Raw genomic sequence first — 72,089 nt, 5'->3', positions numbered from 1 at the left:
TCAGATGTATACGCAGGTCCACCTTGTCCAAGAAGTGTATACACACGACTTAACAAAACAAAAGGAGTGTATATGTATACATGCAATTTCACAGGAGGAAAAGCACGTACATGTTGGAAAACCAAGGTTTTGGTCCAAGGTATTTGATCCAAGGTATTTGGTCCGAGGTATTGACCCAAGATATTTGGTCCGAGGTATTGAGACTAGGTATTTGGTCCAAGGTATTGGGCCTAAGTGGTTTTGGTCCAAGGTATTAAGAAAGGCCTAAAACTATATAAGGAGGAGAGGATCATTAGGCCAAGTGTGCAAGCATTGAATATCTTACAAAGTGCTAGATCATATATGCAGGTTATGAGCTTCTGATGCTTTGATTGATCTGATCAAAGGATGCACCTATGTGGTTGATGATGGTTGATGGATCGGGATCACAAAGCCTCAAATGAATTATCATTATGTGGTTTGATCATGGAAAGTCTAGATCTGAATACTGACACATGTTTTATTCTGTAAATGTTATGATCTGAGTGTAACTGAAGTCTGGTTCGCTTTGATAAAAGCGCATATTCACGCTGGTTCGACACATCAAAGTAGCATATACATTATGAACTATGATGTTTGAAGTTGCAGTTCGTTTTGGTTACTGATGCCGAATTCCGGGTTATGCTTTATGTTCTGGTGACTGCATTATGGTGATAGTATTTTGAATGTTCTGATTGATTGATTATGATTTTCTTCAGTGATGATGGATGAGATCTAATCATATCTTATTACTAATACATGTTTTATCCTTTATATGTAATGATCTAGGTATGTCTGAAGTTGGGAAGTGCAACGAAGTTATAAGTAAGTATTTACATATCTGTACACTGGTTTGCTTTTGTGAAATTGCGTATACATGCTGGTTCAGATCTTCCAAGTAGAGTATACACTCTAATGCATGGTTTTTCAAGTTACAACTGGTTTTGAATGATGATGCAGTGTTCTGGGTTCAAATCTATGTAATGGTTACAGTAATCTATCCTTTTCAGTTGATTGGTTGAAGTTGATTAAGTATGAATGAATGGTTGATTCAGTTGTGTCAGAGGTTCACAGGTTGTCAATGATTGATTGATTTTGGTTGATTCAAAGAGTCATGATTGAGTTTCAATGATTGGTTGATGCAGATGTATTTCATGGTCATATTGCAATGGTGATTGATTCTAAGCTTCAATGTTATTGATGGGTCCAGTACGAAAATAGGATGAAACAAGGCCTTCATGTGTATTGTTGTGTAACAGGAGCATCCAGTCTGAAAATTTATGAAACGTGGTCCGTGGAGGAAGAAAGAAGGTTGTAGCCTTCTGTAGACCAATGCCTACGTACTAGTAAACATATCAGCTAGTACAAGATCTAGGGGGTTGTAGCTCCCTTCCAGTAGAAGCTGGAGAAAGAGAAGGTTGTAACCTTCTGCAGGTAGAAACTTGCATACTGGTATGAGTCTGCACCAATACAAGATTGTAAACATATTTTCTTATTATTAAAAGAAGACAAAGACAATAACAGCAGGTGGTTTTTACCCACATTGGGTTTCCACCTTAAATATTGGTGTTCATGTGTGTTGCTTATGTGTGATGGTTCATTCTATTAATAACTGCACATGGTTACTGTTTAATGTTTAATAAAGTACTGATGCACTGATTAAAGATCAACATATGATGAATTAATTGAATCATAAGTTCACTAGATGTACGTTGGTTCCCTTAAGAACAATTGTGTACACATGCGAGTTCCCTTCACTGAAGTAGCGTATATAAAATATGATTATGGAAATGAAAAATTTATTGATTTTAAAATACTCAATCACCCCCCCCCCCCCCCCAGTATTATTTCCAACAAAGGGTCACAGGTTGCATGTGAGGAGGAAATTGAAGGAAAATAATGGAAAATGAAGAAAATAGAGGCCTCACTGATAAAAAGGCTTCTGAGGATTAGCTAGAATCTTGGTCATCTTAGTTTTGGAGCTCTCTCATTATTCTTTCTCACTCTCTCTCACTCTTGGAGACTTAGAGCTTTCTTGGATCACTTTGGCATTGGAACAAGAAAGGAAAAGGAGGTAAGAGGAAGGAAGGAGAAAGCAAGGAAGAGAAGGATCAAGAATCTACAACAATATTCTTTGTAGGTATCAATTTGCATGTGGTTATTTTGTTGTTATGGCATGGGTTTTGCCAGGTATGACAGTGTTTTAAACCTAGCTTTTCCATTTCTAGATAGCCATGGTGTGATGGGATTCTCATGTTTTGGTTGAATGGGATTGACCGATGGATTCAAAACTGAGTGAGGGGGATCTCCAAATGATAGAGCACATGGCCTAATAACCCCTGAACCAGATTGTGGGTTGCAGTAAAGCCGAATTTTGTGTTGCCTCGGTGGGCCTAGGAATCCTTGACCATTGAATGGCGGGATATACAGTAAATCCTAGAGGTGGGTTCTCTCAATCAGACCTAGTAATCTTGAGATGGGATACGCAATAAAGACTTGAGAGTGGGTCTCGGTTTAAGGGATAGTGATCAGATGTAGATTGCAGTAAATCCTAAGAGACTAGGAGACTGTTGGGTCCCTATAATACTAGTGATTACCCCATTACTATTGTAGTTATACCCCTTATTAATATTGTTGTGCCCCTATTGCCCCCATATTGTTATTACTGTGCCCCATAGAATCCCTCTATTGTTATTTTTGTGGCTTTATATTGTTATTGTTAGGTCGGCTGGGTTATATTGTGACTCCTTAGACTCCTATATATAGAAAGGAGGTTTTTTCATTTGAATCATCCAAGAATTGTTCGTTTATGTAATGTAAAGGAGGTTGCCCCCTAGAAGAGGCTGAATTCTAAGGCGTTGATCTATCTTTTCTATCTTTTCTTGAGCTGGTTTCATAACATTTGGTATCAGAGCTTTGGATTCTAGGGTTTCGCTGCTCCAAACAGGTCATCGTGGCATTTTCGCTATAACTTTGTTTCTGCGACGTTTCAGAAGCTAAAAAAAAAAACCCATTTGATAATACATCGCGCTGAATCTCGGGTCTGAATTTCAAAGCTTTTTACACTATATTTGCGGAGATATGATCTGAGGAAGTTGGTCTTTTTGCAGACTCCTGAATTACATTCCAAACAGGTGACCTGGGAAAAATCATCATAACATTTTCCCTGAGCATTGGATTGAAATTTCATAAGAAGGTGCAGAAAGAGGACGGACTTTAGTTTCTTGTATATATTTTTCAGAGCCAAAGGACGAAACAGTGACTCGTGGCACATCGTACAAGTTCGCTCTACTGAACTAGTCTATAATCAGGTCACTGTGGGAGATTTCACATAACTCTTCCTTGGAGAATCCAAATTGGATCAGACTGGTGGCATTGGAAAGAGGAAACAAAGGGCTACCATAGGTTGCAATTTCAGAACTTGATGATATGAAAATACAGAGATACATTAGAGGCAATATCTAGCTCCTACAAAGTGAAAAAAAGGTGTGTAGATTCTTTTAATTTTTTTGCTTAAGAGTGGTTTGAAAATTTATTTTGAAGGAATTGAAAGGGCTAGTAGAGCATTATTATCGGTAACTGATGCCCCGAGGAAAGAAAATGCAAACACCTAATAAGGAACCTGAAAGCTCTAGCATGACTCGTGAAGAAGAAGAAGAAATACTATATGATATATCAAAATTACAAGAACAAGTGCAACAAGTGTCACTTGCACAAAAAGCAACAGAATCTAAGATGGATGGTTTAAGGAAAGATGTAGAGGCTAAGATGGATGGTTTAAAGAAAGGTGTAGAAGCTAAGATGGATTTTTTAAAGAAAGGCATAGAAGCTAAGATGGATGGCTTGGAAGCTAAGGTGAATTGCATGGACGCTAAAATTGATGGCATGGATGATAAGATGGAAGAATTGAAGATAAATATGAATAAGTTGCTATAAGAAATGGTCACTAATGGTGAAAGGGTACTAAAGGAAACTCATGATGAGAACAAAAAAAATGTTAATCATGATTCCATAGACTCTAATGTTGGATTGAAGACTCACCATATTCCAAAAATCGATATGAGGAAGTTTGATGGCAAGGATCCCGCCACATGGATATTATAGATGGAGCAATCCTTCAATCTCAATAATGTGCAAAACACACAAAAGGTACGTATAGCAACTTTGTATTTGGAACCAAATCAGTTTGTATCGTATCAATGGCTTTGCTCTCATAAACAATTTATCACTTGGGCAATTTTTACGGAAGAATTGATAGCACATTATGAGGATACAAAAAGCAACACTTTTTTTAGCCAATTGATAAGTCTCAAACAAAAGGGTTCAATAATGGAGCACATTGAGGAGTTCCAAAAATTGAACATAAGGGTAAAAGATATTCCAGAGGAGCATAGGATTGATGTGTTCATAGGGTCTTTAAAGGATAATATCCAACATGATGATCGCCTTTGGGAACCTGATTCATTAGAGAAGGCATTCAGGTTAGCAAGAAAAATGGAAAGAAAAATTATGGCAACCAGGAAGCATACCACTCACAACTATAAAGACGGAAGTGTTGTTTCCCCTATTCTTCCACAACCTATAAGGTTGACACCACAACAATTGGAAGAAAAAAGAGCAAAAGGGCTTTGTTACAGTTGTGATAGCAAATACACTAAAGGTCATAAGTGTGCTGAGAAGAAATTATTCTACTTAAATTGTGAAGAGGAAGAAGAAAAGGAGCAAGAAAGGTCAAAAGAAGAGGATATACTCTAGGAACAAAGCCTAGATGAAGAACAAATAAATCTGACCATATCTTGTAATGCATTGGTGGGAATTACCACTCCTCAAACCATCAAGATAGAAGGACAAATCAAGAAGAAAAAGGTAATAGTGTTGATTGATTCAGGAAGCACCCACAATTTATTCATTGTAAGGTAGCAAAATAATTGAATTGCTTCCTATATCCAGCACCAGAGTGTCAAGTGATGATTTCAAATGAAGGAACAATAAATTTCTCTAGAAAGTGCCATAATATCAAGCTATCCATGGGAGAATATGTATTGACTAGCCCAATGCTTTCCATTCCAATGGGAGGTGCTGATGTTGTACTAGGAGTCCAATGGCTACAATCCTTGGGTACAATAGCTTTTAATTTTCAAGAACTTTTCATCAAATTTTCTACGGAAGGAAAGGAAGTTGAATTAAGGGGTATTGTAGGGAAACCATGAAAGATAATCAGCTCTAATGGTATGACAAAGCTTCTAAAAAAGGAGCAAAGAGGTGTAATTGCACAATTATGTTCGCTAGATGTTTCCAAATCGGAATCATCTATTTCTCCAGATCTCCAAAAAGTCCTGGACAATCATTCCAAGGTATTTGAGACTCCCAAAGGTCTCCCACCTATGCGTGATCATAATCATGCTATTCATCTGATTCTAGGAAGTGTTCCTCCAAACATCAGGCCGTACAGATATCCCTATGTCCAAAAGAGTGAAATTGAACGTATGGTTGCAGAATTGCTAGAGATTGGTATAATTCAACCGAGTCAAAGTTCTTTCTCTACTCCAGTAGTATTGGTGCATAAGAAGGATGGATCATGGCGCATGTGTCCGGATTATAGGGAGCTCAACAAGCTCACTATTAAAGATAAGTTCCCCATTCCTATCATTGATGAATTACTGGATGAATTGCCTGGATCAATTTACTTCACCAAGTTGGATCTTCGCTCAGGATATCATCAAATCATAATGAAGACTGAAGACATTCCAAAAACAACATTTAGAACTCATGAGGGTCATTATGAATTTTTGGTCATGCCTTTTGGCCTTACCAATGCACCTTCAACATTTCAAGGTTTGATGAATTCAATTTTCAAACCATTCCTTAGAAAATTTGTGTTAGTATTTTTTGATGATATACTAATCTACAACAAGTCTTGGAAGGATCATGTTGAACATGTTGACAAGGTGCTACAACTATTGGAGGAGAAACAATTATATGCAAAAAGATCCAAATGTTTCTTTGGAGTCCAGGAGGTGGAATATCTGGGTCATATTGTATCTCATGAAGGAGTTAAGGTAGACCCTAGAAAAATTAAAGCCATTAAGGAATGGAAAATCCCCACATCCATAAAGCATCTACAAGGATTTCTCGGGTTGACAGGGTATTATAGCAATTTTGTTAAGAATTATGGGAGAATAGCAGCACCTCTAACAACATTATTGAACAAATATGAATTTTTATGGACTCCGGAAGCAACAAAGGCCTTTGAACATCTTAAAGAGGCAATGTGCCGAGCACCAGTCTTAGCTACACCAGACTTCACAAAAACCTTTATTATGGAATGTGATGCTTCAGGAAATGGAATTGGTGCTGTTATAATGCAAGATGAAAGACCCATTGCTTTTGAAAGTCGTCCAATCAAGGGAAAGTTCTTCAGCAAAGCTATTTATGAGAAGGAAATGTTGGCAATACTCCAAGCACTTAAGAAATGGCGACCCTACCTAATGGGAAGACACTTCAAGGTAAAAACAGATCATGATAGCCTTAAATACTTTTTAGAACAAAGATTATCCTCTGAAGAGCAACAAAAGTGGGTCACAAAGATGTTGGGTTATGACTTTGAAATCATCTACAAAAAAGGGAAGCAAAATGTGGTGGCAGATGCACTCTCAAGAAAGGATGAGGATGTGGAAGCATTGTTGTGCGCCATTTCTATTATCCAACCAGAGTGGATAAACGAAGCAAGGAAGGAATGGAAGAATGACGAAGAAGTGTGGGCACTTATTCGAAAGTTACAACAAGATTCTAGTATGTCTGATACATTTAGCTGGCAAAATGATTCGTTATGGTACAAAGATCGCTTATACCTCTATAAGAATTCCCAGCGAAAACAAAATATTATTATGGAATTGCACACTTCTCCCTTAGGAGGGCACTCGGGATTTTTAAAAACTTACCATATGGTTAAGAAGGAATTTTTTTGGGATGGCCTTAAATCAAATATTCAAAAGTTTGTGGCGGAATGTTTGGTTTGCCAAAAAAATAAAGTTGAAACAATTAAGACACCAGGTCTATTACAACCTTTATCCATTCCAAGCCAATGTTTGGAGGAGGTTTCAATGGATTTTATCACATGTTTACGCAAGTCTGAGGGAAAGAGTGTCATCATGGTGGCAGTTGACAGACTTACCAAGTATGCACACTTTTGTGCATTATCACATCCATTTAAAGCCAGTACAGTTTCTACTGCATTTATGGAAACAATTCAAAAGCTACATGGAAACCCAAAGATTATTGTAAGTGACAGAGATCCCATTTTCACTAGAAATTTTTGGACAAAATTATTTTCTTGTCTTGGTACTCAGTTAGCTCATAGCTCATCTTTTCATCCTCAATCTGATGGGCAAACTGAGATAGTAAAAAAATGTTTGGAAGGATATCTTTGTTTCTTTGTATTTGATAAACAGACACAATGGGTCAAATGGTTGCGTCTGGCTGAATGGTGGTATAACACTTCCTTCCATACAGCAACAAAAATTACCCCATTTATGGCACTTTATGGGTATCAACCACCATCCATCACATCATATTTAAGAGAAAATTCTAAGGTTCAGGCAGTGGAACATGACATCGAACATCAACAACAAGTCCTCCAACTCTTAAAGGATAACCTCGTGTTGGCACAAAATAGAATGAAACAACAAGTAGATCAACACTGCAATGAAAGAAGTTTTGATGTAGGTGATTGGGTATTCCTACGGCTACAACCATATAAGAAAATGTCGCTCAAGCAAGCTAAGAAGGATAATAAATTATCACCAAAGTATTATGGTCCGTACAAGGTATTGCAAAAGATTGGTACTATGGCATACAAATTGGAGCTTCCTGTAGCTTCTCGATTGCACCCAGTTTTCCATGTTTCATGTTTAAAGAAGGTTATAGGCAACAAGCTCCCAGTTCAAACAATATTGCCAGAACTTGACGAGGAGGAAAAATTATATTGGAACCGGAAGCAGTCATAGAAACAAGAACTCGACAGCTACGAAATCGATCAATTTCGGAGTATCTTATCAAGTGGAAGAACTTATCCGCTGAAGATTACACATGGGAGGATGAGAATTTTATGCAGAAGTATCCATAACTACTCAAGCGTTGAGGACAACACTTTTTTGAAGGAGAGGGGCATGTTGGGTCCCTATAATACTAGTGATTACCACATTACTATTGTAGTTATACCCCTTATTAATATTGTTGTGCCCCTATTGCCCCCATATTGTTATTACTATGCCCCATAGAATCCCTCTATTGTTATTTTTGTGGCTTTATATTATTATTGTTAGGTCGACTGGGTTATATTGTGACTCCTTAGATTCCTATATATAGAAAGGAGGTTTTTTCATTTGAATCATCCAATAATTGTTCATTTATGTAATGTAAAGGAGGTTGCCCCCTCGAAGAGGCTGAATTCTAAGGCATTGATCTATCTTTTCTTGAGCTGGTTTCATAACACAGGAAAATTTCTCACGGTGTAGGTGGAGAAATCTGGTGCCATCCATGCTTGTTTGGCCTGGTGATCTGGTGGAGATCATGGCAAAGCCAGTTATTACATGTTTATTTTGATGGCCTAGTGACCCACGATGGATTATGGTAAAACTTAGATTCTATTGATGAGGTTGACGTGGTTTAGCCTCGGATGACCTAGTTGGTTCTTTTGGTTTGAGTCTCGCATTCATGCTTGGAATATGGCATGAGGGTGAATGGTTGAAGAGAGAATTGGCTCAGCCATTCTATGGTTAGGTGGAACGTGGTAGTCCCATCCCAAGTTGGATTTTTCATTCATTGATAGGAGGTTCTCTCCTTGATATCTTATGTATAAATGTATTGGTTTATATGCGGATTTTATAGCTAATGTATCCTTGATATTTCTGTTGTTATTATGTTGGTTATACACATGTATTATGACAGTGATTATGTAAGGCTTTCCTCATGTTTTTATTTGGAAATTAATCAACAATGTATCTATGACCTAATATATGCTAATGCATCTAATGATATAAGGGAATAATGCTTCTTAGTGATTCTTAGATAAGTATGAGACCACTATGCTTAAATATGTTTTTTACACCTGTATATTAGATATTTGTGATATGTTTGACGAAATGCTTGTCATAGCTTGTAGGGGTCTAGTCAAGCCTTTGTTCAAGTAATTGTGTTTGTATCATCATTCCCTTGTTCTCTTTCTAGTATGAAGGTGTCATTTAATTTTGGGCAATGAACTGGGCTCTGGGCTTGAAAAAGTAGCTCAAATCCTTGGGATGCTGACACAAAATTGAGCAAAATAGTTCCTAGATGTTGGCATGCCATGTTGTGAGAGCATCCAGAGTCCTCTAAATGCTAGCATGCCCATATCATTGGAGAGTCTGGGTGTTAATGGTATAAAAACTCAATGGGAACCAGGGTTTGGTTGCCGGAAAGGTTGGGATGGTTCTTGGGAGTCTTGTAGTTGATGTGGAAGGTACGTATGTTGTGTTTCTATTGATTCCACTTCCTTATTGCCACATAGGAGGTTGAATCCCATCATAGTAACCTCTCATCACTTGTTTAACCTAGCTTGCCAGTTACTTTGGTAGATTTGGGAGGAGCGTGTTACAGCAGTGGAGATAATATTCTCTGGGAAGCCTTCAATAGGTGGGTGGAGATATGAGAATTCATCAAGGGATGGTGAAGAAATTATGTGGCATCCAACCTCAATTTGGTTTTGTGATCTCGGGACAAGTTTAAGCAAGATCATGGTATGGTGAGGGTGGAGGTGGTTTAACCTATGGATTCCCTTGGTTGTTTATGGATGGTTTTATCCCATGATATCCCACATTCATGGTTGGAATACGGCATGGGGTTGGTGTTTAGTCAATTTAGTGTCCTAAATTGCTTGCATGAATTATCAACCGAGGTTTGTAGATCGATGAAGTGTGATGCACTATATGTGCTTAGTTAACTTTTCTCTTACTTCATTGTTTTGTATTTTTGTGGTTTTTTGTGGGTTTCTGTTCTTTGATGTCTAAGAATATACAATCTATGAGAAATTTACATGGATCTAATGAGTTTTTAAAGGAAGGATAGGTTCCTAAGTCTAATCTCCTAAAAATGGACCAAGAATCATTTTTAACTAGTTAGGACCTAATAAGAGAAACGTAGTATCTATCTTGCTACCGTTTAGTCCTAATCCATGGATCTAATTCTTACAACCAAAAGTAATACTAATGTAGAAGGTAATTCAATAATTTCATTCATTTAACCATTCAACCATTCAATTTTGGAACATAATAGAATCAATCTCCTTGAAATGATTTTTTGGAATGTCAAGTGATGCAACTAAGTAATGGCCTGAAAACAGAAAAGAAAAGATGACAGATTGTAAAACTTACAATATGCTGATTAAGATTCAATCACTGCATGAATTAGATATTCAACCAATTAAGTTATAATTATCATTATTTCGAAATGGTTTGAAGAACATCTATTAATATAGCCAATTGACAATTCTATGTTAAGAAAATGAGTAATCAAAATAGTACGAAGCTAAGAAACTCTGTATTCTCATTTCTCCATTTTTCATTCAATCATTTCTCATACAATATCTCAGAAGAATAAGACTTGCATAGTCCTAATTTTTACCCTTACATTATTGGTCACAAAACTGAAATGAAACAAAACTAGAGAAAATGGACTTGCAGAAAATAGAGTAGTAGAAATTAAAATGAAAACAACAAGTGAAAAACCTCCTTCAGTGTAGGGGCCCTCTGCAACTGATGTGGTTGGATGACAGCTAATTAAAGGTGCACTTTTAAACCACCATTGACAAAACAAAGTTTGTATATTAACAAAACAATGTCTGAACATAGTTTTTAACAGAAAGCATGTAATCCATTCTACCTTCTAACTACTTCTCAGTCTCATTTAACCGATATTTATAGAAAAAAACATAACTGTCTAAGAGAAAATCATGTTACATGTGGCTTGATCCAAAAAAGATCTATCATGATTGTTTATAGCAAGACATGCTACAAATGGCTTAATTCGAATTGTAATGAGACTATTAAACTTCTTGAACAGCTACAAGTGGCCTAATCTACATTACCTCCTCAACTTCTGATCAGCGACAAGTGGCTTAATCCACATTAACTCTTCAACAGAACTATTACACTCCTGATTAACTATGAAATATCAAGATTCCTACTGCTACTAGATAATGTATTTGACTCCATCTTTGACCATGAATTTAGGCATGCTTTTCTGATGATCTGGATCGAGTGAGTAGGATAGGATCCATGTAGAGATGATTCTGGAGATGCCCATGTGGCCTAGTTCTTCATTTGACACTTGTAACCTACAAAACCATGAGAGTAGCTATGGAACCCATAGTTAGCTATAGAATAGGCTGCGTTTTGTAGCTAATTTGCAAAAATCTATTAAAATAGAAAGAACATGAAAATATAATATAGTGATATTTTAATGCTTCCATAAGACAAAATCTTAGCATTTATCATTGATTGGATCTATAATATGTAGGAAATCAAGAGAAAGAGGTGAGAAAAAATGTCAAGGGGAAGGTAATTCTGAGGTTCAACATAACCCTCACTACAAAATCATTGCATGTCCTCATGCAATTTTCCAAAAATGTGTGTTCTTCTTTTCTAATGCATTTGCTCAGACACTTCTGCTAGTACATCCAATTTTCTTCTTTTTATCTTCTTTGAAGTGACTGTCATTCTGGGTTTCCTCATAAGAAGCCAGTATTTGAGGTTGATGGTTGCTTTGTTCAGACTTCTATTCTTCCTTTTCAACTTCCTATTTTTCTTATACCACAATCCTAGATGTAGAATGGTATTATCATGAATAGCCTTGTGAAAATTACTCTGTTCCCTCAAGGTTTCATTCTCCTTTTTGACATGTCTATTCAATATCTATAATTCATAGATTTCCTATTTGAGAGAGTCAATTAGAGGGTCTTGTGGATTGACAGAGGGTTCTGGATTCATTGAGGCACTTTTCTTCTCCATTGATTCTATATAATCATATATTTTTTGTTGTACTGGGTCTATGCCTAGAGATCTTCTGCTTGGGCTATCCTCAAAATGATGGTCAGGAGAATTTTTAGGACTGTGTGCAAAAGAGATGTTAATAGGAGAGGTTTTTGGGGTTTCCTCCTCTAAGTTTATGAACTTCATCCCTTTTGACGGTGTTTTCTTTGCCAACCCTCGGAGTCTAGAGCTTCTTCTAGGTTGTGGATGACTTACATTTTCTTCCTCTGTGATCTTTTCCTCTTTTCTTATCTTTCCTCTTGCTCTGATTTGTTTCCTGATTTCTATCAGTTCTTCATATATTAGTTTTTCATCATCTTTCTTTGATGAAGACTCAGGCTCATCTTTAAAGGTTATACCAATCTTCTTTCTTCTGCTTTTTCTAACATTATATTCTTTGGGTGACTCTGGTGCTTCTTGAAAATGATTTCTAATGAGGAAATCCTCCCAGGTATCTCCTATGCCTTTTAAATGAAACTTAGTTAGTATCTTTATCAACCCATGATGGTACATGGTTGTGTCTATGAACTCTATTTTCTTCTACACATTTGAGGCCATCCTTCTTAAAATATCTAGTAGGAAGAAAGGAAGATTGATTTCTCCATTTTCTAGGAAATTCATCAGTAAACGTATATGGTAGACATACATGCACCTGAATCTCCCCTCATAGGTGATAAATTTTTGTAATATCAAAAGCATGCTCCTCCATTTACTTTTAAGAGCTGAAATGGGAATTCCTTTTCTAAAAACAGAGACATCCATACCTAGGTTCTTGAGGATTACTTTCCATGATTCACTGTGGAATTCCTTGTTTTTGAATCATCTTTCACCATGTCTTGGAAGTTTTGTAGCCTCCGTTATGAACGATTCTATTACTACAAACTTAATGTCTCCAATTTCCACCTTTGTACCATCAAAAGATCTAGCAAAAGATTTTGTGATGTCTTTATGAAAACCATCAAATTTTTCGATGAATTTGAGCCATCCAGCCTTCTGCAGCATTTCCTTGAGCTGCGGGAATCCTTCCATATATTTTTCTCATACCGGTTCTAACCTGACAATAAGTCCCATGTCTTCTGCTTCGCAAAATTCCTTAACCTTCATAATTACCCTTCCTAGTTTATGAAATGGATTGACTGCGAGTATGGTGAAAGAACTGCAGGTTTGTGTGAAATAATTAGATGGTAAGGGTTTTGGAGAGACGTGGACAAACATGTCATGTCGTATTTATGACTGTTAAAAACAATGAGGGAGTTAATTATGGACCGTTATGTGACGTAAGATGGATGGTGTGGCAGATATGCAGTACGATAGAGATGGCAATAAAATCCAATGATGATTTGTCATGGAGACATATGAATGCCCATATTATACATATTTTATGTTCTAACCTTGCTATTTTAAAATAATTTTTTGCACTTTTACCTCTTGGAACTTAACCTTCTTGTTTGTTGGTTTTTCTTTGATGTTGATCCGAAGATGCCTTTTTTAGCATATCAGTCTTTAGAAAAAAAGATTCTTCAATTCCTGCAATCAACATTTATTTCGAATAGAGATGCGGAATGGAGTTATGGCTGCAAAATCAAAATGGCTGCAGAATGGAGTCAGCTGCAAAACATGACAAAGATGAAATATGGCTATGGAACATGGATGTGAAATAAAATGAAAACGTAGTGTAATGAAAGGAAAATGGAATATAACAATGAAAGGGAGTGAAAGTGAAGTGAGATGAAATGGAATGAAATGAATTTGCAGATTAGGCACTACAAACGAATGTAACTTTATGTCACTACTTATTATAGAAAGAAAATAGGAAATATAGGATGTCAGAAATATTTGATTTTCACCCTGTATTTCCTGTATAAGTAAGCCAATGAATAATTGATTTTGAGACTTATACATTATATATATATATATATATATATACAGGAAAACTAAGTTAGTGGAGAAGAAGAATTCTTCTTCACCAACTTCATCTCAGTGTTATCTTGGAAAATTCTAACAAAATCCTCCCTTGAAATTGGCTTATGATATATCTTTAAACAATGACCATTTACAAGAAGAGGTACCTTCTCTCATCTATTGTCCTTATTCTCACTGCTCCATTATTAAAGAATTCTTCAATCTCATATGGACCAACCCAATGAATCTGAAATTTCCCTTGAAAATCTTTGAATTTTGAATCGAACAAAAGTACCAAATCTCTTGCTTGAAACTTCTTTTCCTTGATAAACTTATCATGCCATTTAGCGCTTTGATGTTGGACTAAATTGGTTCTTTGAACTGCATCTTTCTTGATTTCATCAAGCTCATTGAGTTGATCCAATCTATGTTTCTGTGCTTCTAATAAATACAGTCCCAGTTGGATTGCCATCTTGAAGGTTCTGATTTGAAACTCTATAGGGAACAAGACTTGCTTCCCATAAACAAGATCATAGAGAGTATGTCTTGTTGTGTTCCTCCATGTAGTTTTGTAGGCCCATAAGGCTTCAGGAAGCCTTTCTACCCAATCTCTTCTATGTAGATGTACAGTCTTAGTGAGAATTCCTTCAATCACCTTATTGGTAGATTCAGCTTGAACGTTTGCTTGTGGATGGTAAGGAGTAGACTTCCTATGTTTTATCTTGTATTTTTCTACAATTCTTTCCACCATTTTAGATGTAAATTGAGATCCTTGATCTGTCATTATTTCTCTTGGAACACCGAAACGAGTGAAGATGTACTCAAAAATAAAATTAACTGCAGATTTCTCATTAGCAAAAGGTAATGCTTTAGCTTCTACCCATTTAGTGACATAATCGGTGTATACCAAAATATACTTCTTTTGTTTAGATGGAGGATTAATTGGTCCAACAAAATCCAAGGCCCATTTTTCAAAAGTTTCAATGAGTACCTGAGTTTGTAGTGGCATTCATCTAAGGGAGCAGGTTTCCCTATCCTTTGACATCTATCATAGCTTTTGACATACTCTTTGACATATTTGAAGATGGAGGACCAATAATATCCTAAATGAAGGATTTTATAGGCTGTCCTTTTGTCAACAAAGTTTCCACCACAAGGTTCATCATGGCATGCCTTAAGACTTTCAGGCATTTCATCTTCTCGAACACATCTTCTTATCATGAGATCTGGAGCTGTTTTATACAAATAATTGGTAATCCATGAGTAATTTTCACTTGTTTGAATGATTTTTCTTTTCTCCTTAGGAAACATATGTGAAGGTAATTTTCCTAAGACTAAGTAATTAGCAATATCTACAAACCAAGGAGTTTGAGTAAGTACTGCAAAAAGATATTCATCAGGAAATTTATCTTCAACTGGAGCGTTATATCTGATATTTTGAATTCTAGACAAGAAATCAGCAACTATATTTTGTTTTCCAGGCCTTTCTAAAACATTGATGTTGAAATCTTGCAGGAGTAATAACCATCTTGTAACTCTGCCATTAGTAATCAGTTTATTCATTAAGTATCTAATTGCAGAATGATCTGCATGAACAAAGGTTTCATAGCATGTTATATAATGTATGATCTTGTTGATAGCATGAACAATAGCTAAGAATTCCTTTTCAGTTAGAGTGTAATCTAACTCAGTGGGAGTCAAATTCTTGCTTGTGTAGTAGATGACATAAGGGATCAAATCTTTTTGTCCTAATACAGGTCCTAGAGCTGTATCTGAAGCATCTATTGAAATATGAAAAGGTAGTTTGCAATTTGGACCTCTTAAGATGGGTGCCTCAGAAATATTTTCTTTCAAGATCTCAAATTCCAACTGGCAATCAGAATTCCAATTGAATTCACAATCCTTGGTGAGAAATTTGAAGAGTGGTGATGCTAGTTTAGTGAAATTTTCTATAGACCTTCTATAATATCCTAGGAATCCTACAAAACTTCTAACACCCTTTCGATAGCTCGGAATTGATAATTTAGAGATGACTTCAAATTTAGATTTATCAACCTTAATTCCATCTCCTGAAATGTGATGTCCTAAAACAGTCCCCTCTGTAAACATCATAAAACATTTTTCATGGCTTAGTGAAAGGTTTGCTTCCTTGCATATTTTAAGAACTTTTTCCAAATTTTCTAATGCTTCCTCAAATGTATTCCCATAAACTATAAAGTCATCCATATATACCTCTACACAATCATGTATCGGACTAGAAAAAATTCCTAGTAGGCATAAGTTCCCCATGGGCAAGTGAATGTGGTTTTATCTTGATCTTCAGGTGCTACCTAAATATGATTGTAACCACTAAAACCATCCAAGAATGAGAAGTACTTCTTACATGCTAATGTATCTAACACTTGATCTATAAAGGGCAAAGGAAAATGATATTTTAGGGTAGCTTTATTCAATTCTTGATAATCAATACATACGCTCCATTTACGATTCTTTTTAGGCGCAATCACTAGAGGAGAAACCCACTGGCTATCTGAAATTGGGTAGATAAAATTTACATTCAACAATTTTTGCAACTCTTCTTTCACAATTTCCCTAAGATTTGGATTCATCCTTCTTTGAGGTTGTCTGATAGGTTTACAATTTTCCTCAATGTAGATGTGATGTATACAAGTCTTAGGACTAATTCCTTTCATGTCAGTGTATTCCCATGCATATGCAGAAGAATGTTGTTGTAAGATTTTGATTAACTTTTCCTGTTGTAATTTTTCCAAGTTATTGTTTATGTTCAATTTTTTCCCTGGAAAGATTTCAACTGTAAAGCTACCAAATTCTTCCATAGAATAAAGAGACATCTACCTAGATGACAAATATTCAATATTAGATTTTTCTTGAAACTGATCATGTTCATATTCTGGAGATGATTCAAAATTGTCCATTGTATTCAAGATTTGACCATCTTCACTAATATCATTTTCATCATCAATCCATTCTTTGTCATCTATCTCTATGATTGTTCTTGTTGGAGGATATAAAGTGAATTTATTAGTTGAATTACCATCAGAAATATACATATCACCAGATCCACAACTAATGAAAGCATCAATTGTAGCTAGCCAAGGTCTTCCTAATATAAGTGGATGTCCTCCTAGATTTCTCTTTGGGGTTAGGATCATAAAATCAACAAGGTACTCCCAAGAGTCTAAGGACACTGAAATATTTTCTAACAAACCATCTGGTTTGATTACAGATCTATCTGCCAATCGTAGTAATGTAGGTGTATAAAGAAGATTGGGAAGTTTGAGTTGTTCCATGGTTTGTTTTCTCATGATGTTTATTTCTGCTCCTAAGTCAATCAGTGTATTTAGGATTTCAAACCCATTGATATTTGTTTTTACAATTGGACTTCCTAGATCTACATATTTTTGTATGGCAATTTTTCCCATCATTATGTCTGTTATTTTTCCTGCTAGGTGAATTCTTTTTACTTCTTTTGTTTTTCTTCCTAGTTTCTTCATGCTCAACTCTTTTATTGTTTTATCTAGAATTGGAATCTCCTTAATGGCTTGTAACAAAGGGATTTTGATACAGACATTTTTCAATTCATCTAGAAAATCATAATTAGGAAACATAATATGCTTTTCTACCCCTCTATCAACTTGTAATCTTTCTGGAAAAGGAGGTGTAGAAGTAGATATTGGTTGTTGCTCTATGATAGGAGTTGAGTTTATTGGTTCTTTCTATTTTTCATTTCTAGTGTTCTGGTTTTGAGGAGATGTTCCTTCAAAACTTTTATTTTTCTGTAGATAAATCTTCCTCAAAAATGTCTTGTTCTTGAATAACCACATAAGGTTTTTTCTTTTCTAATATCCTACCAGATCTCAATTGGACATCATTGAGATCTAATGGAGTGATCATGTAAGTTGGAAATTGTTTTCCTTCCACCATATAGATATTCTAAGGATTTTTATTGTTGGGCTTAGGTAATGGTTGGGTAAGTAACTGATTTGATCTTTGTGGAAATGGCAGTGAAAGTTGAGGGTTTTGGTTTTGAAGTTGGGGCTATTGATTTTTGTTGAGGAATTTTTTGGGGAGGATAGGTTGGATATGATGGAGGATATTGATAGTATGGAGAGAATCTTCCATGAGGATTCTGCATTCCTTGAGCCCAAGATTGAGTTTAAGATTGAGATTGAGGCCAAGGTTGTTGCCAAGAATTCCAATTTGGAGGGGGCTACATATACATTTGGTTGTTAAAACCTTGATTTTTCTGCCCTTGCCAAGGTTTTCTAGAGACAAAGCAAAGAGACTCTATTGGATTTGAAACTGTTTATTCTTGAAAAACAGACTTAAGCCTAGGGATTGAAGGACAAATTTTAGTCTCATGGGTTTCTGAACAAATCACACAAGTCTCTATGACTTTTTCATCTAAAGGGCATTCTATTAAATCGTGCGTCTTTCTGCATTTGGGACAGAAAATAGCTAGAGCATTAGTCTCGGTTTTCTGCATGTTTTGTAACTTAAGGGTTTCTATCTATTCACAAAGGCTCCCTACAATATCTGTTTTAAATTCATCAATCATGTTTCCGATTTCTACCCTACTCACTAATCCAGTTGCATATTTATTCACCCTAACAAGAGAAGGATCTTTTGGACCTTTTCCAGTTTTGGATTTTCCTCTTGAGATATGAACACATAATTCTCCTATGTCACTTAATGGGAGTTGAGAGATATCTCCCTTCCCCATCATGTTAGGGATATATATCCACTCATCTCTAATGGATTTTAATAAAAGGACTTTTAAAGTATCTTGATCTAAATTATCCAATTTTTCTCTTTTTAAGTTATCGCTGAATCTCTCAATTAAATCCTCTAACTTTTCATCCTCTCTTTGAATCATTTTGAACACTTCATCCTTGTGATTTATAGGCATGCAATAATCCAAATACCTGTCCAAAAACACTTTCCTCATGTCATTTCATGTTCGAATGGACTGAGTGACCAACCCCATGAACCATTTTAAATCATCTCCTTTCAACGTTGAAGGGAACAATTTGAGTTTTTGAGAGTCTTGTAAATAATCATAATTTCTACACAAGACTTAAAATTCAAATAATAAGGTTTCAGTGTCTTCACTTTTTAATCCATGAAATTTTGGGAGGACAGAAGGTGAGATATTTTTCATTGTGGCATTTGTTTCTTCATCAACTATAGGGAATCCAAAAGAATTATCAACTTTCCTATTTCCTCTACCTCCTCCATTATTTCCTCTTCCTTCTCCATTATTTCCTTTACCTCTTCCTCTACCTCCTCCTCCTCCAAACAGTGAGAACTCTCCATCCTCTCCTTCTTCTACCATTATAGTTTCTTCAGAGTCAATATAAGATTCAACCTACAAGGTTAATTGCTCTTCCTTTGGTTCCTATATTAATGGTATGTGAGAGAGAGGTTCTACTTCTTCTTCTCCACTAGGCATTCCTAATTCTTCAACTAAAATATGTTCCCATTTGAAGGTAAAAAAGGCTACTCCTTCTATTGGAGATCAAAGATTTTCCTCCTCTAGGACTGCCTCAATAGATGAAGCAGGAGATCCTCTAGATTGAATTTCTGACCTTAAAACTTTAGGAGGTCTATGGCTAGGAATATGAGCTTGAGATGGAGGTGTATGTCTTCTTAGTCTTGGTGGAGTAGGTGGTGTTGTAGGAATTGAACTCTTACCTCTAGCTATAAATCTACCCTTAGAGCCTCTTTCTCTACACATATCATTTTTTTTTAATGTACGAGATAAGGTTACCTAATTACACTTCCTCGGCAACAACACCAAAATTTTTATTCAATTTAGTGTCCTAAATTTCTTGCATGAATTATCCACCAAGGTTTGTAGGATGCACTATATGTGCCTAGTTAACTTTTCTCTTACTTCGTTGTTTTGTATTTTTGTGTTTTCTTTTGGGGGTTTTGTTCTTTGATGTCTAAGAATATACAATCTATGAGAAATTTACATGGATCTAATGAGTTTTTAAAGGAAGGATAGGTTCCTAAGTTAGTCTAATCTCCTAAAAATGGACCAAGAATCATTTTTAACTAGTTAGGACCTAATAAGAGAAACAAAGTATCTATCTTATCTACCATTTAGTCCTAATCCATGGATCTAATTCTTACAACCAAAAGTAATACTGATGTAGAAGGTAATTCAATAATTGCATTCATTTAACCATTCAACCATTCAATTTTGGAACATGATAGAATCAATCTCCTTGAAATGATTTTTTGGAATGTCAAGTGATGCAACTAAGTAATGACTTGAAAACAGAAAAGAAAAGATGACAGATTGTAAAACTGACAATATGCTGAGTAAGCTTCAATCACTGCATGAATTAGATATTCAACCAATTAAGTTAGAATTATCATTATTTCGAAATGGTTTTGAGAACATCTATTAATACAACCAATTGACAGTTCTATGCTAAGAAAATGAGTAATCAAAATAGTAAGAAGCTAAGCAATTGTGTATTCTCATTTCTCCATTTTTCATTTAGTCATTTCTCATACAATATCTCAAAATAATAAGACTTGCACAGTTGTGATTTTTACCCTTACACTATTGGTTACAAAACTGAAATGAAACAAAACTAGAGAAAATGGACTTGCAGAAAACAGAGTAGTAGAAATTAAAATGAAAACAACAAGTGAAAAACCTCCTTCAGTGCAGGGGCCCTCTGCAACTGATGTGGTTGGATGACAGCTAATTAAAGATGCACTTTTAAACCACCATTGACAAAACAGAGTTTGTATATTAACAAAACGAAGTCTGAATAGAGTTTTTAATAGAAATCCTGTAATCCCTTCTAGCTTCTAACTACTTCTTGGTCTCATTTAACTGATATTTATAGAAAAACAACATAAATGTCTAAGACAAATCTTGTTATAGGTGCCTTGATTCGATCTATCATGACTTTTTATAGAAATACATGCTACAAATTGCTTAATCGGAATTGTAATGAGACTATTAAACTTCTTGAATAGCTATAGGTGGCCTGATCTACATCAACTCCTCATCTTCTGATCAACTACAAGTGGCTTAATCCGCCTTAACTCTTCAACGGAACTATTAAACTCCTGATTAACTACGAAAAATGAAGAGTCCTACTGCTACTAGATAATGTATTTGACTCCATCTTTGATCATGACTTTAGGCATGCTTTTTTGACGATCTGGATCGAGTGAGTAGGATAGGATCCATGTAGAGATGATTCTGGAGATGCCCATGTGGCCTAGTTCTTCATTTGACACCTGTAACCTGCCAAACCATGAGAGTAGCTACAGAACCCATAGTTAGCTACAAAATAGGCTGCATTTTATAGCTAATTCGCAAAAATCCATTAAAATAGCAAGAACATGAAAATATAATATGGTGATCATTTTAATGCTTTCCTAAGACAAAATCTTATAATTTATCATTGATTAGATCTGTAGTCTTGTCATAAATCAAGAGAAAGAGGTGAGAACAAATGTCAAGGGTAAGGTAATTCGAAGGTTCAATAGTTGGTTGGCTGAAAGAAATATTTGGTTCAACCCAATCTATGGTCGGGTGGTACGTGGAAGTCCTTGACTAGGTTGGATTTTGCATATGGTTAATAAGAACTAAGTTCCTCTTGTTTTGATGAGTGAATTTAATTTTTATTATGTGGGTTAAATGATTATTCTCTCATTGTTATTTATCTGATTATATTTTGGTTATAAGCATGGTTGATAGATAGATCTAAGTATAGCTCTGAACACATTTCCATTAATGACTATTTGGTTAATGAATGCATGACCTAATTGGTGTTATCATAGCTATTGTGAGAAGGAATTGTCCCTTCTTTTTTAAATTCAAATATGTTTTCATATCCTTATGTTCAAATATGCATTCATGACCTGTAGGTTTTATGTTTTCCATGTTTTTCTCGAATGTCAGTCCCAGTTGGGAGGGGTTGGGTCAAGTCCCGGTTCAATTTTTTGTTATAAGATTTTTTTCTATGTCATTTATCATTTCTATAAGTTCCATTGAGTTCTTGGCAGAGGCATGAGTTCTGACCCTAGAAAAGTGGATTAGAATTCAGGGTTGCTAGCATAGAATTTTCTGGAAAAGTCCACAGTCGCATGGAGATAGGATTATCAGTGTGAATAGAGGGCTACAATCACTTGCATGCATTGGAAAGGGAGAGATTGAGGCTCTAGGTCATTGAAAAAGAGAGTTATCTAAGGGATTGGACACCTGGAGGGGTTGGGTTGTTCCTGGAAGTCGAGTAGCACCTAAGGGAAGTCAATAAGGTCTTAAGTTGTCGACTTCATTTCATTAAGGTCATATACGAGGTTGAGTCTTATCATAGTGACCCTTAGCTCATGTTTACCTTGGGAACACCGGTGAAAGTGTAAATGTGGGAGGAGGCGGTTACAACCTCTTACATGATGAAATTTGATCCCCGCAAGTAGAGTTGTCTAAAGAAAGGTGGGGTAGAGAACCAACTACTACCCACAAAAAGTCCTATAGAGTGTTTTCCTATGATTGGTAACTATGGTTATCTTCATCCCACGAGGGTGGTCGAAGCTTCTTGGTGATCAGCCAAGGCACGAGATTCCCTGTCACGGGTTGGGTAGCCCCGAGGATAAGAGATCACATGATGACCTAGCATAACCCCCTCTGAATCGGGTTTTTGATGCACTTTGACTTTGGACCATGGGATGGTGAACGCTTTTAATATCCCTAATATTTCAAAAAAATATGTTTAAATGTAAGTGATCGATGGGTGTTATTGGACATCTATCACACCAGTCCTAAACCTAACTACACATATTATTTTGGCCTTGGTGCCCAAGTGGGCTTAATATATGTGAGTTGAATTATTAACGTGTAGTGTTTCAATTCATGGCTTGGCAGCGTTAACCAAGCTCATGTTCGCTTATGGTGTGCAAGTGTGTATGAAAAATGTGTTTAGTGTATAAGTTAATTAAGCATGTTTTATGATGTCATGTGCTGCTGGAAATAAAACACTGAAAAGCTATAAATAATGTTGAAAATGGACAGTAAAATAAATATTCAATCTAAGCACAAAAATCCCCACCCAAAAAGGAAAATAAACAACAAAGAGAGAGGTGGAAAAAAATATACTCAAAGACACACTTATGGCCAAACAATCTAAGGTCAAAGGGACTGAGTTCTAGAGGCAACAATCTACTACAAATGATGCAGAAAACCAAGAAATAATAAAGAGTAAATAGTTGGTAAAGGGCAAGTAAATGGCTGCAAAATGGACGATACTTAAGGGGATACTATGGAGGCAAGCCACCACTAGATTCAATGTGGAATAAAGTGTTGTAAAGAAGTGTCTAAATGGACTGTTATAACCTTCCAAAAATACTAAGAAATAGTGGTTGGGACTACTACAAATTAGACTCCTCACTTTAAAAATCCTTTTCCTAAATAGTGGAGATGTACTCTAAATCCTAGGGGGTTTTTTATTTCCTCGAGAACAATTTTCTAAGTGGATCTAGGGTGAGATGTGACATAGGAAATATAGGAAGCCCTCCCTGACACATAGCTAGCAATCAACGAAAACATTTGAAAATTTTGAAAACAACAGAACACAGATACTGACGTGTAAAGTGCATTAGGACATAATTTAGGGGCTGAAAAGTGTGTTTGGATGCATAAAAGAGCCTAAAGAGCATTATATTGCCACAAATATCACTTGATAGATTTCACCCAGATTATGTCATCTCCTACTCAGATGGTACCTGTGATCTACGGAGAGATGTGGAACCCCAACATAAACCAAAATTTTTCCAAAAAATAAAGGAGATCTAAAAATAGAAATTGAGAGGATAAAAATAGTTGTAAACACACTGAAACAACAGTCAACAAGGTTTTGGATTACCACACCAGTGGAGTCGCCATTTTTTAGTATTAAAATTCTTGGTATGTGTACCGTAAATACTTCCCTTAAGTCAATGATGACAAGTGACCCTAACAATAGAAAATGGTTGCTTCTATGCTTCAGATATGCAATAAAACATGATAAAACCCTGCAAGAAAATATCTTATGTGAGTCCAAAACAAATAGAAACAATAAATAGAAGTGCAATAACCCAATAGAAGGACCTTAAAGGAATAATATTTTATTTAAAACACCTAGTGAGGAAGATTTACAACATGGGTGTGTAGATCCTACTCCGTGGGATGGGTCCTTTTGATTTCCTTGTGCTTCAACGATCGATTTCTCTCTCTCAAGATGCAGAAAACCCAAAAGCAAGATGGAACTCAAGTGGGAGCTCAAATGTCATAAGATGATAATGGCGACAATTATAATGATCATGGTGAAGAATGGATGGAAAATACTCTTATTTATAATAAAGTATTGAGCTAAATTAGGAATTGGAAAATCATAAAATATTATTGATCAAATGAAAATCTAACTATTACGAATACTATCTTAGAATTTTTGGAGAGAAAATATATTCAAAATTGTCAAATACCTTTATTTAGAAAATGACTGAAGTAATTAACAAATTAAATGATTTATTAATCACTTAGTGAGGATTAAGAAAAGTTTGATTTTGAAATAATTATTAAATAATGGTTTAACAATTATTCCAAAAATAAGAATAAGGAATAATAAATAAATAGTGATTTATTTAATTATTCCAAGGTGGTTTAGTCAAATGTGACAAGGAATAATTATCAAATAATGGTTTAATAATTATTCCTAGAGAATATTAAAAAAATGTTGATTTATTTAAATACTCTTATGGGTTTTTTTTAATTTTAACTAGAAATAATTTAATAAAAATGGTTTACTAAATTATTTCCTATGGTGAAAGATATTTTACTATGCTAAAATTAATCCTACATGGTGTATTTCGATCCACCTAGTTATAATTAGCTAGGTGATCATTTTTTAGGTGAAAACATCAAGCCTACAACCAAATTCATCTTGTTGCTTCAAGCCTTCAGGTCCCTTGTTCGCCTTACGATGCCAACCACAAATATGCATCCTTCTAAAAAAGCAAGGTTGAAGGCCATTTAGGTAAAGCTGGTGGGTCAACTAATACTAGGGAAAAACTCCCTTTTACATTAATACCATGCTCTTCGACCAACATGACATCTTGTAATGTGACCACAAATGACTCACAAGTGAGTATAGACCCTAATATACAGAAGGTCTCTCTCTTTGTAATCTTATATTAAAAAAAAAAGGTTACAGAGCCCATCGTTCTTTAAAAATTTATCCAATATTATTCGATACTACATTAGAACTTTGTCTTAATTAACATATGGAAGATATAATTTTATGTACCAAATATCTCATGCATCTCATTTAGCAGATAATAACTTATTTTCTCCTTTCATGTTTCTTACACATTCGAGCATATATTCCACACAAATACATACATAGATGCAACCATTTAATACATCACACAAGACAAAAGGAATATAATGCATAAGTGAGTCTTCATCAGTACAATGTAGTCCCTACATTCAAACCATTATCCATAAACATAATAACATCATTCTTCATACATTCAAACAAAATGCATAGTTACTTATCTTGGGATATGCAGGGAACTGAGTTTTGGAAAAGGACTCTCCACCTAATCATATATAGCTACAACCACAGTCACTTGCAGCCATCACCCTTGAGCTAGATTCTAGATTCTAGTGAAAATTCTCACTTCAAGTACTAACACACAAATATGTCACTAGATTCTGGGACTCCAGGGGACCTTCTTCATCAATCATTCCGACTAGAAGCTTCTTTCTTGGTCAACACTAGGAGTCCATACGTACCCAACCTAACTCCTAGGTGTTCTCACAGTGATTCACCCCCTTCCCAAGATTCCATAATCCATTATGCCATCCGATCATTAACTATTAGTCTTCACTCTAGTCTTCCTCAACATATTCTTTAAGATGGCCTCTACCCAAGCTGTTACAGGGCTCTAGAGCTTGCTATCTCAACCTAACGCCTTAAAGGGACCCAAGTTGTTATAGGGATCTATATATTATATCCCAACCAATAGCCTCTAGGGACCCAAGCTGATATAGGGCTCCAAGGAACCAAGATGTTATAAGGCTTTAGGGATTCAATCTGCAGCCTCCAAGGACCCCAAGTTGTTACAGAGCTCCAAAGACTAGCAACTCAACCTACAACCTCCAGGGATCAAGAACCAATCCCATTCTCTTCTCTTCTCTTATCTTTGGTGATTCCTACAGAGAGCTCATGTCAAACTTTCCTCTACTCCCCACTCTCCTCTGTTCACTTCTCATTGCTCCTGTATATCCTACTTTTTTTCATGCTCAAACTTTCTTGGTTTCTTCTTCATCCATCATTACTGTTGTGTCCTTTTGAGCCTACAATGCATCGTCCTTTTCCATAAATTCATTTCCTTCTTTCTTTTGGTTGCTTCCCAAGAAATATGGGTTTGTATACCACTTTTTTCTCATTTAATTTCAACAATTATTTTCTTCAATATCGGCACTTGCCATTCTTTAATGGATGTCCTGTGTTTGTAGGTTTCTCCCTACCACAAGAAACCATGACATCCCAAGCAAGATAATCCATTACTAGCTCTATAATCTATGTCCCTAACTCAGTACACATTCTTTATTTCAATTTGCCTTATAATATTCACAATGCATCCACGATGCCATTCACGTGGAAACCTTGGGTGGGGTCGTCACATACATCCACTTAAGAATTAAACAAAAATGGGTATCATTTCCCTTATATTTTCTACCATATCCAAGTAGGTTTCATTAGGTTCAAAGTGCCTCCATTGTTGGGATAGCAAGGAGGGATTGTTACAAACCTCACCCCCTTAAAGCAACTTCATCCTTAGTGTTTTTGTAACTTTAAAGCAAAAGAAAAAAGCTAATATTTATAATCACAACTCTTACATCCACTTTAGCATCAAACAAAAATGGGTATAGTGCCCTTATTTTTTCTTCCATCTCCAAGTAGGATTCATTAGGTCCAAAGTGCCCCCATTGCACCTTAATATACCCTATTACTTGGTTATGGAGTGTGACCTTCCCCTCCTCTAGAATGCATAGTGATTTTGGTTGGAACTATCCCTCAGGTTCCACCTATATCACATACCAATCAACAATATGATTAGTGTAATGTACATACTTCTTAACCAAAGAAATATGAAAAACATCATGTTCTTTCAGTGTACGTAGTAAGGCCAATCTATAATCCACTAGCTCCACTCTTTCCAAAATTAGAAATGGATAAAAAATTCTAGGTGCCAAATTAGCACAAGACCCCACTTTTAGTGAGCTCTTCCTTGGTTTGATTTGGAGGCATACATTCTCTCCCACATGTAATTGTTTGTATATTCTCTACTAGCATGCATAACTCTTTTTCCTATCCTTGGCTTCTTTCAATTTCTCCCTAGTTGTGATTACTTCTTGATCCATTTATTTCACCATTTTAGTTCCAAGAACAACTTTGTTCCCTGGTTCATCCTATCTAATAAGAGAGCTACATTTTTTGCCATACAATGCTTTGAAAGGACTCATCTTTAGTGACTCTTGATACCCATAGTTGTATGAAAAATCCATTATTCATAGGAAGTCTTCCCACTTCTTTGGCTAATGTATGGCCTACATTCTTAGCATGCAATGTCAAATTATGTTCACTCTTTGAATTTGAACATCTATTTGAGGATGATATAAGGTACTAAAAGCTAGTTAGGTTCCAAAACCACCAAGCAATTCTTTCCGAAAACTGGAAGTGAAATTGGCATCTTGATTTGAGATGATTTTCTTAGGTACTCCATGGAATTTGAATATTGCCTTCATGAATATATGAGCTATATCAATGGCTTTGTGGGTGGACTTGACAGTTATGAAGTGAGATGCATTACTCAACTTGTCCACTAGCACCATAATGACATCAGGTTATTTCATTTTTTTGGGAAACCCTGTGATGAATTCCATAGATACGACTTCCCACATCAACTCAGGAATTGGAATTGGTTAGAGAAATCTCATTTGGTACCTGTATTCTACTTTTACTTGTTGAAATTATAGGCAATTGGAAATGTATTCAATAACTTAATTCTTCAATCCTAGCCAATAATATATTTAATTTATGATTTTTATCATTTTCTAATAACCAGGATGACTTGAGTAAGGTCTCTTATGAAACTCATCCATGATGAGTTTCCTTAAGTCTGTTATAGAAAGTGCATACTTTTTGTTTTGAATAACAACATACCATCATCAATGAGTTTGTATCTCTTGCTCATTGATTCCTTTGGCTCCTTGTGTAATCATTCCTTCACATGTTGGTAATTTTCATCATGTACTAATTCCTCTTGATCCTTTCCTTGATGTCAACTTCATAATTTCTCATAGTTGTGAAATGAGCCACATATAGAATTCTACTAGATGCATCTCCTACCTTGTTTCCTTACCTTTGATGTACTTTATTCAAAATTTATTTCCATGATTAAAGCCAAACATATGGTTGGTCTAGCATTTAACTAGGGTTGGTCAACAAATATCTCATCCCTCCATGTTCTGACACAAACATAAACTTTCTCACAAGCAAGTAGTGCCTCCACATTTTTCATGCTTGCACTATTGTTGCTAGCTCTAAGCATGAGTAACATAGTTCTTCTAATGCCCATTTAATTTCCTCAACTCATTACAAATCACATGTCCATGTTTCATCAAAACTCGACCTAGTCCTTCCTTACAAGCATCGATACAATCCAGAAAGTGCTTCTCTGGATCATCTATTCTCAAAATAGATACACACGTGTTGTGGGGAAAAATGCCTATGCAGGACGATCCTATCCACCTAAGGTGTGACAGCGCCTTAGCAACAAACGAATACAGCTATTATGATTTCTTCCTTTATGAAATGTGAAAGAGGGGAGATCGGCAGACTTACCGTTGTCTTCCGGTTGTCCCTCGATCTAGATCCTCTTCTCTTTGTGTGTCCACAGCTACTCGTCTCCTCGCTTGCTCAAGAGAACAGCTACCTATGACAAGAGAACAGCTACTTGCGACAAGAGAAGAACACAATACAAAGGCAAATATACATACTCATAAATGATTTAGGATTAGAAGTAAATCAAATACACTAATGCAATCATACAAAATACACCAGCATATAGGAAAGAATCAAGATAGCTTTATTGATAAGTAACAGGGTTCAGGAAGAGATACAACCCATAGGGCTCCAATCCAGCATCTCCTTCCCAGCAGAATGGAATTCCTTCTTCAGCTCCCTTCAAAGCATTAAGCACCCAATTTTTCCAGCCACAAACCAACAGCAATTCTTTGCAATCACCAAATTCCAGCCTTTAGATCCCATGGAAGAGAGATCCATATATAGATGTTTGGAGAGAGGATGAGTCAGCTTGAGATCTGACTAGTGTCCTCTCCCTCTCTTAGTTCTTAAGTCCACTTGGAGATTTGGAACCTCTTACTCATCACCAGTCGAATTCCTTGATGCAAGTGTCATTTTGGAAGCTTCCTGGGCATTGACACATTGAGGAATGAGCCTGCCACTTGTCCAATTACGCTCAGCGCAGGTAGCCTTTGTTGGAGTTGACATTCAACGCAGGTAGACAGTGGAGCAGTTGACATTCAGCGCAGATGCTCAGTGGAGCAGTTGACATGATCCAGAATTGGCTTGTTTTTTAGTGTTTTCAGGTGGAGAACTTCTGTGAATTGCTGTGGTTAGTTGGCCTTGTTCCTCTAGGGGTAGGAACAACATGTTTAGGGACTTTGGATCCCTTAGATTATGGACATTTCATGCTCGAGGCTGTAAGGCACAAAAATGTCTATAACAGTTGCCCCCTAAAGTATGAGGTCGTTTATCGGGTGAAATGCTTTATCCAGGAGGGTCCGAAGTTCATCCATCTGCTGGGAGGAGACCTGTAATAAAATACAATACAATACATTATGATTCATACTGCTTTCATGATCTAGCTGAGGCGGGCATTCCCATGCTCAGCTTTATAAATTCATTTTTTGTACATAGAACAGACGATCGTCTGATGGTAGACTGATAATTTTGGCGAAATTATCATCCTTTGAGTAGGATGATCATCTGCTGCAATGATGTACATGTCAAATGTCTTTATCTTTCCTGAATATATATCGCAGCCCGGATGGATGAAACTAGATCCGGGGTCTTCAAACTCGTTCGATCTTCACTCTAAGTACAAGTCGATCCATGTGAGAATTGCGCTGAAGTCGAACATGGAAAGACATCGCTTGATTACCGGTCAATGATGTAAACCGTTAACAAGCGCGAGAGGAATCACCGATAATGATAATGACCCTCAAGGTACTGCAGTACAATTCACGTGGTGTGAATAAAGGACTTGGCGTTGAACACCACGCAAAATCTTCTGGTCGAAGGTCATTAATGTATACCTGTCGCCGGAAGTGAGAAACTTGCCATTGAGGCATGCAAGCTTCAAAGTACTGAAGGGGTTATTCCTAGATCAACTTCTTGGATAATGAGCTGATGTCGACAAGAAGAGATCTGTCACAGGAGGGCCTTAATGAATCCCACATCAGTGACACGGAACGGAGCTAATGATTTTAATGGAGGTGAAAACGATCTGTGACATATGATTCAGGGTGGCGGTCATGAATGGGTGAAGGATAATGTATGGCAGTGGATGGGACCCGGTTGACTCTTTCTGAACGACTTCTCTTGAACATATGGTGACACTGATGCGATGGATCGGTAGCATTACCCCAAATATGGATGGTATGGCGAGACCATGGTGATGTGACCGTTGAATGAAACAACCCAACCCGAATGTGGTACGGAGGAAAAGTGTCATGTTCAAGAGCGACCTGCTACCATTAAAGTTTTCTTGATTTTTCCCGATTTTTCCCCAGTCATTGTTGACCAGTACCTCTTTATTTTTGTCAAGCTTGAGGAGGATAACATATGCTTGTTCTATAACTTGCCCTTCGGGCAAGCCCATCACTATGTTTTAACGAGCCTAGCGATAGTGAAACTCGTTCTCGTCTAAAGACAAGTTTGTCGCTATTTAATAATTTTAACGAGTCTAACGACAAGGATAACTCGGTCCTTTTCATCTTTAGAGAGTCTGAAAAGGTACATAAAGTTAACTCCAAAATTCCTTTTTCGTCATCTAATCCCTTAAGTCCGAAAAAGTATAAAACAATACAGAAGGGATGAGTTTTCGATAATTTTAACGAGCCGAATAAAACAAGCGCTCGACCTTTTTGTGCAATAATCCCTCATGTCCAAAAAGATTAAAATCTAGAGGAGGGATAGCTCTTCCTGTCCTTTAACGAGCTGGAAGGCCAAAACTCGGCAATCTTTTCATATTTTACGAGTCAGTTGAAAAGAGCTTAAAGAAGACTCGTCTTTTGAGGAACGAGTGATAAACAGGGATAGCAGCTGATTCCAGGTACAGGTTGGAATTTTCCAATCACGGCAGTGTCATAAGGATGGCTAGGTGAAATCACTCTTCGCAGCTGTTCCTCAAAATGGGTAAACAATCATATGGAGGTGAACGATCGGCCAAATGAAAAGTGGAGGTGGCAGGTGCAAACACGACCAAGGCTTTTATGGCTGATAAATTTACGATCACGGCGGTTATTTACTGGTATAGGTTCATTTTTTAGTTAAAAATGAGCTTAAACTCTGGAGGAAACATTGCTCACTGCTTATATTTATTTTTTAACGAGCATGAAGACCGCGTTAAAACTGCTCGGATCTTGCGTTTATTTCTTAACGAGCATGAACTTTATGCTAAAACTGCTCGATTACCTAGTCATATGATAAGAGTGTCTCATGAAAGATCCCATTTTTTATAGAGCTTGCGCCTTACCAAAGCTATGCTCCCTCTCCTTTCTTTATGCAAGTTTGGAAACGACTAAGCCTACGAGTTTAAAGGGTTAGAGGTCCTAAAAATTTAAAAAATAAATAGTTGCCCCTTGCTTGCACTCCGAAAGGTTTGCATGCCCCCAGGTATAAAGTACGATTTCAAGGTTACCCCTCAATTTGCAGGTAAAACATTTGTCTTACCGGGAGAGGCCTACCTCTTTCAGGTTACCCAAAGATTGTCTCGTTATTCTTTCAAACAAAACACTTCCTCGACAATGTCTACCGAAATAGACAAGGGTGAATGACTCTGGCGCTAAACACGTAACTTTAACAAAAGAATTTTATTCTAGAATAACCCCTCTTCCTGTCTACGGACGGGGTACAGACTAGTCATATTCTCCCGCGGAAACCTACCCTATACCCAAAGTTTCCCTGCCGAAGCAGGCCAGGACGCATGCCCCCTGGGTTCCAGTCATATCCTCCCGGATTACTCGCGCTCATCAGGAGGACGGACCGTGGGTTGAGACACTTCTTGCGTGAATAGACCATTTAGGGATGGTACATGACTATTTGCGATGCGTGATCCGGGAAATGAAAGTTGGTCCACGAGCTTGACCATTCTTCCTCCATGCGGAAAACACATTACTCTAAAGAGTGAGGAGACTACAGCTCCCATGCAATATATAATGTCTCATCCAAGGAGTAGGTTATAATCCAAGGGTCCTTGAACGACCATCACGTTCATTTGAACGGTCTTCCCTTTCAATGTTATAGGCACATTGGGGCATGGAAAATTTTAGGGGCTAATGTTTGCCCAGTGGGCTAATTTTCCATGATTTTTCCACAAAAAAGATTCGCCAATTCCCAATTTTATAAAAGACGATTCGCCCAAATTTTAGAATATAAAATTATTTTACCTTAAAAATCGCCAACATTATATAGAGACTATATATAAAATAATTATAAATTTGATTAATTTTACAAATATATCAATAAACATTTATAATTTGCATATTAGGGATTAGTGAGATTCGCCAATATTTTAAACTTCAAGAAAATTTTCCGTCCTTAAAATTTTCCTTGCATTGGGGAGGATCCCTAAAGGTCGACTGGTTCCTTTATCAAAACCTGATAGATTTCTCATCTCAGGTAAAAGCGTTGGCGAACCAAGCGCTTTCCAAGCAATAGAGGAAAGGATACTCACAGATGCCCCCTCATCAATGATAGTGCCAGCCATTACCATTCTGTATATTTGACAAATAATTTTGAATGGCACACTGGCTGGCAACCGGGGTCTGCCTAGTTGGTTCCAATCAAAGGACACAACCGGGGTCTGCCTAGTTGGTTCCAATCAAAGGACACAACCAGGTTGCTTGGTGGTGGGACCGAATATACAGCCGGATAGCGCTCTGATGAACTTCCTTCCTGTGACAAAGGAATGGTGGCATTGCCCCCTTGATCATCAGAGTCAGTGCTGATGAAGAGAATCTGGACGGTGTCGTCTTTATTCTCCTCTGTGGTGGTGTCATTCGAAGATCGAGCCTCTGAAGGCAAAACCGAGTCAACTGCCGTATCAACCTTTTGACTTACGTCAGGCATGGATCCAGACGGTTCATCTTCAATGACAGGTGATTCGGCTGACCACCTGGGCGGGTCAGCCGGGTTCTCAACTAGTGAGGGACTTGGCAGGAGTCTTTGATATCCAGGAGGGAGATGCGCTCGTAAAATCGGGCGATCTTCCAGAACTCTTTTTGCCTTGTCTAAGAAGGGACAACAGTAGATGGCGTGATCGCCTTCACACAGTCTGCAGGGAAATTTAGCTCTCCCGCTCTGTCCTGGAGCTTCACTCCCACTAGTTGACGGTGAGCAATCGACATGGCTATCAGAGGTCGACGCTACCGAATTGTGCAAACGGGGGGACCAGTCTCTTAGTATCCGCGGGATACAGGGACAATCTCTATGGAAGTGGTCTCCCCTGCATATGACGCATGGCTATTTAGGCCTTACGAGTGCGGTGTGTGGATTTTTGTTAGATGACACTTGTTTGCCCCCAGTCGCCTTAGGCTCCTTCTTCTTCTTCTCTTTCTTCTTTCTCTCCTTCTTCTCCTTAGGAACTTGGTTTTTAATTCGACCAGTTCCGTCAAGCGAAGAGGAAGGAGGGGAGGAAGATGAAGTTGAAGGCTGGGAGACAACTCTTGTCTGATCTAACTGTTGACTCGACTGTTCAGGAATGGTGGTATTCTGAACGACATTGGTTGAAAAGAGCCAAACTGGTAGGCCAATTGTCAGTCCTGGAAGCGACAATGTGGCCATGTGGGGCGCACCAACATCTCCCCAAGAGGAGAAGGGACTAGGATTCCCACCAAGGGGAACTCCTTAGTTGGTGTGCTCCATCTTTTCAACCTAAAGATCAACGCAGGATTAAAGGGTGATTGTTCTGTTTAAAATAAATTGTTAACGACGCTTTAGACACAACTTGCTTTTTCAGTTTTAAAGAGTCGAGAAAAAGCTAAAGATGACTCTAGTCTCCTTCGATGTTTTAACGAGCCCGAAGTGACAAATGCTCGGATGGACTTTTTCTGTTATAGAGTCTGAAAAAGGCCAAAAGAAACTGCTCTGGAGATCTAGGCAGAGGGTGTGCCAAACTTTTCGCAAAACCACAGAATACTTTTTACGGTACGGGTGGTCGATCTTCGTGAATGTTGTGTTCACTGCATTGCGATCAGTAGGGCGGCCGACACATCTTCCTAAGGATAAAAGATATATGCCTATAGGGGTCTCCCAATATATACGCGACGGTACGTGGGAGCACAATCCGTACTAGCGTTACCGTCTCTCAGGAGGAATCACCCACCTTCTTCGAGATCGACAGTCACTAGGCTTAACGACGCCGGAACACGTCTCTAGCCTAGACCTCTATGTTGTGTGTTATGTTACAAAGCGTTGTTAGGTTCATTCAGTTTATTTTAGGTTGATCTTTTTAATGTTTGCCTTTCAAGGTTCACCACGAGATGTATGATACAAATTCCTAAATACAGTCTAAGATGATAAGCAAGCTTTATTATCTTTTCAACTTTGAAAATCCTAGCTACTAAGGGAAAAGAATAACACTATCTTTTCTCAAAGAGAAATCAGCACACTCTAATGCACTTTCCCTAAATCCAACATGCAAACTATCAAATGCAAAATGCACAATGCAGGTGTTTTTTTTCCACTTTCTTAGTATAAATGCCTACAAAGAAAGCTTTTTGCACAACTTTGAATTTGCTTTTAAAGTGATTAATACAAACAAGTTCACTCTTTCGAAAACAACAAAGGTAGAAGAGATTACAATCACTTTGCGATTTTTGAAATAAATACTTGTTTTGACACTTCAAAAAGAACAAATTCAAACCAATAAGCAAAAGTAAATCTATAATCAATCTGAAAACAGCCAATGAACTCTCTTCTAAGATCACTATCAATCAGATCTGAATCAAAGGCTACAGGATGACTACTTTACTCATACAAAGGAAAACTGTAAATGACGCCACAAACACATAAAAACATTCACAGTCTTTTTGTACAAAAAAGAGGCGGAATCTAAGCAAATAAAAAGGTTTATCAGACTGGTACCTATGCTAGTTAAAGGCTGCAAAAAACAAAGATCAAAACAGGGCAATAGAGGACAAAGAACCCCAGCTGCACAAGGCCAAACTGGTTCAGCGCAACCTCAACACTGAGGACTTGACATTCAGCACAGGTAGCCCCTTCGGGACCTGCGTTGAAATGTAGACTGCTTTCACAGCAGTTGCGCTGAAAGAGAAACTCTCGTTTCCCTTGGGTTCTGGGTCATAAAATGCTCAAAAATCAACTGTTTCAGGCCAAATCAGAAACACAAGCAAGGTATAAGCAGAGGGATACTTTGATAGGGTACTAAAGACTATCACAAGGATCATCAAATCATTTGTGGATCTAGTTTAGAACATAGACAAGTCCAACAACTGGATCAAAGCAGCAACTTTCTACTTTGCATCCGGGAAAGATGCAGTTCAATAGTTGCTGTCAAGTCTATGAATTAAACAAATGACGGAAACACAAATGAAATGAATAAAAAAGTTCTCCCCAGTGGAGTCGCCAATTTTTTTTGGGGAAAAATGCCTATGCAGGACGATCCTATCCACCTAAGGTGTGACAGCGCCTTAGCAACAAACGAATACAACTATTATGATTTCTTCCTTTATGAAATGTGAAAGAGGGGAGATCAGCAGACTTACCGTTGTCTTCCGGTTGTCCCTCGATCTAGATCCTCTTCTCTTTGTGTGTCCACAGCTACTCGTCTCCTCGCTTGCTCAAGAGAACAGCTACTTGAATCCCACGAGATCACAAGAGAACAGCTACCTGTGACAAGAGAACAGCTACTTGCGACAAGAGAAGAACACAATACAAAGGCAAATATACATACTCATAAATGATTCAGGATTAGAAGTAAATCAAATACACTAATGCAATCATACAAAATACACCAGCATATAGGAAAGAATCAAGATAGCTTTATTGATAAGTAACAGGGTTCAGGAAGAGATACAACCCATAGGGCTCCAATCCAGCATCTCCTTCCCAGCAGAATGGAATTCCTTCTTCAGCTCCCTTCAAAGCATTAAGCACCCAATGTTTCCAGCCACAAACCAACAGCAATTCTTTGCAATCACCAAATTCCAGCCTTTAGATCCCATGGAAGAGAGATCCATATATAGATGTTTGGAGAGAGGATGAGTCAGCTTGAGATCTGACTAGTGTCCTCTCCCTCTCTCAGTTCTTGAGTCCACTTGGAGGTTCTTGCTTCCACTTGGAGATTTGGAACCTCTTACTCATCACCAGTCGAATTCCTTGATGCAAGTGTCATTTTGGAAGCTTCCTGGGCATTGACACATTGAGGAATGAGCCTGCCACTTGTCCAATTACGCTCAGCGCAGGTAGCCTTTGTTGGAGTTGACATTCAACGCAGGTAGACAGTGGAGCAGTTGACATTCAGCGCAGATGCTCAGTGGAGCAGTTGACATGATCGAGAATTGGCTTGTTTTTGAGTGTTTTCAGGTGGAGAACTTTTGTGAATTGCTGTGGTTAGTTGGCCTTGTTCCTCTAGGGGTAGGAACAACATGTTTAGGGACTTTGGATCCCTTAGATTATGGACATTTCATGCTCGAGGCTATAAGGCACAAAAATGTCTATAACAACACGTGAGTAATTTCTTAAGTTTCTCAAAACTAGCTACACACTTTGATTTCCACTAAAATTTGACTCCTTTCCATTGCAATGTTGTGATTATATGCTCGATCTTTGAAAATATCAAACGAATGGTCAATAATTTTTAGCCAATACCATGAAGGAGACATTCCAGGGAGTACGCCATTTCATTATGGCCTTAATGTTTTTGGGCTCCATGGTCATTCATTCTTTTGAAATGATATTCCCCAAATAATGAACTTTTGTTTAGAATAATTCTGACTTGCTAAGCTTGGCATATAGTTGATGTTCCCTCAGCAATTGTAGCACTTCTTTTAGATGTTCTTCATTGCGACATCCCATTTTTAATATTTCTCTCTTGTAAAAAAAAATATAATTATTTTAAATGGATGAGAGAGGGACATGTATTCCATTGCTTGAGGAAGGAGCTTCCTTGAGGGAATTGTTTTTTAAATATTAGTCCTAGATGGATGATTAGTTTTAAATGGGGATAATTGTGCCATAAATTAACTGTAAAATAAGAGAATTGGCCCAGGTGTCCTTTAGCTCCAATAAAAATCAAGAAAAGGACAAAAAATTAAAGACAGACATGAGTTGTGTTGTCCAACAGTTGAGTGTTGTGCAATCATGGACAAAAATGGGTAGTTAGGATCGATATACATTCAGGGGATTTATACACATTTCCTCTAGAAGGCACACATAGAAGGTCATGTAGAGAGAATAAGTTCTCTAAGAACATGTCAAAGCAACATAAGGGTTCACTGGTGGAATTTGTTATGAGGAAGGAAAATTCCTCCAAGGTTGGAGGTGAGAATGTGAAGTAGACAACGTGATAGACTAAATTGTTATTGCTAAGCTTTGGGAGTTTTTAACCAACTAAAGTACCCTCAGAGAGGCTTGCTAGATATAAAAAATATAGAGGGAAGTGAATTACCTATAAGGATAAAGGACCCATTGAAAGCTTGTGGATTGATGAACCTATTGGGTTGGGAAGAATCACTCAAGTGCTTGTGATGGTTCATGAACCAGTAGGAGTTTCCTTGGGGCTAAATCTCTGATGCTTGACTTATTGATGAACCACCTCAAGAGTGATTTATTTTCCTATCAGTAGCTTATCCACTGATGAACCTTCCTTATCGTGGAATCTCCTCTCCTGAAAGTGAGTTGAACTCTCTATACTGTGATGTCCTGGCATGGATGTTCACAATGTATGAAAAAGTCTAAGAGCACTGAGTAGGAACTTGTGTATCTAGTGGATGAAGGCAAAGTGGCCTTGAGACATCATGTTTCAACTATTATTTTGTCTGAGGTTTCCCTTTGAAGGCACTCCACCTCAAGCCTTGGAATCTCGCTTGGGGGTGATAGTGGCTATATCTTGTCTATGGCTGAGTGGAGAGATGAAGTCCCTATCTAAGTTTCCTATTTGTTTGGCTATATCAAATAATTATTTTCTCATAATTCTCATATTGAATATTATGTACAATTTATTGTATTGGTTGCATTCTTGTGATTATGTTGAGGAATGTGATTCCTTTATGTTAATGGACATTAGGTTTCCTATATGCATGGTTAAGGAATGGTTGATTTCTGAAAAGGTTGTGTAAGCATTAATTACTGTGTTTATTTCATCAATTTGACAACCATGAGTTGTTGACTACTTGTCGTTTAATTTCTTTGTGTAGGTGAGCTAATCTGTTGAAAAACCACATCATTATGATGGGATGGGAGTGGATTAATCCCCTTGTAGTGTTGAGAGAATGCACTTGAATGTGAATTAGTTGGTTATAACTCCATGTATAATCATTTTCTTCAAGTTTTTTTATTAAAAATTTATGTGCATTATTCAATGAGTTTGGTTTTCTATCATAACACAAGTTACATGGCTTTCATGGCCTCAAGGCAATGGGAACTATGGTGAACTGATGAAGTTTATGTTATTTTTCCCAGGTTTGAGAGTCACATGTTGTAGTGTATGTATATACCAAATAAAGACTCATGAAATTATTTGTGTCAAAAGGTTGTAAAAAAGGCTTGAGGTCACCTGGGGACCTGCTAAGTCAGGGGTTGAAAAGGTTAGATGGAAAGAGTGAGTCTTGATATAAAGTGAAATTGATAAAAAAAGTTCTATGGGGTTAATCGATATAGCCTGTAAGTCGAATTCGAATGGGTCAGGGTTGATGGCTTGGTCATAGGTCAGGACAATTCCCAAGTCTGGGTATACTCTTGAGTATTGTGAAGGTTGGGAGGACCTCTAGGTTGGGGTTCAGGGGTCAAGCCCTATTATCCAGTTAACGTGTTATGGAGTTTCGAATAGGGTGAATCTCTATTTATTGAAAGATTTTCCCTATCCATGTGGGTTTTCCATGGTGGCGGAGCACCATATGAGTTCCACATGGAAATTAGTAATGACGTGATAGGGTTATAATTGGCCTAACTTTGAATGATCATGTCTTTTGATCTATAAGTCAGATCGAGATGAAATTTATGCTCCAAAAATCATCTCGACGAGATTAATGCAATGATTATATCCATTTGAAATTTTGAAGAAGTCAAAAGAGTTTGAAACTTTTAGACCCCATCTCCATAACTAAACCTTGGTGGTGGGGTCAGCATAGTGACCCCCTCCTTCTTTCTCTGGTTGGGGCTGGGGTTAGGGGGAGTGTGTTACAGAGTGGTATTAAAGCATTTGGGTTCAACACTTGGATTGGATGGGATCTATCATGGGAAAAATAATTATTAGGTTCTTTTCAATGCTTTGGGAATGCACTAGTACTATGTTACAAAGCTAACAGAACAAATTGGTTTCCTATTCAATTTTAGAACGTGGATAAAGCAAACTTTTAAGTGTTAAAATCCAGCCTATGATTGATTAATTTCATGTATGGTTGATATGATTACCTTGTGATTTAATTATGTATCATGGTGCTAATGATTGATATGAATTTATTAATTTTGATATGCTAACTTGCGATGTATGGTTCATCTAGTCTTGCACCAATAGGCTTCCAACAACAAACCAAGGTGATGACATCTATTACGTATTTGAATTTTGCTTAAATATAATAATTATGTGTGTGTGCAACAACAGATAATATAATACAAGAGGACACTAAGGATTAAATATATGAGGATAAGAATGGTGCCATATAGTTCTAACCAATCACAACATGGACATGAAGAAACAAGGACGGCTAAAGAGGAAAGATCAGTTAACTAAGGGGGAGGGGCAGACTCTCCTCACTAAATGGATACCTTGAGGAGCCTAAAGGTTGATATTAGGAGGTTTAGGCTAGACAATGAGAGGTTGGTAAGGGATTAGGAAAGGAGAGCTAAAGTAAATGCAGTCATACTATAATTCCTCTCATATTTTCAAAGACAGAGACAATATAAGTTTGGGGCTAGTAATAAAGATAGGCATAGCCCTTTGGAATCATAAAAGAGAAAAAATGGGGTAGCTAGTAGAAGGTCCAATAAGATGCATGGGTGGGAAATTTAAGGCACCTTGAGAGGAAATGAACCATTTAGTACCCAAGAGAGGGGAACTAGCACTCATGTACATCACTCTCGTAGACATTCTAGTTATGCTACCAAGAGGCATCATCATCATCAGTATCATCATGATCATTAGAGAAAGAGAGAAAACGATTATATGCTAGAGGAATTTAATAAGGCCAAACCACCTACATTTTATGGAGAAATGAAGTAATTTGAAGTTGTAAAAGCTTGGTTATTAGGAATGAAGAAATTCTTCAGAATGTACAACTATTCTAAGAACATGAAAGCAAAGGTAGCCACCTACAGTTTGAAGGGAAAAGCAGACATGTGTGGGAAGACCCAAAGAATGTCAAAGGCATAAAAGAAGAAGAATTTTCCTGGAAGAATTTTGAGGATTATTTGAGGAAAAAGTATCTATCCAAGAGATACTTCAACACCAAGGATAAGGAGTTCTATGAACTTCAATTGGACCAAATGATGGATGATGTGTACCCACCAAATTCTTAGAGATTCTAAGATATGTTCCCTACATTAATGAAGGAGAAGTGAAGATTCAGAGGTATGTCAATTAACTACCACTACTCTTAAAGGATATAATTGAGTTTCATGAGCCCAAGAAACTAGAGGATGCAATCTAAAAATTGAAGCACTGTTATGAGTAGTACCGTAGGCATAGGATTGAATATTAAAAAAAAAATGGAATTCTTAAGGAAATGTCATATTTAAGGTAAAGGGCAATAGGTATCCAAAAGAGAAAGTGTGGCACCCGTTAGCCAAGAGAATCAATAAGGGTTCTATCCCTCCAGTAGAGGATTTCTAACTCATGAAGAAGTTAAGGGTTAAGAGAAGGGTCCACATAAGTGTTGGACTTGTGGAGGAAATAATTTTAGGAAGGGCTGCCTATAGCGCAAGCACATTGGTCTGAGATTGTACAATACATAGGAGGAAATGACAGTAAAAGATGTAACTCAAAGTATACCTAGAATTTACACAACAATGGAAAATTGCCAAGCTGACCATCAAGTGACAATTATAGAGATGGAATGTATGCTCCATAAATAAATAATTTTGTTTATGATTGTTCCTACTTCAAATTTTAGTTACATCAATCCTATTGTTGTTAAGAAATCCACATTAAATAAGAAAGCATACGACGAGTCTTGGTTAGTTCAACTAGCCACAGGGATGAAAATAAGAGTTAAGCATTGGATAAGGGATTTCCCAATCAAATTAAATGGGATGCTAATAATGGAAACCTCAATTTTATTTTTCTGGGAACATATAACATATTACTACGCATGGATTGGTTATATGTGCATCAAACAAAGGTTTATTTCTTTGAGAAGACCATTGAGTTCCTTATTGAAGCCGAAGAGCATAAACTATTGCAGGAAATACTAAAAGCTACCTTTTTGAGATTAATTTCAGCTATGCAAGACAAGAGAAGCTACATAAAAGGATGAATTCTATTTGCTATAAAAATATCTAGCAGTGCTCAAGATAATTATAGTGATATGGGTGAAGAAAATGATGACCTAAGGGAGTAACCTATTTTAGAATAGTTCTCAGATGTATTCTCCAAGGAAGTACCTAGTTTATCTCCTCATCGAGAAGTATACTTTTCTATTAAATTTTAGCCAGAAGCAACTTCAGCATAAAAGGCACCATATCGAATGAGCACTCCAGAGTTGGTTGAGCTGAAGCTACAACTCAAGAAGATGTTGGATAAAGGTTATCTAAGCCCAAATGTGTCCCCATGGGGAGCACCAGTCTTGTTCATAAGGAAGAAGGATGGCACACTTAGGTTGTGCATTGATTACTTATAATTGAATAAAGTAACCATCAAAGGGTATCCATTACCACATATTGATGATTTATTTGACTAATTGAGATGGGAAACAATATTTTCCAATATTGATTTGAGGTCAAGTTACCACCGGGTGCGTATAAAGGATTTATACATTCATAAAAAAACCTTTAGAATGAGGTATGGGAATTTTGAATTCGTGGTAGTTACCTTTGGAATTACCAATGAACCTACAACCTTTATGTGCCTTATGAACAATGTATTGTGCCCTTATCTAGATAAGTTTTTCATAGTATTCATGGATGACACTCTGGTCTATTCAAAGACCAAGGAGGAGCAAGAAAATCATTTGGTAGTAGTATTGCAATTACTAAGAGAGCATAATTTGTATGCAAAACTTATAAAGTGAAACTTCTTTCAGACATAGATGCATTACTTGGGACACATTGTCTCAAGGGAGGGAGTAGCAGTTGACCCAGAGAAGGTTAAGGTTATCATGGAATCATAAACACCTAAGAATGCACCTGAATTTAGGTCCTTTATGGGATTGGTAGGCTATTACAAGAGATTTATAAAAGAATTATCCAATATTGGTAGTCCAATTACCATTCTGCAAATGAAAGGGAAAAAGTTTCAATGGACAACTAAATGTGTTGCAAACTTCAATCAATTGAAGCAACTATTAACCAATGCGTTGATATTAAGAATAACAGATACTGAAAAGGATTTCATTGTGTGCACAGATTCCTACAAGGAGGGAATTGGTGGAGTCTTAATGCAAGAAGGTCAAGTGGTGTGCTATGAGTCCCTAAAGTTATATGAAAATGAGAAAAAATATGTACCTCATGATTTGGAGTTAACTGCCATAATCCATGCACTTAATATGTGGAGGCACTACCTTCTTTGCAGAAAATTCACATTAATGACCGATCATGGAGGGATGAAGTATTTATTTGAACATACCAAGTTGAATGCAAGGAAAGCTAGATGGTTTTCCACCCTCAGTGAGCTTGAATTTGAAATCAAGTATATAAAGGAAAAAGAGAATAGTGGTTGATGCACTGAGCAAGTGGGTGCACTTATACCATTTAGAAACCATGAGTTCCTATGGGACTGATCTTGAAGAAAATATAATAAAAAAATGTGTGGCATGATGAGTAGCATCAATAGATAAAGGAAAAGATACAAAAATATGGATAGGGTAGAAAGGATGAAGAACAGGGTCTAGTTAGATTCAAGAATAGAATCTATGTGTCAAACAATGATGATTTGAGGAGGATCATAATGAGAGAGTTCCATGATAAGACATATTCTAGTAACCAACATTACCAAAAGACGCTTACAATCATCGAGAATTCCTATTTTTGGTATGATTTAAAAAGGAAACTGGCATACTTTATCTCAAGATGCATAGAATGCCAAAAAGTAAAAGATGAGTGCAAGCACCTAGCTCGTTTGTTACAACCCATTCCTACTCTGAAATGGAAGTGGGAGGTGATTTCCATGGATTTTATTATAGGGCTAGCATGTAATCCAAAGCTACATGATGCAATCATGGTACTAATCGACAAGATGAGCAAGGTGGCTCACTTCGTGCCTCTTAAATCTACCAATTCAACTAGTGAGGTGGAACAAGTCTTCATGAACGAAATTGTAATATTACATGGAGTTTCCAAGAATATTATCTCAAATAGAAATGGCAAACTCACTTCAAAATTTTGGAGATAATTTTTCTAGGTTTGGGAATGGAGCAAGAATTTAACACAACATGTCATCCAAAAATATATGGGAAGACATAGAGAACAAATAGAATTCATGAGGACATGTTAATAATGTATGTAATGCACCAACCAAAGAAGTGGGAAGAGTATATTCCACTTTTATAGTTTGGATATGACAATGGGTACCAAGAATACCTAAAGATGAGCCCATTTGAGCAATTTTATGGAAGGAGTTGCAATACTCATATTAGTTAGAGTGATCTAGTAAATAGGGTCCTTATTGGGCCTAATATGTTAAAAGAGATGGAGCAACAAATGAAAATTGTTAGGAAGAATTTAAAGGTGGCACAAGACAGGAAGAAAAGGTATGGACTCAACATAGAATTCATGGAGAATTTCAAGTTGGGGAACATGTTTTCCTATGAGTTAGACCCAAGAAGACTTCCTATAAATTTGGGTCATGTGCCAAGTTGTCACCACCATTTTGTGGACCATTTGAAGTGCTCGAAAGGATAGGGCCAATGGCATATCATCAATCCCTACCACCATAAATTAGAGTGCAGGATTTTTTCCAAGTTTCATTTCCTAAAATTTGTGCGCGATGCTAATAATGTGATTAATTGGTCTATGTTTTAGCTAGAACCAACGGGAGAGTTCCAACTGGAACCTATATGCATTCTATATCAGAGGTAACTCATGCTCTAGAACTAAGTAATATAGCAAGTCCAAGTGTAGTGGAGGCACTTTGGGTCGGAGGAAGCCATGTGGGAAATCGTTGACCTAATGTGGGCAACATATCCTTTCTTATTTGTTGAGTGAGGAAAAAGTGAATATAATGTAAATGTTGCACACATATGTGTATATAAATCTCCATAAATAGAAATGTTTGGTATAAAGAATGTCTTGTTGTATATGTTCATTGAACATCGAGGATGGTGTTCCCCTTAAAGGGGGATGGGATTGTGCCATCCCGTGGTTAATATTTCTCCCCTATAAAAAATATGTAATTATTTTAAATAGCTAAGAGAGGGACATAGATTCCATTGCTTGAGGAAGGAGATTGCTTGAGGGAATTGTTGTTTTAAATATCATTTCTTGTTGGTTGAGTGGTTTTAAATGGGGTTGACTATCCCATAAATCAATTGCAAAAGAAAAGGACTTGCCTAGGTGGAATTTAGCTCCAAAAACAAGCAAAAAAAGGAAAAAAAATTAAAGACAGCCATGGGCTAGGTTTTCCAACAGTTGATTTTTGTGCAATTGTGGAGAACAATGGGTAGTTAATCATTGAAAAAAGGAAAGAGGACCAAGATACATTAAGGGGATTCATACACACACTCTCAAGAAGGAAAACATAGAAGGTTGTGTAGAGAGAAGAATCTCTCTGGGAATGCACTAAAGCAGCAGAAGGGATCACTATATGGACTTTGTTATAAGGAAGCAAAATTCCTCCAAGGTTAGAGATGAGAATGCAAAGCAAGCATAATGATCGAGTAACTTGTTTTCACTAATAATTGGGAAGCTTGTAACCAGATGAAGAAACCTTAGGGACACTTGCTAGGTGTAAATATATAGAGTAGTGGATTTCTTGTACGACTAAAGAACCCACTAGAAGCTTGTGGATTGATTAACCTACAAGGTTAGGAAGAATTACGTAGGTGTTTATGAGGGTTGATGAACCACCAGGAGTTTCCTTCGAACTAAAGCTCTGGTTCTTGACTCATTGATGAACCACCTAGAGAGTGATTACTTTTCCCATCAGTAGATTATCCACTAATGAACCTTACTTATTATGGCCTCTCTTCTCCTAAAAGTGAGTTGAACCCTCTAAAATGAGATGTCCTAGTGTTGGTTTAAGGGGCTTGACCCAGGTTCATAGTGTGTTTTGAACCAACAAAACTCTTAACCACTAGCCCTTTTGGCAACAACCTGCAAGCATATTGCAATCTCACCCGAAGCAGTTATGGGAGGCTACAGAACCAGGTTTTCACAACCATAGGGATATGTGCATTGTTGTGTCCATGTATTTACTTATGTTTTATACCTTCCTACAACTTTGAATACATGAACAAATTCACACTGATGATTAACTTTAAAGAATTACCCTTATTACATCAAATAACAGAAAATAGTTAACATGTATTCTTTCGTGCAATTCAGTAAAAAGCATGCATAATGATAGTAACAAAAATAGAGAATGAACACAAAAAGATACACAATATTTCACCAAAATTATTCTTTATTAATACGTATACATCTTCGACTTATGCACCTAGCTGTAAGTGGTCTACACACTCAGTTGCAGAGCCTTCCTAAAATACAAACTCAAGACAAAGAATACAATTTACTTATGATCTTCTAACATCACATTATTCCATTAAAAATCATTACATCTCCTTATATACATTACAGCATTACAAAAAACATGGTCCATATACCATGGATTCAAAAAAACCATGACTAATACCCGAACCCCGTTACAAAACAAGGGGCTTTTGACCCACCCCAAAGTCTCTAAACACTGCACTATGAATAAAACTTCATCAGCTTCACATGCTTTGCTCCTGAAAATATGGAGTCTTTGACCCAAAAATGGACCAAGTTGGGCTATGCCCAACAGGCCCCCAACACTCATCCGTGACTCGACCTGAGTCATTCATCTATAGTTCCTTTGATCTTTACTACAATCTTGTTTTATATTGCATTATACTGTTGGACTATCTCTGCCATTTGTTTCTCTTGTTTGCGTGTCTCTTTGAGTAATGCCTCTGCAGTTGGGCCAACATCCTTCTGTAGTATTTCTACCTCCCTTTTCTTTAATTCTTTGATCCTATTGTCCAATGGATGAGATAGCTTGAGCGTGTCATCCTACCATTGCTAATTCCTTTCTTGCAATATCTGCTCCTTTCTCTTAAGCTCATCTATCTGTTTTTGGAGTTTCTTCCCTTCAGTAATGTTGGCAAGTATCTACAAGATTTGTAAGGTCTTTATAATTGCAAAGATCTCATCATGATGCTTCTGCTTCCCTGTAGTCTTTCAAAAAATCTTTGCACTGATAGGCAACCTAGTTAAACTGGAATCCTGCACTGCACTATGTAGCCAAATATACTACTCCTACAGGCACTTCATTGGCCCTGAACTTCCTAATTAACTTTCCTGCCAAGATGTGCGTGTAAAAACACACTCCTTGTTCGTCAATGGAGTTGATGCCATATCCCTGTGACTTCTTCACTAAGCCAAACTTTTCCTTCATCATTTGTGCCATCTCCTTATCCTTATTCTTACCCACAAATTCTTTTGCAGGGTCTCTTCCATCATGAGGAAAAGTTGTGATTTTTCTTACCCACAAATTCTTTTATGAGGTCTTTTTCATGATGAGAAAACATTGTGATTTTTTTTATTAACATATCATGAATTAGGATCCTCATCCCTATCCAAATGCATTTGTCATGTACCAGTGTGAGCGGCTGCCACACACATATTGTATTAGTTGTGCTTTGACTAAAGTGTGGCACATTCAACGTGTTCAAGATGCCCACTCTCTACAATATTGTAGCCACTAGAACGGTTCCAACCTCGTGACTCCACTATCTAGGTACCAAAACTACTTCAGATATCTACTCAATTTAAATTGAGGGTAATTTCTTCAATCGTGAAAGTCCCAGTCTTCCATCTTTAGCTGGGGAATCCTCCCCGACACTTTGATCTCAAACAACACTTCCTCCCAACACTTTGATCTCAAACAACACTTCCTCCAGCAGCAACGGAGTGAACATGTCCAACTTTCCATCCTTGGGCTCCTTAACCAGATGGGCATTTGGTTTTCTTGGTGGCATGTAAGGTGGGAGCACATCAGGAATCTCTTCTTCCTCTATTTGCATGCATTGAAAGCCTCTTCTTCTCTATCATTTATTTGTTGAGGCACATTCTATTGTATTAGCTTCTTTCATTTCTGCATCGGATTCTTCCCCTTATCTTTGTGTTCTTCATGCAGACTTCCATATCTGTTTTCTTCCTCGAGGGTGTTTTGAGTTCTGCCATAAAGACCTTAGCTAGTCTCTTCTCCTACTTCTTCCGTGGTCATGGTTCTGTGGCCACCTACTTTCTTGATGACCTTTGGCATCTTGGAGACATGGCTACCTTTGCTCCTTCTGCCTCCATAATACCCTCTAATTCGTTCTTTGTAAATATTCCAATGAGTTCTTTAAAACTCCTCTCAGACATACAATAGCTCTCTTCTATGCAATTTCTCAATTTCTCCAGACATAAAAGTGTCAAATGTGGCATGGGATGTAGTTTTTATAGCCAGTTTTAATTCCAACCTCATGATTTCTTCAATATTTTCTCATTTAATGCAGGTATGGGGCTAGATACAACTAGTTGTGTTTCATAAATGCTCTTTTCCTGCGTCCCTTAATGATAGTTTCCTTTTAATGGTAAACTTTTCCTTTGAACAGTCATATTTCAAGGAAACTTCAATGAACCCTTCCTCATGGCGCAGTCACCTTTTATTTGTCGAAGTTCCTTCAGACTTTGTCGTATTCTTGAATATCGCGTAGTAATATTCCTTCAATGAAGTCCCTTTCTGCAGAGTAGTTTATAGTCCTGTGACCACTTCTAGCTGTAGGTGGCACTAAGACTTCCTTTCCTTTTATTTTCAGTGTGAATATCTAGGGATAGAGTTGTCCCTCTATATCTTCAATCTACTGCAATTCACTCATCCCAGAATTAGCTGACCATTCAAATTCGCGAGATGAACTGCACCACCATCAGAGATGTGCTTGATGATATATGGTCCTAACCAATGTGTTTTAAATTGTCCTGGGAAATCAAATTCTTTGTCATATAGTAATACAAGATCTCCTTCTTTGGATGTCTTCTTCTTGATATTCTTATCATGCTAGGCTTTCTTCCTTACTTTCTGTACTTGCTGATGGAACCCTGCTACGAACATGTCTTCTTCTAAGGCTAGTATTTGTTACATTCTTTCCTTAATAATGTCATGGTCTTCCACATATATGACAACTGCAATTATCAAGCTTGTCACAATGTATTCCATAGGCATAATTTCCTCTTGCCCATATACCAACCTAAACAGTGTCTACCCTATCAATTTCTTACATGTTGTTCTATATGCCCACAACACTGCTAGTATTCTCAAATCATAGTCATCTTTGTTCACATTAGATACCTTGGTCAATGCATTCTCCAAAATCTTATTGAAAGCTTCCACTATTCCATTTTCTTGAGGATGATAAGGAGTTCCCTTCTGGTAATAAACCTATAATTCTTCAGTTAGTGCTTCAATATTCTTGTTCAAGAAATGTGTGCCTTGGTCACTCATCAAGATCTTCAGACAACCAAACCTCAACAGTATATATTCAAAGATGAACTTCCCAATAGTTTTTGCGCTGCAATCCTTCACTGGTTGTGCCTCAACCCATCTTGTCAAATAATCAGTTGTAGTTATTATATACCTCGCACCAGCCTTCATTCCTGGGAGAATGATAGGTCCAACAAAGTCAATCTCCCATTTTTCAAAATCCTGCAAAGTTACCTACGGTACTAGCAGCATCTTGTCTCTTCTAGGTGGCTTTTCTGTTCTTTGACATACATCACATGCTTGGAAAAATTATTTTGCATCCTTATGTACTGTGGGCCACCATAACCCAGCTCTCAATATCTTCTGCACAGTGGATTTTCCTACATAGTGCCCTCCTGCGACTCTCCATGAGCTTCTATTAGAATACTCTATCGTTCATGTTCAGGGACATATCTACGTAGTACTTCATCTAATCCCATTTTGTACAAGTGTCCAACAATCAATGATAAATCAACTGCTCGAACGACCAACTCCTTTTTCTTTATAGTGTACTCCACGAGTGTCATTCCTATGGTTAGAAACTGAATAATATCCACGAAGTGATCATCTACAACTCTAATTGCAAATAGTTGTGCTTCAGATAGGTTATCTTTGATATTTGTGGGTTCTTCTCTTGTCTCTATTCTTGATAGATGATCAGGTTCAACATTTAATTTCCTTGGATTTACTGTAACTTCTAAGTCATATTCCTGGAATAATAACAACCATTGATAGATATTTCCTCCTAGAATAGGCTTATTCACCAAATATTTCAGCACAAAGTGATCAATGAACATTTTTAAATGTTCCCCCAACAAGTAGTGCCTGAAATTTCACAATGCATACACCATAGCTAATCCCTCTCTTTCTGTCATGCTATAGTTATTTTTCGTGTTGGACAATTTCCTGCTTGTAAATTCTATGGGGTGATCAATTTCCCTTGCTTCTGGTTGTCCTAGCACTACACCCAATGCTATGCAAGATGCCTCAACATGTACATGGAACTCCTTCTTCCAGTCTGGGAAAACTAGAATAGGCGCAGTTACCATCTCTCTTTCAGTAAATCCAAGCTCTTCTAACACTCTCCACTCCATTGAAAATTCACATCTTTCTTTAGTAGTTTATCTAATGACACATTTATCTGTGTGCACCCCTTTATAAACTTCATGTAGTAGCTAGTATGTCCCAATGCCATGCACAATTTTCTTACTATTTTTGGTGTTTGAAGGTTCATAATAACTGCGATCTTTGCGGGATCCACAATTAACCCATGTTACAGACTAGATGTCCCAACACTATACCAAATGGTGCACAAAAGATTAAATTCTTCAATTTCATTAAGATCGAGAGCTTCCTACACGTATCCAACATCAACCTTAAGCTTTCCACATCCTTCTTTAAGAGACCAAAGATTGTCCAATCGTCGAAGTATACTTAGAGAAACTTATGTATATATTCTTTGAAAGCCGCAATTACAACTTTGGAAAATATAGCAGGTGCATTCTTTAATCCAAAAGGCATCACCGTGTATTAATAAGAGCCCAACTCTATCACAAAATTTGTTTTATGTTTATCCTCTATCACAATTTTAATCTGATGGTACCCTGAAATGCCATATGTGAAATAATAAACCTCTCGTCCTCCTACATTGTCCAATACTTCATTTGTAAATGGTGTAGGAAAGGGATTATGTAGGCATGCATCATTCAACTTCCTTAAGTTAACACAAATTATTATTTCCCCTTTTTCCTTCTTTTCCTAAACCACCATCGAACTTACCCATTCAGACTCTTCGATAGGTTCAACTATCCCAGTTGTTCACATTTTGTCTAATTCTTCTTTCTCCTTCTCCTTGTATTTTGGATTCAGTCTATAAGGTATCTGCTTGGCAAGCTTCACATCAGGTTTCAGAGGAATCCTCATGACTCCTAAATTTCCTAATATTCCCTTCATATCTGAAAACTTAGTAGGGAACAACTCCTGATATTCATGCAAGAGACCTGTTATCTTTAATTCATTAATAAAAAATTACTAAAAACAGTGACAAACAAAAAAGAAATAAACTAGTTTGGACAACGGTATCTTATCTCTGAGAAGAGATGTGGTAGCTACATGCCTTCTGAACTGTGTCGCAATGAGGCTGAGAGACCTTTTTATCATTAAGAAACAATGTGAAACCCTAGCATCCAAAAACCTAATCCTAGGAGATGAAGCACCAAAATCTTGTGGACCCCGTTGGGGTTAGTTGGAACATAAACTTACTGGGGTTGTAACTTTGAAATACATTCTCTATTTGATTATCACAATACTGCATTTCAAATATGTCCAAGAGGAGGCCAAAATAAAACAAGAAGATCAATCTTTCACTTTTTCTTTTCTTTTTTTCGGTTTTCCCAAAACAACGTCTTTTAGGTCCTCAAAATGGCTTAATAACTTTAGGGCCTGAAAACCCACCAAAAATAGTAAGTTGTGCTACAATTAAGGAAACTAAAAGAAACAACGGTGGGGGTCCAAGTGGAATAGGTGGGTGGCCCCAATATGCACCTGGATTAGTCCTCACCCCTTAGGAAGCAATGGTCGACATTCCACTAAGTTCCTCCATGAGATGGGGAAACTTCTATTGAAATTGATCCCTGGTGAGCCACTTCCCTTGGTGCAAGAGTTGGACCACTTTGAAAACCCAATATAGTTGGATATTCTATTGACAAGTGTTCTTGATCTATGTGCCCATGATCTAATCATTTATATGCCCTATTCCACGCAATTTGGTTTGATCTCTGTCAGTGTTAGTTGTTCTACAATGTCTTATGTGTCTAGAAATGGTGGAAAGTATGGTTGAAGGCGGTCTACATTGAACATTGGGTGCAGGCCAAGGAATGGGAGAATGATGAGCTTGAAAGCATTGTCTTCCACAACCTTGGTGATGGTGTAAGGCCCATATCAGAGTGGTCAGATCTTCTTATGGGCTCTAGGAATTCATTCTTTCTGTAATTGCAACCAAACTTTGTCGCCCACATGAAATTTATGTGGCACCCAACTTGTACTTGGAATTGGACTTCTCCAAGCTGTCGTGAACCTACTAGTGGATGTGTTGGATGTGTTCAGCAAACATGGTTGCTCTATAAGCCTCTAACTATACATTTTTGGACTATATTTTTGTATTCAATTTAGTAAAGGCAACATCAATCAAACAGAAAGGTTGAAATCCCATACGCACTTGAAAGGGACTATGACCAGTCGAGCTATGGAGAGATTTTTTATAACTGTGTTGAACATAGGGAAAGCTCTCATCCCAATTTTGTGGATGCTTGGAGTTGTACATGTGTAGGATGTGAAATATCATCCTATTAACAACCTTTATATAGACACCAATCTAGGGATGAAATGCAATTGATTTGGTGAGTTTCATGTCCAATAGTGTCCAGAGGCTCAACCAAAATATGCTCAAGAACCTTATATCCCGATCTGATATAATGGTCTACAGGATCCCAAAATGTACCTGTTAGAGCCTAGATTTGCCTCAGGCTGAAAATACAAGGTTCTAGGTCCACATCAAAACACACTCAGAGTCGTAGCTAGCCCTACGAGGACAGGAGAGGGCTCTCTCTGGGTCGATCTCAGCAAAAGACAAGCGATGGGCCTTGAGGTGACTGAAATAAAAGCTAATTTTAGGCTAGGTATGAAGTACAAGGGTTTGATTTGAGTTTTTTGGGGTTTTGTGTTGGAAATAGGGAAAGGCAAATTGGGCTCGGGGATGAGGCACAGTTTCTGCAGAGTTCTAATTGGGGCAAGGAAGGAAATCGTTTTGAGGTTTTAAGTTGAGTGAATGGATAGATCAGACTGGTGAGGAGCTAAGGAGAGAAAGAGAGTATCAATAATTCTCCTTAAACAGATGAAAACATGGAAATTTTAAATGAATTCAAAGGCAAAGCATAACAGTTAATGGATTCCACCTTAATCACTCATTTGTTCAAATTCATAAGAAAAGAGAGGAAAATAATGATACACATAATACTAATGAACTTGCAATTACTCAGAGAAGCACACCATCAAAACATAAAGCCACATGGATCCCAAACAGTGCCACAAAACCCTGGTCTTTCCTTAGCCAAAAATGCAGAGATAGAATGTATAATGATATGCCAAAGCAATCCCTAGTGTCCAACCCTGAAAATGACTTAGGAATTACATGATATAGACTAGCCCAACCCATTCCCTTGTCTCTAGGGGTCGAGCTCATCATTCTAGGAGCTATTTCAACCAATTATAAACAAGGAACTAAAAACTAAGTAGTCAAACAACTTACCCCTATGCTAGGAAACTGATTCATTCATTCACATTTCACCTTCTGGTGAATGAATCTTCTAGAACAAGTAAAAATGTGCCAATATTTCATCATTGTTTTCAAATTACATCATGAAAATTCAAGAAGCAAAACTGGTCAAAACTGGGTGAATTGCTGAGCTGAACAGTGAAAAACAAGCCAAAATTCTCTATGCGCCGCGCCAAAATATATATGCATCGCGCCACTTTGAGGCTAAGTTTGAGGCACTTCTTGAACTACAAATTAAGTACAAGTGTTCTTGTTGGAAATACCTACCTGTCTAGTTTACAACCCAAGTGGAATTTTTAAATTTGGATGTCATTTACCCCTCCAAAACTTTAATCTCCTAGGACTGCTTCCTGTGTGTCAAAATAGGGGCAGAGAGGTCATTTTTTGAGTGTTTTTGACCTCCTAAGGACTCAAAACTTGCCCAAATTTCTTGGCCATGCACCAGAAGTCATGATTTTTCATGCCAAATCCAATGATGTAAAATTTTTACAATTTGGAGCTCCCTAGCAAAAGCGCGCGCCACGTGGCGCAGCGCACAGGGAGAAAAACCCTGTTTTTTGTACAAAAAATTTCCAAAATGCAAACATTGCTCCAAATTTCTTGAAATTTGGGCTGGATATTATTCATTAAGTGACATGCTTAGCTAAAGAGGCTTTGGCCAATATCTGAAGACGATCAAGCTCCCTTTGCCTCTTTTGCTACCTTATTGCCTTCCTCAATTTTGCCTTTAAATTCCTGATTCATGCCTTGCAGACCTTGTTCCACGCCATGTAGTGGAAAGCCATGTGTCTCAGCAATGCATGGTCCTTATCAGCCTTTTCCAGCAGTCTCTCCAAGTGGATGTTGATTCTCTCGAGATTTGACTCCTGATCCTCATTAACTTTTTGCTCCAATGAGGTGAGCTCAATTCTTCTCCTTTGTGCAATTTGGCGGTTTTTCTTTATGTTTTTTCCACCTCTATGAGGCCTCCTGGGTGCATGTACTTCTGTTGGTGAATCACTGTGGGTCTCCTCCTCATGATCATATGACGGATCAGATGCCATCTCTACTAGTGGATGAAATGTCTTGGAGCTGCCTTGAACTGTCTTGATGCAAAATAGGTGATTTTATGGTGTGCCTTGACCTTTGCCACCAAGGGGAACAATGGGAGTTGGGACTGTGGAGGGAGAGGGTAAGAGGGGTTTTAGGATGTTTCCAACTGGAATTTTTGGAATAGAAGGGTTTTAGGGATAGTTTTTAGATTTTGGGATAACAATTAGGGTTTAGGAACATGTAGCTAGGGTTTGGGATAATGAGAATTAGGGATATAGGGTTATTGAGAATTAGGGATATGGGGTTAGGGAATGGGTTTATGAGATTGGAAAATAAATCAGGGAGGGAGTGATGAAGTGGACTTGACAACAAAAGCTCAAACTGCAAACCCTAAGCAGTTGTTTTTGAGGAAAAATTGCAAGGAGGTAGGGTTTGAAAATTTTCTCACTAAAACACCATAAACACCAAGGTAACTCATACATTGGTCATGGGAGAAATGTTAACTTACTTGAACACAAGAAGATTGAGAAATTTTTCAATTTGAGAGAGTTTTTTGAGTGGATTTCGGGCTTTTTACCCCAATGCGCCACGTCTTCCCAGTGCGCCGCGCCAGTGTATTTTTACACTGGAAATTTTTGCCCAATGCGCCACGCCTTCCCGGTCCGCCGTGCCTTTTTCCAAGTGAATTTTGGAGGCCTTTATATTGTTTAAATTGGGTCCAAGGTAGCTCATTGGAAATTTCTTTGAGTCTACTTTCCACCCCAACTGGAATTTTTCAATTTGGAGTTCATTTGCCCTGTCAAAAATCCAATCTCCCAAGACTGGTCAAAATGTGCCAAATGAGGCTGCCTCAAGGCAGAGTGCTGTTGCAGTCAACTTTTGAATGCCTTAATCAACTCCAAATTGAGCTCATGATAGCTCATTGGAAAGATCTTTATGTTTAATTATCATTTTACTTATCAATAAAGTCATTTTGCCAACCAATCTATGATAAAACTTTATCTTCCCAAGGTCACTTCAGAGGTGCATCAATTCTCCCGAGGCAATTGTATTTTTGGCATTGCTCTAAAACCATGACACCTGTGTAAAAAGTGAAGGAGGTTTTTCTTCCTTGTCCTGTTTTGGACAAAACACTCTCTCAGTTTTTCCAAATTCATCTTTTATTGCTTAGAAACATCATTTGAGTGAAACCTATCCCGATGTGTGGAACAGGGGATTTGTCGAAATGAAGCAAAATGAAGGGGATAGGGAGCTTCTAAATTCTTGAGGAAATTTTTGGAAGTAGGGAGGGATGTTAGGAAGTAGGGGAAAGTGTAATCTCAGAAATTGAATGAGGGGAAGGGGTGTAAAAGGGAAAAACACAGGCCTAGCCTTGAAAATTGTCGAGTTGTAGCAAGAAACTAGGGTTTGTGCAAAAATGAGGAATTCGGGGGATCTCAGTGATGGGAAGTGTTTAAAAAGGTACATTAAGGATAGGGGAAGGTGTATGAACATCAGGATAAAAGTTTTGCTGATGATTTGACCGACTAAGATAAATTGCCTTCAAAACCCTAGGAAGGGAAATGACCTTACCTAGGCGCAACTAAAGCATGAACAAGGTGTAAAATGACCCATTGGAACCTGACATGATGATGAAAACCCTCTGAATGATGGTAGACTCAGCTGAATAGTGACATAGACCAACATTTGGACAACTTTGAAAAGAGTGAAAGCAAACCCTAGACCTAATGCCTAATGACCAAATTTTACTTGAAGACACACTTAAATGACAAAATTTGACCTTAACACCTTAAAATCACTTTGTAAGAGCATGTTTGATCACTGGAGGAAGGTTGGAAAGGCTGACACTAACATTGGCTCCAATGGGGATGGTAGCTCCTTAGAGGTGCCAAGAATGACAGATCTTTGGGAGAGCAGACCAGTGCCTTATCCATTGGGCAATGGAGTCAAAATTCAAGTTGAAATGCATGATTGAAAACTGACGACTTGATGACACAAACTGACTCTCACTCAACCAAAAACTGACACGATACTTAAACACAACTGACAAGCTGGAAATGATGTTCAAAGTGGAGCTTATTGATGAAAACCTACTCTATCAGTTCTTTTCACCACCTGATCAAGTGAAATGAAACAACCAATGCAACCAAGTAAGTATTTCGTCTGCTGTTTGAATTTTCCGCAATTGCTCGCTTATGAACAACAAGAGAGAACTACTGAAAGGCAACTCCCATGACAACTTGGAAACAAATCCGTTGAATGCTATGGATTCCCTATCCGCCTCCAAAAAAACTGCATAAGGATCTTGAAATTCATGGACACTGGTACTTAGCTCATCCAATGGATTACTTATCTTCTCTTCATACCATGAATGAAAACTTTGATCTGAGATTTGTGACGAGACTCCTGCTGAAAATGACAAAGAAACCAGCTGCCAGGTCAATTTTATATCAGTACACGTTTTAGGCTCACATGTAGTCAATGGAGAAAGACTTTGACTGCAAACCTCATCCAAAACATCATCTATTGGATCATGAAAAACTTGAAAAGACTGTTGCAACCCATTTTCTATTGGTTCCAATGTGATTACATGATTGCCTACATGCTGCTCATTCTTTACTGAAGATGTACTATGCAATTTTCCCTTCAGAAACTGAAATGATTCAAAACAAAATGGTATGGAATCATCTTGCGTCATCTGAGCATATGTTCCAGCTTCCAAGTCTTTATTTGCAACTTGACAATCAAAGGCATTCGAGGGCTGCAAATCTGGATATGAAAAGTCTTGATCAAGGTTTTCATTGCCCTCAAGGTGGTCCAAATCAAGACTTGTTGACAGTTGATTTCTAATTGCATGGAAGTTGTCTCTCATGAACTGACATGAATCAAAACAAAAAGGCAAATATCCTTTACTTACTTCAAAATTTGTTGCACTTTCCTCGTCATTGTCATAGCTGATATGCATCGGTTGATCACTGTATTCGAGCTGCTGAAAACAAACTTCCTCTTCCTACAAACTAGCTGCTGATTCATCTGCAAGATTAGCTTCTGTTTGGAAGACATAACCATCGTCATACTGATCAAACTGAGGCAAATCGTCAGTATAAAACACATCATCAAGCATACATGTCATATCAATAGTTCTCTCTTCTCCAAGATGATATATAAGACAATCACTATGACAACTGGGATAAGAAACAAAATGTTTTGGATCAGCCACTTGTTCTTCTTCAATTAGCGAGCCATGGGCTTGAACATCATAATCATTCCTTACGGTGATCTTTTGCATCATCTCTTCCACTGCACTTACCAAAATGTCAAGCTTTACCTCTAGAGATGTCGATTCCTCCGGATCTATGTTTTTCATTTCTTCTTCCTTCAACCTTTCCCTTCGGATCAGCAAGTGAGCCTCTACATTTACTGCATTGTTCTGCATCTCTTCAAGTGTTGCAACATTCCTTTCTCTCAGCTGAAACTCCATTTTCGGATCAAAGGCACCTGGATAGTGCAAGAGAGAAGATCTAGGAGGAGGCCTTATATCAACTGGTATCGAATAATAAACTTGATTAAATCTGGTAGAAAATTGTTGTACTGTCTCCCCTGGCAGTCTTTTCAGCTGGTTATACTCTTCTATAATAAGGAAAATGTTCTGTCTGATCATCCACCTGTCAAGAAAAATTTTGACGAACTGCTGTAAATCGGAGATGCTTGCATCAGGCGGGGTTTTGAACCAACTCTTCACTTTAGCTTGCAAATAAAGAGCAAAAATCCTAATACTGACATCTTCTTCATCAACCTCAAAAAGGTCAAGAAAGGACTCAAAATTCCGCACATGTTGCTCAGCATTGACATTCTTACATTCACCATCAAAACTCGGCAAGTATAGATCATAGTTTTTAGGGAAAGCATGAAAAACATAAGGTAAAATCAGAGGCTTGTATCAATCTGGATTTTACAAGGTATAGGGGTATGTACAAAAGGTATAGAATTAGTCTTGGTCTCTTGAGGTTCATCAATTTGAAGATGGTCATCAAAAAATTCGGAAAAAGGATCCTGATCAAGCTCAAAGGCATGCAAATCTTTGGTATTTACAATCTTCAAAGGGAAAGAATCAACTGCATGCCTGGGATCTTTTCTTAAGCATAGTATACTTTGCAAAGCCTTCTTGACATTCTCGGAAAAAAAGAAGAAATAATTTACAACAAAGAACAAAATGTCTTGGATGAAATTCCAACTTGAGTACCTGATCTTGCCATATTTTCCTTTCATGTTTCTGCTGGTCGGGATCATCCTCCAGTGGAGTCTTTAGATCTGATCTCAAAACTAATCTAGAGTCGCCAAGTGAATGATTTCAGCCTTGCCAATGTCTGATCATTTTCCACCATCAACCATCAGATCTAACTTGATACATGTACTGGGGCAATTTACAAGTCAAGTGTCACGATTACAAGCTAGACCGGAGATTGACTGAAGCAGCGTTTATCTACTTCCACTAATGCAAAGCAAAAGCGTTTCGAAGGCTACCTGGCATAACTTCAAGCTCCATCTATAGCTTATAAAACAAATGACATCAACAAGCAAACCATTTTCTTCCCCAGTATGTTCGCCACTTTGTTAGAGCCTACATTTGCCTCAGGCTGAAAAAACAAGATTCTAGGTCCACATCAAACCACACTCAGCCTCGTAGCTAGCCCTACAAGGATAGGAGAGGGCTCTCTCTGAGTCGATCTTGGAAAACGACAAGCGATGGGGCTCGAGATGACTGAAATAAAATCTAATTTTAGGCTAGGTATGAAGTACAAGGGTTTGATTTGAGTTTTTTGGGGTTTTGTGTTGGAAACAGGGAAAGGCAAATTGGGCTCGGGGATGAGGCACAATTTCTGCAGAGTTCTGATTGGGGCAAGGAAGGCAATCATTTTGATGCTTTAAATTGAGTGAATGGATAGATCAAACTGGTGAGGAGCTAAGGAGAGCAAGAGAGTCTCAAGAATTCTCCTTAAACAAATGAAAACATGGAAATTTTAAACAACTTCATAGGCAGAGCATAACAGTTAATGGATTCCACCTTAATCACTCATTTGTTCAAATTCAGAAGAATAGAGAGAAAATAATGATACACATAATACTAATGAACTTACAATTACTCAGAGAAGCACACCATCAAAACATAAAGCCACATGGATCCCAAACAGTGCTGCAAACCCTGGTCTTTCCTTAGCCAAAAATGCAGAGATAGAATGTACAATGATATGCCAAGGCAATCCCTAATGTCCAACCCTGAAAATGACTTAGGAATTACATGATATAGACTATCACAACCCATTCCCTTGCCCCTAGGGGTCTAGCTCATCATTCTAGGAGTTGTTTCAACCAATTATAAATAAGGAACTAAAAACTAGGTAGTCAAACAACTTACCCCTATATGCTAGGAAACTGATTCATTCATTCACATTTCACCTTTTGGTGAATGAATATTCTAGAACAAGTAAAAATGTGCCAATATTACATCATGGTTGTCAAATTACATCATGAAAATTCAATAATAACTTCAAGAAGCAAAACTGGTCAAAACTGGGCGAATTGTTGAGCTGAACAGTGAAAAACAAGCCAAAATTCTCTATGCGCTGCGCCAAAATCTGTATGCGTCGCGCCACTTTGAGGCTGAGTTTTAGGCACTTACTGAAGTCCAAATTGAGCCCAAGTGTGCTTATTGGAAACACCTACTTGTCTACTTTACAACCCAAGTGGAATTTCTGAATTTGAATGTCATTTGCCCCTCCAAAACTTCAATCTCCCAAGACTACTTCCTCTATGTCAAAATAGGGGCAGAGAGGTCTTTTTTTGAGTGTTTTTGACCTCCTGGGGACTCAAAACTTGCCCAAATTTCTTGGCCATGCACCAGAAGTCATGATTTTTCATGCCAAATCCAATGATGTAAACTTTTTGCAATTTGGAGCTCCCTAGCAAAAGCGCGCGCCACGTGGCGCGGTGCACAGGGAGAAAAACCCTGTTTTTTGTACAAAAAATTTCCAAAATGCAAAAATTGCTCCAAATTTCTTGAAATTTGGGCGGGAGCTTCTTCATTAAGTTCCATGCTGATCTAGAGATGCTTCAGCCAATATCTGAAGACGATCAAACTCCCTTTGCCTCTTTTGCTTCCTTATTGCCTTCCTCAATTTTGCCTTTAAATTCCTGATTCGTGCCTTGCAGACCTTGTTCCGCGCCATGTAGTGGAAAGCCATATGTCTCAGCAATGCATGGTCCTTATCAGCCTTGTCCAACAGACTCTCCAAGTGGATGTTGATTCTCTCAAGATTTGACTCCCGATCCTCATTAATTTCTTTCTCCAATGACGTGAGCTCAATTCTTCTCCTTTGTGCAGCTTGGCGGTTTTTCTTTATGTTTTTGCCACCACTATGAGGCCTCCTGGGTGCATGTACTTCTGTTGGTGAATCACTGTGTGTCTCCTCCTCATGATCATATGACAGATCAAATGCCATCTCTACTAGTGGATGAAATGTCTTGGAGCTGCCTTGAACTGTCTTGATGCAAAATAGGTGATTTTATGGTGTGCCTTGACCTTTGCCACCAAGGGGAACAGTGATAGGTGGGATTGTGGAAGGAGAGGGTAAGAGGGGTTTTAGGATATTTCCGACTGGAATTTTGGGAATAGAAGGGTTTTAGGGATAGTTTTTATATTTTGGGATAACAATTAGGATTTAGGAACATGTAGCTAGGGTTTGGGATAATGAGAATTAGGGATATAGGGTTAATGAGAATCAGGGATATGGGGTTAGGGAATGGGCTTATGAAATTAGAAAATAAATTAGGGAGGGAGTGATGACGTGGACTTGACAAGAAAAGCTCAAACTGCAAGCCCTAAGCAATTGTTTTTGAGGAAAAATTGCGAGGTAGGGTTTGAAAATTTTCTCACTAAAACACCATAAACACCAAGGTAACTCATACATTGGTCATGGGAGAAATGTTAACTTACTTGAACACAAGAAGATTGAGAAAATTTTGCAATATGGGAGAGTTTTTTGATTGAATTTCATGCTTTTTAGCCCAATGTGCCACGCCTTCCCAATGCGCCGCGCCAGTGTATTTTTACACTGGAAATTTTTGCCCAATGCCCCGCGCCTTCCCAGTGCACAACGCCTTTTTCCAGGTGACTTTTTGAGGCCTTCCTTGTGTGAAAATTGGGTGCAGGATAGCTCGTTGGAAATTTATTTGAGTCTACCTTCCAACCCAACTGGAAGTTTTCAATTTGGATTTCATTTGCCTGTCAAAAATCCAATCTCCCAAGACTGTTCAAAATGTGCCAAATGAGGCTTCCTCAAGGCAGAGTGATGTTGCAGTCAACTTTTGAATGCCTTAATCAACTCCAAATTGAGCTCATGATAGCGCATTGGAAATATCTTTGTGTCTAATTATCATTTTACTTATCAAGAAAGTCATTTGGCCAACCAAGCTATGAGAAAACTTGATTTTCCCAAGCTCACTTCAAAGGTGCATCAATTCTCCCGAGGCAATTGTATCTTTTACATTGCTCTAAAACCATGACACCTGTGTAAAAAGTGAAGGAGGTTTTTCTTCCTTGGCATGTTGTGGAAAAAATTCTCTCTCATTTTTCCAAATTCATCTTTTATTTCTTAGAAACATCATTTGAGTGAAACCTATCCCGATGTGTGGAATAGGGGATCTGTAGAAATGAAGCGAAATGAAGGGGATAGGGAGCTTATAAATTCTTGAGGAAATTTTGGGAAGTAGGGAGGGATGTTAGGAAGTAGGGGAAAGTGTAATCTTAGAAATTGAGTGAGGGGAAGGGGTGAAAAATGGAAAAACATAGACCTAGCCTTAAAAATTGTCAAGTTGTAGCAAGAAACTAGGGTTTGTTCAAAAATGAGGAATTCAGGGGATCTCAGTGATGGGAAGTGTTTAATAAGGTACATTAAGGATAGGGGAAGGTGTATGAACATCGAGATAAAGTTTTGTCAATGATTTGACCGTCTAAGAGAAATTGCCTTCAAAACACTAGGAGAGGGAAATGACCTTACCTAGGCGCAACTGAAGCATGAACAAGGTGTAAAATGACCCATTGAAACCTGACATGATGATGACAACCCTATGAATGATGGTAGACTCAGCTGAATAGTGAAATAGACCGACATTTGGACAACCTTGAAAAGAGTGAAAGAAAACCCTAGACCTAATGCCTAATGACCAAATTTTACTTGAGGACACACTGAAATGACAAAATTTGACCTTGACACCTTAAAATCACTTTGTAAGAGAATGTTTGATCACTGGAGGAAGGCTGGAAAGACTGACACTAACAGTACCCGCACTTGTTCAAAAAAGAGTTTGGTAGTGTCCTCTATTGTGATATTCTTTTTATAGGATGGCAATAAATCCATCTTGAAAAATCCATCCACAACCACAAATACATAGCCATTACCATGCTTGGTAGAAGGGAGGCCAAATAGATAGTCCATGGAGATGGATTCCTAGACCTGGATGGGAGTAGGAACAGGAGTGTGCAAGCCTTGCTTCTTGATTGTTTGATTGGTGCTAACATAGGTAGTATAGGATATGATATATTTTCCAACATCCTATCGTATTTTTTTCCAATAAAAGTACTTTTGTAGTACAACCGCAATTTTCTCCACACCAAATTTTCCTACAACCTAACTACAGTGCACCTCGCAAATTATTTTGGCATGCTTGCTTGAAGGAACATAAAGGTGGCCTAGGTAGCATAAGAAAGCATCCTGGAGGTGGAAATATGGAACTTGCTTTCCATCCACTAGCATCTGGTATGTGGTGGTGAACGCTAGATCACTTTCATAGAGTTGCAACCATACATAGGCCTCGTGGACAGAAGCATTGAGAATAGTAGTCAATGTTGCAACTGGCGGCCGATTGAGGCAACTTGCAACATGATTGGTGTTGCCCCTTTTGTATTTAATGTTCAAGTGGAATTATTACAGATATGTAGACCACTTCTGATAGAAATTGTTCTACAACTTCCCTTATGTTTGTATAAACTGAAGAGGTCAATGATCTATGTGGATGACTATTGCCTTCCCCATAATGTAGTGTTTCAATTTCCGACAAGCCTACATGATAGAATACATCTCTTTATCATAGATGGGGTACTTCCTAATTATATTGGAAAGTGTCTAACTATTATAGGCCACCAAATGCCCTTGTCAATGGGTTAGAACTGCACCAATAACATAGTTAGAGGCATCTGTCTCAAATTCAAATGGTTGTTGCGGATATAGCAATGTGAGTACAGGTGCAAAGTAGAGGTAGTTTTTTAACTCAATGAACACCTTATATTAGAATCAGAATAGGAAAACTTTTCTTTTGCTTTATGCTTGGTAACTTGACTCAAAGCCCAAGTTATATGGCAGAATCCGAACACGAACATTCGATAAAAAATGGTAAGGCCGAAAAAGTTGTGAAACTTTGTAAGGGTGGTTAGGGCTATCCAATCCCGAATGACTTGGATCTTAGCCAAATCCACATGCATGCCTTGCTCATCTATGATGTAACCTAGATATTGGACCTGGCTGATGCCAAAGGTGTATTTCTCCAAGTTGGTACATAATTTATGTTGCCGCGGGGTTTGGAGGACCTGTCGAATTTGTTGCAACTACTCATCCCAAGTCTTGTTGAATATGAGGATGTCATCCAAACAAAAAACCATGAAAAAGTTAGTGAAGGGCTACAAGATGTCATCCATCATCCTCATAAACGTTGCATGGTGAATTTGTAAAACTGAAAGGCACGACGAACCATTCAAAAAGACCTTACTTTGATTTGAAGGTGGGGTTCCATACATCTATGGACTCTATTGGAACCTAGTGATAGCCAAACTTTAAATCGATCTTGCTAAAATACATGCCCCCTTGAGCTATTCCAAAAGGTGATTAATCTGTGGGATTTGATACCTATTCCTAATAGTGATTTTGTTAATGCCCAATAATCAATGTAGAGCCTCCAGGTCCTATCCTTCTTCTATACAAGTATAATAGAACTCCCACAAGGTGGGGAACTCGGTCGGATGTGCATTTTTTGTAGAAACTCTTGGATTTGTCACTCGATCTCTTCATTTTCCATAATGTAGTGATGATATATCGACCCATTAGACATATGTACTCCAAGAGTCAGGTCGATCAAATGATTGACCTGATAGTGCAAGGGTACCCCTGTGGGTGAGGAGAATATGTCTTTGTATTTTTCCATGACTTTATCCACCTGCTTCTACTGCATGGAGGAATCCTTCCCAATGGCCATGGATGTGGCCACAATCTTCCCCTTACTTTGAGAGTGAATCAGAAAGAAAACAAATTTCCTTGTTTGGGAGATGATATCACTGCATTGCTTAACAAGTAGCAAAGAGATGGTGGTAGGCGGATCTACCTCTGGTATCGATATAACTTATTTCCTAAAGAAACTATAATAGTGTGAGGCCTACACTTATACACAACATGATGGTTCCAAAATTATGATTGATACATGTTGGGAGAGGGATCCCCCAAGGGCAGTTTTGGGGCTAAAAGCCCATGTTTAAGTCAATTTTTTGTAATATTATTGTAAAGACTCTGCATTTTGAGGTCACGGAGCGTGAAGGTATTATGTGTCTCAAAGGGTAGTCCACCCTTAGTTTTGTAAAGTAAAGTCAAATGTAAGGGATCTACCCATTGTCGGCAGACCATGGGATTGTATAAAAAGAGCTAAGCTCTAAGTAGTTAGGAGGATAACAAGAGGAAGAGATTCATAGCTTAGAGCAAGAAGTCTAAGTCTTCGGTTGTATCATAGGTAGAGGCTCTATAGCTGAGTGTGTAGAGGCCTAGGGTAGAAGTACACAACTGAGTGCGTGGACCCCTACAGTTGTGTGCGCAAGGTGAATAGAGTCTGTAATACTTGAAAGATATTAATAAAAGGAGTTATTCTGCAATTTTTGTATATTTGTTCTGTTGATCGGTTTGGATATTTTTTTGTATGAAGTTCCTTTATTATGCTTATATGGTGCGTGAATGAATGCAATTACATTGAATAATTAAACGCAATCACAAATATCTTCTTATGCGGTGATAAATTTAAGTATTTGATAAGATAAGAAAAAAACTTAGGATAATTAGGGAATATGTACGACACCTGAGCCCTGGGTTAGGGCTGCACAAAGGTTGATCATATACTTTCGCGAAGGTATTGAAGGCCAAAATAAATGGTTTTTCTTACAAGCCCTAATGCGAGATCATCTGCGTGAAGGTAGGGATAGAAGAGGTCAAACGACATCACAACCATCTCAAGAGTGCGGAAACTTGGTTCCAGCATCCCCACATATTGCTTCAGGTGAGACTTTGTTCCACACTCTGCAGTTTGATGTCGAAAGGGCCAGTAGTGTAGGGATTTGTTTGGCTAATTAACATTGAACCTAGGTCAAGCCCCCATAAGCCAACAAATGGTTCTGTTGCTGGGACTAGAATCTCCATGAGATATGTGTGATGTCGTATCACTGGAATCCAACTAAGAAGGAGATTGGAGACTGTATGACAGAAAAATCCATGAATTCACATAACAGGAGAACAGAAAGTTGTGACTGACAAAGGAACAGTGGTTGGACCAGTACTTGTATACAGAGATCCACGAGATCTTTTTCTACTCTTTCAATATTAGGCTATATGAGTGGATCACGAAGCTAGCAGATAGTTAAGGAAGGCAGAAACTTGACAGTCCTATTGTGTGGACCCCAGAGCTAGTGCGAAGGTTGGAAGCATCGAAGGATAAGATCACCCATGCTATTGATCATTGGCTAAATCGCGTCATAGGAAGATTTGCGACTGAATTTGCGGTTGACACCTCAATCAAGTATAGTGAGGCGGAGCGACGCTTTTTCAAAGGACCGCGAGGTAAGTACGTAAAATCTTTGAATACTTGGATTAAAATGTTGTTGTGCAAAAAATGGGTTATGAAGCTACCTTAATGTTTGGGACTACGTGAAGAGGAAAGATTTACAGAAATGAAGGAAATAAGGGTCTAGAGTATAGCCCCTTGATCTCACCTCCATGAAGGGATGAGGAAGGGATAGTGTAGGTTTCTCCGCAAAGCACTATTCAATTAATAAGACAAGGGCTCCTGCAAATACCGCCTCTACCCATACCACCTCCGACTTCACCACCATCACCTCCAGCTTCACCGTTACCACCTCCACCTCCACCGCGGTTCAGTATGGAAAATATAGTGAAGTTTCCTTTGTTCAAAGGCTTGAGCAATGAGGACCCAGACCAATTTTGGTTCATTGTGAGGGCTGTATGGGAATCTCAAGGTGTTATAGATGATCACATAAAGAAGGCAACATTGGTTAGTGCTCTTCAAGATCGCGCGCTAACCTGGTATATTAAGTACTCTAACGATAACCCAAATGTTGGAGTAGTAGACATCTAGATAGCACTAAATAGGGAATTTAGCAGGCCTAAATCTAAGGTGTAGTTGATTGTGGGATTCAAAGAGATAGTAATGCGACCAGGCGAGATGCCTTAGGAACTAGATTAGAGGCTGAAGTGTACAATTTGTGAAGCCAACATGAATTTGATAGATGGACAACATCACGAGTGGTTTGTGGCTTCGCTACTACCACACTTAAGGAGTGCAATGTCGCAGCAAAAGATAACAACTCAAGCAGAGGCCTTGGAGATTGCCATGAGACTACATGAGACTCGATGCAAGATCCTAATCTAGGAGTTTAGCAGAGCCATGCATAGCTGAAGAATCTGTGCCCTGAGATGCAAAGTCTGAAGCAGAACAGGATGATTCGGCCAGAGGTACGCGAGGAGGTATGGTGCTTGAAATGCAAGAGTCAAGGTCATGAAAAAGACCATTGCCCGGTCTTTGAAAATTACCTTGTAGGAGGAGGACCGATGCCTTTAAGGCCAAAATCTCAAACAAGACCTAGCACGAGGCCTACATTATGATGCGCTATCTATCAGGTAGCTGGAAAACATGCCACGGGGGACTGTCACCTGCTACAGAAGTATGTACAAGCACTGCAACAGTTGTTCTACAATTTTTGTAGGTTGGTAAGACATGATGAGCGTACTTGCAGGAGCTATGAATTGATGATGGATAGAACTCTCGCTTACAGGGTTCAAGCCAAAACGTGGCCCCTCGACCAAAATGTAGGGATGGCACAAACAGGATTTCAAGGGTGCAAACGAGGCTGAGGCGGAGGAGGACTTGGTATAGGTCACAAACAATTGATTTGCTACAATTGCGGAGGAACACGACACTATGCCCGCGATTTCACTAATCTGACAAGTTTTTTGTGCAAGTATTGCATGTTGTTTGATTATGAAATAGAAGACTATCCTACACTGATAGATAGGATACGTGACAAAGGGGTGTTACCACATCCACTGACTCAAAACCTATATATGATGAGATCTGAGTTGTGCGAGGAAGATCCAAACGTAAATATAGTACTCAGAAGAGGAATCACGACAGGAGATGACAAGGGGAAATAGCCAGAAGATAGTACATGGGTTCTCAAAGCCCTAACGAAAGAGGCTGGATTCGATTTGGAGCGCGCTCGTCAAGCCTTCATGGAAGCTAAGAAAAGCTTCGTTGAGGCCTCCACCTCAGGAAGCAAGGATAAGCCTGAGCCGGATATGGACCCCTCTATGCTCACAACTTTCCTAGAAACCTATATGAAGTTACTGCATGACAGTAAGGCTGTGAACAAGCTACAAGAACTCATCAATAGATGCGTTGTAACCGCTCCAGGTGAGCTGCATGTAGTACAAAATATTGGCAAGCATAAAATAAGGACGAGATGGGAGATGAGACTGACCACACAAATAGGAGAGTATGAAATGGATCAGGTCATTTTGGACCCAGGGTCAGATGCGAATGTTCTGTCGAAGCAAACTTGGGAGCGAATGGGGAGACCTACACTACAATGGTCTCCAATTCAACTAAGGATGGTGAATTAGCAGAAAAATCATCCCCATGGGGTGTTTGTAGGGAGTCACCATGGATATTGTGGGAGTGAACGTGCTAGCAGATTTTGATGTAATAGAGATAGTGGATGATAGCAATCCCTACCCTACACTCCTAGCAATTGACTATGCTATTGATATGAACAGGGTAATCAATCTGAAGAAGCAAAAGATGATCTTTGAGAAGAAATCACTGCGCGTGATAATACCCCTAGATCCTGCTAAAGGATCGTGTTATATGGAACCAATCCACAACTATGAGAGTGATGACGACCTAGACTGTATCTATAAGATAATAGCATGAAACCAAGACTGGGTGAATCCCACTGTGGATGGACAGATTACATGGGATCGCTAGAGTTCCTACACTTCGAACTCCGACGAGGAAGTAGAATGTTGTCATAATTGGTTACAGGAAGTAACCACGCTGAATTGCAACATGATGACCCAGTCGCTATGCTGTGTGTCGTCGGAGGCAAGAAATATTCCTATTTATGATGGTCTAAATGAGGTAGATATCTTTCTGGATGCATTTGAAAGGGAGGTATGAGAAAAGCAACGCTTCGAGGCCTTGGACTGGGCACTGCACGCTATGCCCACAAGATGGTGGGGTGCGCACAAGGGAAGCTTTGATGATTGGCACAAATGTAGGAGGATGATGAGAACATGATTTGGGAAGCCTAAGATGTGACTTAAAGGCAAGTATGATGGGCAAAATGATCCGCACGCACATCTGGCCAAATGGATGCAGGCTTATGGAGAAAAACCCCAACCTGAGTGGGTGCACCTGTTCTGTCATACCTTGGATGTTATCCTACTGAATTGGTATATAGAAATAGAGCTCTGCCATGGGATAGGCAACTAGGATATCCTACATGAAGGATTAATGATGACATTCAGTTTTGAGGATGGGTTTGACAGTATTGATGAAGCACTACAAGAGGTGAAAGCAACCATCTTTAGGATACCGCAGGATCCTTTAGACCTAATTCAACCTAAATGGGCTACTCAGATGAGTCACACGCTCGAATGTTATAATGAAACTACTAAAGATGAGGATGAGAATCCCCGGAAGATTAATATTCCAGAAACAGAAGGCCAACGCGAGGTTCAAGGACCGTAGATTGAGAACCCTGATATAACCACACCGGTGAAAACAAAACAAGTGAACATTGGTACGGAGGAAGAACCCAAATTCATGAAGATTGGAGACTATTGGAATGATGCAATGGTGGATAAGGTCACTGAATTTCTCCACGAATACTAGGACTTATTCCCCACCAAGTTTACGAATTTGAAAGGAATAATCAGAGATCTAGGAGTGATAAAGATCACTTTAAAGCTCGACGCGAAGCCAGTTAAGCATACGCCTTACCGCCTCAATCTGAAATACAAGGAGAAGGTCTGCTTAGAGCTAGACAAGATGCTAGCAGTAGGCATCATTGAACCTGTGGAGGAATCTGATTGGGTAAGCCCAATGGTGGTGCAAGAAAAGAAGCATAAGGATGAGATAAGGATATGCGTGGATCTCAGAAAACTAAATTATGCTTATGTGCATGATCCTTTCTCGACTCCATTTACGGATGAAGTGTTAGATAATGTAGGTGGCCAAGAAGCATATTCCTTCACTGATGGGTTCTTTGGGTGCCACCAAATCAAAATCGTGTCAGAGGATAGGAGCAAGACAACCTTCGCGACTAAGTGGGGTTGTTTTCAATACACAATAATGTCGTTTGGATTGAAGAATGCGCCTACAATCTTTTCATGCGTGGTTGTTGTGGCATTCAAGGAATTTATTCATAAGTTCTTGGAGGTATATTTTGATGACTGGACTATATTTCGGCTGGTTAAGCACCACGTAGCAAGCTTGTGCCTGATGCCAGATACCTGTCGAGGATACCAAATCATGCTCAATCTTAAGAAGTGTTTGTTTTGCATTCCTTTTGGGAAACTATTGGGGGATGTGGTTTGTAGACAAAGACTGATGGTAGACCCCATGAAGATCACGGTGATACTAAACTTGGAAGCGATGAGGATTGTGAAATAGTTGTGCACTAATCTGGGACATACGGGATATTACAGAAAGTTTATCAAAGGCTATGCCCGGATCACCGCGCCGATGGAAACATTGTTGAAAAAGGATGTCACGTTCTACTGGAACGATGACTGATGAGCCCCAAAAATGAGTAATTATGTGGGCTCATTCAGCCTCCTAATTTGACTTAATCCACCATTATCATTAGTTTATTGCATGTTTTTTATTATATTTATGCTAATAGAGTGAATTGGGTTATTCATTATGCCAACAAGTCTAATGTGTGCTTTATGCAGATTTTTAGTCAATTTTGAGACAAAATCAAAAGTTTAAATGAGCACTTGGCAGCCAAATTCATGGAGAGGATTTGTCGGAAGGTGTCCCCTTCATTTATGAGCGCTTACCTCGAATTCTCCACCACCATCTTGGAGTTCAAGGGCCACCACATCGATTATCACAAGGGCAGCCGAGCAAGGGCTAGTAAAGTTGCTGTTAACTGCAAGTTTTGGAAACCGAGTTCCTAAAGTTTAGGAGGGCTGTTGGGGTCCTCAATTTGTTTAAACAAGAAGGTGTAGGGCCTCAGCTCGGTTAGCTAGTTTGCAGTTTGATTTTAGTCATTTTTTTAGTTATTTTTTAAGCAATAGGTTAGCTCTGCATTTCAGCACATTTGCAAGCTTTTTCTTGTAGACATTTTTTGGGATGTAACTATTATTTCTTGCTCAATAAAGATGAATCCAGCTTTGCACCAGCTCTAATCTCTCTTAGGAGGTTGTAGCTCTTGGGGTTGGGCCCAACCCAAGTGCCTTTTCTACATTCTTAGAATAAATTTTGTTATTTAGGTTAAGATCTTACTTTATGTTTTTGATGATTAAAATAGATTTTCATGCTTCAGGTTGATTTGACAGTTTGGTAAGGGAAAAGATCTTCAGAAAATGCCATCAAGCAGCCCTTGATCTCACCTCTCCCTCCTTGGGACCATGAGCTGAGACGAAGGTGTCCTTGCTGCCATAAAAACATTGTTCTTGCTTCGTCATGCAATTTCTAGTGTTAGATTCTTAGTTGCAAAAGTTAGTACCAGTTGTGATTACATGCTTAGATCCATTCTTGCTTGGTTTCCATAGTTTTTTTACATGATTTTCTGCCAATAAACTTTTTTTCATCATGCTTATGGTTTCTAGGTCAAATTAGGTCAAAATAGCTAGATCTTT

This window comes from Pinus tabuliformis, chromosome 3_2, assembly GCF_031772625.1.
Source record: "Pinus tabuliformis cultivar Carrire ecotype Pingquan chromosome 3_2, CPIR1, whole genome shotgun sequence".
Taxonomy (NCBI): Eukaryota; Viridiplantae; Streptophyta; class Pinopsida; order Pinales; family Pinaceae; genus Pinus; species Pinus tabuliformis.
This window is presented reverse-complemented; position numbering follows the sequence as displayed.